We start from the raw sequence: 72,089 nt of genomic DNA, 5'->3' as shown, positions 1-72,089 counted from the left end.
TGTAATCACAATGCTCCATGCTCCTTTTCATCAGAATGCTCCATGAGACTTCTCATCAGAAATCTCCATGGTCTTCTCATCACAATGCCCCAGGACCTTGTCATCACCATGCTCCATTCCGTTGTCATCACAATGCTCCATGACACATGTCATCAAAATGCTCCATGCCCTTGTCATCAAAAAGCTCCATGACACATGTCATCAGAATGCTTCATGGCCTTCTCATCACAATGCTCCATGCTCTTGTCATCAAAATGCTCCAAGACCCCTGTAATCACAATGCTCCATGCCCCTTTTCATCAGAATGCTCCATGAGATTTATCATCACAAGTCTCCATGGTCTTCTCATCACAATGCTCTAGGACCTTGTCATCACCATGCCCCATTCCCTTGTCATCACAATGCTCCATGACCCCTGTCTTCACAATAATCCATGAACACTTTCAGCCCAATGCTCCACGACCTACTCATCACTATGCTCCATGGCCAATACCATCACAATGCTCCATGACCACTGTCATCACAACACTCCCTGACACCTGACAACACAATGATCCGGGACTCTAGTCATCACAATGTTCCATTCCCTAGTCATCAAAATGCTCCATGACCCCTGACATCACAACACTCCATGAACATTTTCAGCCCAGTGCTCCATGACCATTGTCATCACAATTAACTATGCCCTTCTCTTGCCAATGCTCCATGACCCCTGTATTCACAATGCACCGTGACGCTTGTCATCACAGTGCTCCATGACACATGTCATCACAATGTTCCATGCCGTTGTCAGCAAAATGCTACATGACCTTGTCATCACAATGCTCTATGCTCTTGTCATCACAATACTCCATTTCCATTGTCATCACAATCCTCCATGAAACTCAGGATCACATTGCTTCATGGCCTTGTCATCACAATGCTCCATGCTCCTTGAAATAAAAATGATCCATGACCTCTGTCATCACAATGCTCCAAATCCTTGTGATCACAGTGTTCCACAGCACTTTTCATCACAACGCTCCATGATGCTTTTCATCACAATAATCCATGCCCTTTTCATCACAATGCTCCATGACCTTTGTCATCACAATTCTCAATACATTGTCATCACAGTGCTCCCTGACATTTGTCATCAGAATTCTCATTGAACCCTGTCACGAAAAGTCTCCATGCCTTTTACATCACAAAGCCCCATGCGGTTTTCATCACAATGCTCCATCCCATTGTCATCAAAATACTCCACAAGCTTGTCACCAGAATGCTCCATGACCCTTGTCATCACAATTCTCCATGCACATGTCAGCACAATGCCCCCTGACCCTTGTCATCACAATGCTCCAAGCCATTGTCATCACAATGCTCCATTACCTTTATCTTCAGAATCCTCCATGACACTTGGCATCACAATGCTCCATGCCATTGTCATCACAATGGGCCATTACATATGTCATCACAATGCTCCCTGACACCTGTCTACACAATACAGCATAACCTGGTCATCACAATGCTCCATGTCATTGTCATCACAATGCTCCATGCCCTTGTTATCACAATGCTTAATGACCCCTGTCATCACAATGCTCCGTGACTCCAGTCATCACAATGCTTCATGACCTTTGTCATCACAGTGGTCCATGCCCTCATCATCAACAGTCTCTGTGACCTTTTTAACCACAATGCTCCATGAACTTTTCTTCACAATGCTCTTTATCCCCTATCATCACAATGCTCTATGCATTTCTCAGCACAATGCTGCATGAGGTATGTCATTAGAATGCTCCATGGCCTTCTCCTCACAATGCTCCATGCCCTTGTCATCACAATGCTCCAAGACCCCTGTAATCACTATGCTCCATGCCCCTTTTCATCAGAATGCTCCATGAGACTTGTCATCACAAGTCTCCATGGTCATCTCATCACAATGCTCCAGGACCTTGTCATCACAATGCTCCATGACACCTGTCATCACAGTGCTCTTTGACACCAGGCATCACAATGCTTCATAATATTTGTCATCACAGTGGTCCATGTGCGCGTCATCACAAGGCTCTCTTACCTTTGTATCCACAATGCTCCATGAACATTTCATCACAATGCTCCGTGACCCTTGTCATCACAATGCTCCATGCCTTTTTCAGTAAAATGCTCCATGACCATTGTCATCACAATGTGCCACGCGCTTTTCATCCCAACGGTCCAAAAATTTGTCATCACAATGCTCCATAAAAATTGTAATCACAATGCTGCATGTCCTTCTCATCACAATGCTCCATTACCCATGTCATAACAATGCTCCGTGACCCCTGCCATCACAATGTTCCACGGCCTTGTCATCACAAGGCTCCATGACACTTGTCATCACAATGCTCCAAGACACCTTTAATCACAACGCTCCATGCCGTTGTCATCACCAAGCTCCATGACACATGTCATCAGATTCTTACTTGGCCTTCTCATCAAAATGCTCCATGCCTCTGTCATCACAATGCTCCAAAACCCCTGTAAACACACTGCTCCATGCCCCTTTTCATCTCAATGCTCATTGAACCCTGTCATCACAATGCATCATGCTGATCATCATAATGATTCAGGCTATTGTCATCACAATGAAATAAAAATTATCCATGACTTCTGTCATCACAATTCTCCATGACCCCTGTCATCACAACACTCCATGAACATTTTCAGCCCAATGCTCCATGACACTTGTCATCACAATGATCCATGCACTTGTCATCCCAATGCTTCATGACCCCTGTATTCACAATGCTCCGTGACACTTGTCATCACAGTTCTCCATGACACCTGTCATCACAATGCTCCATGCCTTTGTCAGGAAAATTCTACATGAACTTGTCATTACAATGCTCTATGCGCTTGTCATCACAATGCTCCAAGACCCCTGTAATCACAGTGCTCCATGCCCCTTTTCATCTCAATGCTCCATGAACTCTGTCATCACAATGCACCATGCCCATCATCATAATGCTTCAGGCTATTGTCATCACAATGAAATCAAAATTATCCATGACCTCTGTCATCATAATGCTCCAAAACCTTGTGATCACAATGTTCCATAACACTTATAATCACAACACCCCATGACGATCATCATCACTATTATCCATGGTCTTCTCATCACCATGCTCCATGACATTTGTCATCACAATTCTCAATACACTTGTCATCACAATGCTCCCTGACACTTGTCGTCAGAATGCTCCTTGAACCCTGCCACAAAAAGGCTCCATGCCTTTTACATCACATTGCCCCATGCTGTTTTCATCACAATGCTCCTTGCCTTTGTCATCAAAATACTCCACAAGCTTGTCACCAGAATGCTCCATGACCCTTGTCATCACAATTCTCCATGCACTTGTCAGCACAATGCTCCCTGACCCTTGTCATCACAATGCTCCAAGCCATTGTCATCACAATGCTCCATTACCTTTGTCATCAGAATCTTCCATGACACTTGGCATCACAATGCTCCATGCCATTTTCATCACAATGGGCCATTACATATGTCATCACAATGCTCCCTGACACTTCTCTTCACAATAATGCATGACCTGGTCATCACAATGCTCCATGCCCTTGTCATCACAATGTGCCATACCAAATGTCATCGCAATAATCCATGAAACATATTAGACCAATTCTCCATGCCCTTGTCATCACAATGCTCCATGCCCTTGTTATCACAATGCCCCATGACCCCTGTCATCACCATGCTCCGTGACTCCACTCATCACAATGATTCATGACCTTTGTCATCACAATGGTCCATTCCCTCATCATCAACAGTCTCTGTGACCTTTTTAACCACAATGCTCCATGAACTTTTCATCACAATGCTCTTTGACCCTTGACATCACAGTGATCTACGCATTTCTCAGCACAATGCTCAATGCCCTTGTCATCACAATGCTCCATGACCCTGTCATCACAATGCTCCTTGACTCCAGTCATCACAATGCTTCATAACATTTGTCATAACACTGGTCCATTCCCGCGTCATCACAAGGCTTTGTGACCTTTTTAACCACAATGATTCATGAAGTTTTCATCACAATGCTCTGTGACACTTGTCATCACAGTGCTCCATGCCTTTGTCAGAAAAATGCTCCATGACCCTTGTCATCACAATGTGTCACGCGATTTTTATCCCAAAGGTCAACAAATTTGTCATCGCAATGCTCCATAAAACTTGTAATCACAATGCTCCATGCCCTTCTCATCACAGTGCTCCATTACAACTGTCATAACAATGCTCCTTGACCCATGCCATCACAATGTTCCACGGCCTTGTCATCACAAGGCTCATTGACACTTGTCATCACAATGCTCCAAGACACCTGTAATCACAAAGCTCCATGACCTTGTCATCACAAAGCTACATGACACATGTCATCAGAATGTTCCATGGACTTCTCATCAAACTGCTCCATGCCCTTGTCATCACAATGCTCCAAGACCCCTGTAATCACAATGCTCCATGCCCCTTTTCATCTCAATGCTCCATGAACCCTGTCATCACAATGCATCACGCCCACCATAATAATGCTTCCAGCTATTGTCAGCACAATGAAATCATAATTCTCCATGACCTCTGTCATCACAATGCTCCATGACCCCTGTCATCACAATACTCCATGAACATTTTCCGCCCAATGCTCCATGACCCTTGTCATCACAATGATCCATGACCACTGTATTCACAATGCTCCGTGACAAATGTCATCACAGTGCTCCATGACACCTGTCATCAAAGTGCTCCATGCATTTGTCTGCAAAATTCTACATGATCTTGTCATTACAATGTTCTATGCGCTTGTCATTACAATGCTACAAGACCACTGTAATCACAAAGCTCCATGCCCCTTTTCATCTCAATGCTCCATGAACCCTGTCATCACAGTGCACCACGCCCATCATCATAATGCTTCAGGCTATTGTCATTACAATGAAATCAAAAGTCTCCATGACCTCTGTCATCATAATGCTCCAAACCCTTGTCATCACAATGTTCCATAACATTTATGATCACCACACCCCATGACGATCATCATCACAATTATCCTTGGTCTTCTGATCCCAATGCTCCCTGATCTTTTTCATCACAATGCTCAATACACTTGTCTTCACAATGCTCCCTGACACTTGTCGTCAGTCTGCTCCTTGAACACTGTCATGACAAGGCTCCATGCCTTTTTCATCACAATGAACCTTGCCCTTTTCATCACAATGCTCCAAGACACCTGTAATCACAATGCTCCATGCACTTGTCATCAAAAGCTCCATGACACATGTCATCAGAATGCTCCATGGCCTTTTCCTCACTATGTTCCATTGCATTGTCATCACAATGCTCCATGTACCCTCTCATCGCATTGCTCCATGAACTTGTCATTACAATCCCCCATGACCCATGTATCACAGTGTTCCGGGCCCTTGTCATCACAATGCTCCAGTCCACTCTCATCACAATAAAATATGAAATATTTCAAACCAATGCTCAATGCCCTTCTCATCACAATGCTCCATTAACTCTGTCATAACAATGCACCAGGACCACTGCCATCACAATGTCCCACGGCCTTGTCATCACAAGGCTCCATGACCCTTGTCATCACAATGCTCCAAGAAACATGTAATCAAAATTCTCCATGCCCTTGTCATAACAAAGCTCCATGACACATGTCATCAGAAGGTTCCATGGCCTTCTCATCACAATGCTCCATGCCCTTGTCATCACAATGATCCAAGACCCCTGTAATCACAATGCTCCATGCCCCTTTTCATCTCAATGCTCCAAGAACCCTGTCATCACAATGCACCATGCCCATCTTCATAATGCTTCAGGCTATTGTCACTACAATGAAATCAAAATTCTCCATGACTCCTGTCATCATAATGCTCCAAACCCTTGTGACCACAATGTTCCATAACACTTATCATCACAACACCCCATGACGATCATCATCACAGTTGGCCATGGTATTCTCATCACAATGCTCCATGATCATTGTCATCACAATGCTCAATACACTTGTCATTACAATACTCCCTGACACCTGTCGTCAGTATGCACCTTGATCCCTGTGATGACAAGGCTCCATGCCTTTTACATCACAATGATCCATGCCTTTTCATCACAATGCTCCAAGACCCCTGTTATCACAATGCTCCACGGCCTTGTCAGCACAAATCTCCATGACGCATGTCATCAGAATTCTCCATGGCCTTCTCGTCACAATGCTACATGCCCTTGTCAAAACAATGCTCCAAGACCCCTGGAATCACAATGCTCCATGCCCTTTTTCATCAGAATGCTCCATGAGACTTGTCATCACAAGTCTCCATGGTCATCTCATCACAATGCTCCAGGACCTTGTCATCACCATGCTCTATTCCCTTGTCATCACAATGCTCCATGACCCCTGTCATTACAATAATCCATTAACATTTCCAGCCGAATGCTACATGACATTCTCATCACAATGCTCCATGACAAATATCATCACAATGCTCCATGACCACTGTCATCACAACCATCCATAACACCTGACAACACAATGATCCGGGACTCTTGTCATCACAATGCTCCATTCCCTAGTCATCACGATGCTCCATGACCCCTGTCATCACAATAGTCCATGAACATTTTCAGCCCAATGCTCCATGAACCTTGTCATCACAATGATCCATGCCCTTGTCATCCCAATGCTCCATGACCCCTGTATTCACAATGTTCCTTGACGCTTGTCATCACAGTTCTCCATGACACCTGTCATCACAATGCTCCATGCCTTTGTCAGCAGAATGCTACATGACCTTGTCATTACAATGCTCTATGTGCTTGTCATCACAATACTCCATTACCATTGTCATCACAATCCTCCTTGATCCTGGGGATCACATTGCTTCATGCCCTTGTCATCACAGTGCTCCATGTGCCTTGAAATCAAAATGATCCATGACCTCTCTCATCACAATGCTCCAAACCCTTGTGATCACAATATTCCATAACACTTGTCATCACAATGCTCCATGATGCCTGTCATCACAATACTCCATGCACTTTTCATCACAATGCTCCATGAAATTTTTATCACCATGCTCCATGACCCCTGTCATCACAATGCTCCGTGACTCCAGTCATCACAGTGTTTCATTACCTTTGTCATCACAATGGTCCATGCCCTCGTCATCAACAGTCTCTGTGACATTTTTAACCACAATGCTCCATGAAGTTTTCATCACAATGCTCTTTGACCCTTGTCATCACAATGCTCTATGCCCTTCTCAGCACAATGCTCCATGACCCTGGTCATCACAATGCTCCATGCGCTTGTCAGTACAATGTTCCATGACACATGTCATCACAATGCACCATGCGTTTATCATCACAGTGCTCCACAATCTTGTCATCACAATGCTCCATAAAATTTGTCATCACAATGCTCCATGCACTTCTCATCAAAATGCTCTCTCAACACTGATATCACAATGCTACATCACTATTTGTCACAATACTCCCTCACCCCTGTCATCACAATGTTCCATGACTCCTGTCATCACAATGCTACATGCACTTATCATCACAATGTTCGATGACCCATGACATCACAATGTTCTATAACCCATGTCATCAAAATGTTCCATGACACTTTTCATCAAATTGCTCCATGACCCTGTCATCACAATGCTCCCTGCACTCCTCATCACAATGCACAACGACCTTGCCATTAAAATGCTCCATGACCATTGTCATCACAATGATCCATGACCCTTGGCATCACAATGTCCCATGTCATTGTCATCACAATGCTCCATGAACGCTCTCATCACATTGCTCCATGCCCTTGGCTTCACATAGCTCCATGACACATGTCATCAGAATGCTCCATGACCTTCTCATCACAATGCTCCATGCCCTTGCCATCACAATGCTCCATTATCCCTGTCATAACAATTCTCCATGACACCTGCCATCACGATGTTCCATGGCCTATTCATCACAGGGCTCCATGACCCTTCTCATCACAATGCTCCAAGAACACTGTAATCACAATGCTCTATGCCCCTTTTCATCTCAATGATCCATGAAACCTGTCATCACAATGCACCATGCCCATCGTCATAATGCTTCATGCTATTGCCATAACAATGAAATCAAAATGCTCCATGACCTCTGTCATAACAATGCTCCAAACCCTTGTGATCACAATATTCCATAACACTTGTCATCACGGTGCCCCATGACGCTCGTCATCACAATTATCCATGGTCTTCTCATCACAATGCTCCATGACCTTCGTCATCACAATGCTCAATACACTTGTCATCAAACTGCTCCCTGACACTTGTTGTCTGTATGCTCCTTTTACCGTGTCATGACAAGGCTCCATGCCTTTTTAATCACAATGATCCATGCCCTTTTCATCACAATGCTCCAAGACCCATGTAATCACGATGCTCCATGCCCTTGTCAACACAAAGCTCAATGATGCATGCCATCAGAATGTTCCTTGAACTTCTCCTCACAATGCTCCATGCCCTTGTCATCACAAAGTTCCAAGACCCCTGTAATCACAATGCTGCATGCCCTTTTTCATCAGTATGCTCCATGAGACTTGTCATCACATGGCTCCATGGTTTTGTCATCATAATGCTCCAAGCCCTAGTCATCACAATGCTCCATTATATTTGTCATCACAATCCTCCATTGCATTTGGCATCACAATGCTCCCTGCCATTGTCATCTCAATGGACCATGCCATATGTCATCCCAGTGCTCCATGACCCCTGTATTCACAATGCTCCGTGATGCTTGTCATCACAGTGCTCCATGACACCTGTCATTACAATGATCCATGCCCTTGTCATTCCAATGCTCCATGACCACTGTATTCACAATGCTCCGTGATGCTTTTCATCACAGGGCTCCATGACACCAGTCATCACAATCCTCTATGCCTTTTTCAGCAAAATGCTACATGACCTTGTCATTACAATGCTCTATGCGCTTGTCATCACAATACTCCATTACCATTGTCATCACTATCCTCCATGAACCTTGGGATCACATTGCTTCATGCCCTTGTCATCACAATGCTCCATGCTCCTTGAAATCAAAATGATCCATGACCTCTGTCATCGCAATGCTCCAAACCCTTGTGATAACAATGTTCCATATCACTTGGCATCACAATGCTCCATGAAGTCTATCATCACAATACTCGATGGTCTTTTCATCACAATGCTCCATGACCTTTGTCATCACAATTCTCAATACACTTGTCATCACAATGTTCCCTGACACTTGTCGTCAGAATGCTCCTTGAACCCTGTCACGAAAAGGCTCCATGCCTTTTTCATCACAAAGCCCCATGCCGTTTTCATCACAATGCTCCATGCCATTGTCATCAAAATACTCCACAAGCTAGTCATCAGAATGCTCCATGACCCTTGTCATCACATTTCTCCATGAACTTGTCAGCACAATGCTCCCTGACCCTTGTCATCACTATGCTCCAAGCCATTGTCATCACAATGCTCCATTACCTTTGTCATCAGAATCCTCCATGACACTTGGCATCACAATGCTCCAGGCCATTGTCATCACAATGGGCCATTACATATGTCATCACAATGCTCCCTGACACCTCTTTTCACAATACTGCATGACCTGGTCATCACAATGCTCCTTGCCGTTATCATCACAATGATCCATTACCTCTGTCATAACAATGCTCCATGACCCCTGCCATCACAATGTTCCACGGGCTTGTCATGACAAGGCTCCATGACCCTTGTCATCACAATGGTCCAAGACCCCTGTAATCAGAATGCTCCATGCCCTTTTTCATCAGAATGCTCCTTGAGACTTGTCACCACAAGTCTCCATGGTCATCTCATCACAATGCTACAGGACCTTGTCATCACCATGCTTCATTCCCTTGTCATCACAATGCTCCATGACCAATGTCATCACAATACTCCGTGAACATTTTCAGCCCAATGCTCCATGACCTTCTCATCACAATGCTCCATGACCAATATCATCACAGTGCTCCATGACCACTGTCATCACAACACTCCATGACACCTGACAACACAATGATCCGGGACTCTTGTCATCACAATGCACCATGACCCCTGTCATCACAATACTCCATGAAAATTTTCAGCCCAATGCTCCATGACTCTTGTCATCACAATGATCCATGCCCTTGTCATCCCAATGCTCCATGACCCCTGTATTCACAATGCTCCGTGATGCTTCTCATCACACTGCTCCATGACACCTGTCATCACAATGCTCCATGCTTTGTCAGCAAAATAATACAAGACCTTTTCATTACAATGCTCTATGCGCTTGTCCTCACAATACTCCATTACCATTTTCATCAAAATCCTCCATGAAACTTGGGATCACATTGTTTCATGCCCTTGTCATCACAATGCACCATGCTCCTTGAAATCAAAATGATCCATGACGTCTGTCATTGCAATGCTCCAAACACTTGTGATCCCAGTGTTCCATAACACTTGTCATCACAACGCTCCATGATGCCTGTCATCACAATACTCCATGCTCTTTTCATCACAATGCTCCATGACATTTGTCATCACAATTCTCAATACACTTGTCATCACAATGCCCCCTGACACTTGTCATCAGAATGCTCCTTGAACACTGTAACAAAAGGCTCCATGCTTTTTTCATCACAAAGCCCAATGCCATTTTCATCACAATGCACCATGCCATTGTCATCAAAATACTCCACAAGCCTTTTATCAGAATTTTCCATGACACTTGTCATCACAATTCTCCATGCACTTGTCAGCACAATGCTCCCTGACCCTTGTCATCACAATGCTCCAAGCCATTGTCATCACAATGCTCCATTACCTTTGTTATCAGAATCCTCCATGACACTTGGCATCAGAATGCTCCATGCCATTGTCATCACAATGGGCCATTACATATGTCATCACAATGCTCCCTGACACCTCTATTTACAATACTGCATGACCTGTTCATCACAATGCTCCATGCCCTTGTCATCAAAATGCGCCATTCCAACTGTCATCACAATAATCCATGAAACTTATTAGACCAATGCTCCATGCCATTGTCATCACAATGGACCATTACATATGTCATCAAAATGCTCCCTGACACGTCTTCACAATACTCCATGCCCTTGTCATCACAATGCTCCATGTCCTTGTCATCACAATGCTACATGCCCACTGTCATCACAGTAATCTATGAAACTTGTCAGACCAATACTCCATGCCCCTTTCATCACAATGCTCCATGCCCTTTTCATCACAATGCTCCATGACCCCTGTCATCACAATGCTCCGTGACTCCAGTCTTCACAGTGCTTCATAACGTTTGTCATCACAGCGGTCTATGCCCGCATCATCACAAGGCTCTGTGACCTTTGTAACCACAATGTTCCATGAACTTTTCATCACAATGCTCCGTGACACTTGTCATCACAATGCTCCATGCCTTTGTCAGAACAATGCTCCATGACCCTTGTCATCACATTGTGCCATGCACATTTCATCACAAAGATACACAACCTTGTCATTGCTATGCTCCATAAACCTTGTAACCACAATTCTCCATGCTCTTCTCATCCAAATGCTCTCTCACATGGGATATCACAATGTTCCATCACTAGTCATCACAATCCTCCCTTTACCCTGTTATCACAATGTTCCATGACACCTGTCATCACAATGCTACATCCCTTTATCAGCACAATGCTCCATGACCCCTGTCATCAAAATACTCCATGAACATTTTCAGCCAAATCCTCCATGACCCTTGTCATCACAATCATCCATGCCCTTGTCATCCCAATGCTCCATGAACCCTGTATTCATAATGTTCCGTGAGGCTTGTCATCACAATGCTCCATTACCTCTGTCATAACAATGCTCCATGACCACTGCCATCACAGTGTTCCACGGCCTTGTCATCACAAGGCTCCATGACCCCTGTCATCACAATACTTCATGCCCTTTTCATCACAAAGCTCCATGACTCATTTAATCACAATACTCCATGCCCCTTTTCATCAGAATGCTCCATGAGACTTGTCATCACAAGTCTCCATGGTCTTATCATTACAATGCTCTATGCCCTTGTCATCACAATGCTCCAAGACCCATGTAATCACAATGCTCCATGCCCCTTTTCATCAGAATGCTCCATGAGACTTGTCATCACAATGCTCCATGACCCCTGTCATCACAGTACTCCATGAACATTTTCAGCCCAATGCTCCATGAAATTCTCATCAAAATGCTCCATGACAAATATCATCAAAATGCTCCATGACCACTGTCATCACAACACTCCATCACACCTGACAACACAATGATCCGGGACGCTTGTCATCACAATGCTCCATTCCCTACTCATCGCAATGCTCCATGACCCCAGTCATCACAATACTCCATGAACTTTTTCAGCCCAATGCTCCATGACTCTTGTCATCACAATGATCCATGCCATTGTCATCCCAAGGCTCCATGACCCCTGTATTCACAGTGCTCCATGACACCTGTCATCACAATGCTCCATGCCTTTGTCAGCAAAATGCTACATGACCTTGTCATTACAATGCTCTATGCGCTTGTCATCACAATACTCCATTACCATTGTCATCACATTCCTCCATGAACCTTGGGATCCCATTGCTTCATGCCCTTGGCATCACAATGCTCCATGCACCTTGAAATAAAATGATCCATGACCTCTGTCATCACAATGCTCCAAACCCTTGTGATCACAATGTTCCATAACACTTGTCATCACAACGCTCCATGATGCCTGCCATGACAATAATCCATGCACTTTTCATCACAATGCTCCATGACCTTTGTCATCACAATTCTCAATACACTTGTCATCACAATACTCCCTGACACTTGTCATCAGAATGCTCCTTGAACCCTGTTATGAAAAGGCTCCATGCATTTTTCATCACAAAGTCCCATGCCATTTTCATCACAATGCTCCATGCCATTGTCACCAAAATACTCCACAAGCTTGTCATCAGAATGCTGCATGACCCTTGTCATCACAATTCTCCATGCACTTGTCAGCACAATGCACCATGACCTTTGTCATCACAATGCTCCATGCCCTTGTCATCACAATGCTCCATTACTTTTGTCATCAGAATCCTCCATGACACTTGGCATCACAATGCTCCATGCTATTGTCATCTCAGTGGGCCATTACATATGTCATCACAATGCTCCCTGACAGCTCTCTTCACAATACTGCATGACCTTGTCATCACAATGCTCCATGCCCTAGTTATCACAGTGTTCCAAAATCCCTGTAATCAAAATGCTCCATGCCCCTTTTCATCAGTATGCTCCATGAGATTTGTCATCACAAGTCTCCATGGTTTTCTCATCACAATGCTCCAGGACCTAGTCATCACAATGCTTCACGACATTTTCGTGAAAATCCTCAATGGCCCTTGTCATCATAATGCTCCAAGCCATAGTCATCACAATGCTCCATTATATTTGCCATCACAATCCTCCATTACATTTGGCATCACAATGCTCCATGCCATTGTCATCGCAATGGACCATGACATATGTCATCACAATGCTCCCTGACACCAGTCTTCACAATATTCCATGCCCTTGTCATCACAATTCTCAATGCCCTTGTAATCAAAATGCACCATGTCCAATGTCATCACAATAGTCTAGGAAACTTGTCAGACCAATGCTCCATGCCCCTGTCATCACAATGCTCCATGCCCTTGTCATCACAATGCTCCATGACCCCTGTCATAACAAAGCTCCATGACCCCTGCCATCACAATGTTCCACGGCCTTGTCATCACAAGGCTCCATGACGCTTGTCATCACAATGCTCCAAGACCACTGTAATCAAAATGCTCCATGCCCTTGTCATCACAAAGCTCCATGACACATGTCATCAGAATGTTCCATGGCCTTCAAATCAAAAGGCTCCATGCCCTTGTCATCACAATGCACCATGTCCAATGTCATCACAATAATCTATGAAACTTGTCAGACCGATGGTCCATGCACCTGTCATCACAATGCTCCATGCCCTTGTCATCAAAATGCTGCATGACCCTTGTCATCACAATGCTCCGTGACTCCAGTCATCACAATGCTTCATAACGTTTGTCATCACAATGGTCCATGCCCGCGTCATGACAAGGCTCTGTGACATTTGTAACCACAATGCTCGATGAACTTTTCATCACAATGCTGCGTGACCATTGTCATTACAGTGTTCCATGCCTTTGTCAGAAAAATGCTCCATGACATTTGTCATCACAGTGTGCCATGCGCTTTTCATCACAATGATCCACAACTTTGTCATCGTTATGCTCCATAAACCTTGTAAGCACAATGCTCCATGCACTTCTCATCCAAATGCTCTCTCACATGAGATATCACAATGTTCCATCACTAGTCATCACAATCTTCCCTCACCCCTGTTATCACAATGTTCCATGAACCCTGGCATCACAATGCTACATCCTCTTATCAGCACAATGTTCTATGGCCCCTGACATCACAATGTTCCATAACCACTGTCATCAAAATGCTCCATGCCCTTGTCATCACAAAGCTCCATGACACATGTCATCAGAATATTCCATGGCCTTCTCATCAAAATGCTCCATGCCTTTGTCATCACAATGCACCATGTCCAGTGTCACCACAATAATCTATGAAACTTGTCAGACCAATGCTCCATGCCCCTGTCATCACAATGCTCCATACCCTTGTTATCACAATGCTCCATGACCCCTGTCATCACAATTCTCCGTGACTCCAGTCATCACAATGTTTCATAACGTTTGTCATCACAACGGTCCATGCGTGCGTCATCACAAGTCTCTGTGACCTTTGTAAACACAATGCTCCATGAATATTTCATCACAAGGCTCCGTGACCTTTGTCATCACAATGCTCCATGCCTTTGTCAGGACAATGCTCTATGACCGTTGTCATCAAAAAGTGCCATGCGCTTTTCATCACAATGATCCACAACCTTGTCATCGCTATGCTCCATAAACCTTGTAATCACAATGCTCCATGAACTTCTTATCCAAATGCTCTCTCACATGAGATATCACAATGTTCCATCACTAGTCATCACAATCCTCACTCAACCCTGTTATCACAATGTTCCATGACGCCTGCCATCACAATGCTATATCCACTTATCATCACAATGTTCCATGACCCATGACATCAAAATGTTCCATAACCACTGTCATCAAAATGCTCCATGACCCTTTTCATCCCAAAGCTCCATGACACCTGGCATCACAATGTTCTCTAACCCCAGTCATCAAAATGTTCCATTACAATTTTCATCAAATTGCTGCATGACCCTGTCATCAAAATGCTCCCTGCCTTTCTCATCACAATGCACCACACCCTTGTCATCAAAATGCTCAATGATTTTGTCATCACAAAGCTCCATGACCCTTGGCATTACAATGCTACATGTCATTGTCATCACAATGCTCCATGAACCCTCTCATCACATTGCTCCATGCCCTTGTCATCACAAAGCTCCATGACACTTCTCATCACAATGCTCGATGCCCTTCGCATCACAATGCTCCATGCCCTTGTCATTACAATCCTCCATGACCCATGTATCACAGTGTTCCTTGCCCTTGTCATCACAGTGCTATATGCCCAATCTCATCACAAAAATCCATAAAACCTTTCAGACCAATGCTCAATTCCCTTCTCATCACAATGCTCCATTACCTCTGTCATAACAATGCTCCATGACACCTGCCCACACAATGTTCCACGGCCTTGTCATCACAAGGCTCCATGACCCTTGTCATCACAATGCTCCAAGACCCCTGTAATCACAATGCTCCATGCCCTTGTCATCACAAAGCCCCATGACACATGCCATCAGAATTTTCCATGGCCTTCTCATCACAATCCTCCATGCCCTTGTCATGACAATGCTCCAAGACCCCTGTATTCACAATGCTCCATACTAATTTTCATCTCAATGCTCCATGAAGCCTCTTATAAGAATGCTCCATGCACATCATCAAAATGATACAGGCTATTGTCATCACAATGAAATCAAAATTATCCATGACCACTGTCATCATAATGCTCCTAACCCTTGTGATCACAATGTTCCATAACACTTAACATCACAACACCCTATGACGCTGATCATCACAATTATCCATGGTCTTCTCATCACAATGATCCATGACCTTTGTCATCACAATTCTCAATACACTTGTCATCACAATGCTCCCTGACAGTTGTCGTCAGTATGCTCCTTGAACCCTGTCATGACAAGGCTCCATGACTTTTCATCACAATGATCCATGCCTTTTCATCACAATGTTCCAAGACACCTGTAATCACAGTGCTCCATGCCCTTGTCATCTCAAAGCTCAATGACACATGTCATCAGAATGCTTCATGGCCTTCTCCTCACAATGTTCCAGGCCCTTGTCATCACAATGCTAGAAGACCCTTGTAATCACAATGCTCCATGCCCCTTTTCATCAGAATGCTCCATGAGACTTGTCATCACAAGTCTCCATGCTTTTATCATCACAATGCTCCAGGACCTTGTCATCACCATGCTGCATTCCCTTGTCATCACAATGCTCCATGACCCCTGTCATCACAATACTCCATGAATATTTTCAGCCCAATGCTCCATGAAATTCTCATCACAATGCTCCATGAAAAATATCATAAAAATGTTCCATGACCAGTGTCATCACAACACTCCATGACACCGGACAACACAATGATCCGGGACACTAGTCATCACAATGCTCCATTCCCTACTCATCACAATGCTCCATGAACCCTGTCATCACAATACTCCATGAACATTTTCAGCCCAATGCTCCATGACACTTGGCATCACAATGCTCCATGCCATTGTCATCAAAATACTCTACAAGCTTTTCATCAGAACGCTCCATGACCGTTGTCATCACAATTCTCCATGCACTTGTCAGCACAATTCTCCCTGACACTTGTCATCACAATGCTCCAAGCCATTGTCATCACAATGCTCCATTACATTTGTCATCAGAATCCTCCATGACACTTGGCATCACAATGCTCCATGCCCTAGTCATCACAATGCTCCATGACCCCTGTCATCACAATGCTCCGTGACTCCAGTCATCACAATTCTTCATAACATTTGTCATCACAATTGTCGATGCCCGCGTCATCACAGGGCTCTGTTACATTTGTAACCACAATGCTCCATGAAATTTTCATCACAATGCTCCGTGACCCTTGTCATCTCAATCCTCCATGCATTTGTCCGAAAAATACTCCATGTCCCTTATCATCACAACGTGCCACGCGCTTTTCACCCCAACGGTCCACAACTTTGTCATGGCTATGCTTCATAAACTTTGTAATCACAAAGTTCCATGCCCTTCTCATCAAAATGCTCCATTACCCCTGTCATAGCAATGTTCCATGACCCCTGCCATCAAAATGTTCCATGGCCTTGCCATCACAAGGCACCATGACCCTTGTCATCACAATGCTCCAAAACACCTGTAATCACAATGTTCCATGCCCTTGTCATCACAAAGCTCCATGACACATGTCATCAGAATGTTCCATGGCCTTCTCATCAAAATGTTCCATTCCCTTGTCATCACAATGCTCCCAGACGCCTGTAATCACAATGCTCCATGCCACTTTTCATCTCAATGCTCCATGAACACTGTCATCACAATACACCATGCCCATCATCATAATGCTTCCGGCTATTGTCAGCACAGTGAAATCAAAATTCTCCATGACCTCTGTCATCACAATGCTCCATGATCCCTGTCATCACAATGATCCATGCTCTTGTCATCCCAATGCTCCATGACCCCTGTATTCACAATGCTCCGTGACGCTTGTCATCACAGTGCTCCATGACACCTGTCATGACGATGCTCCATGCTTTGTCAGCAAAATGCTACATGACCTTTTCATTACAATGCTCTATGCGCTTGTCAACACAATACTCCATTACCATTGTCATCAAAATCCTCCATGAACCTTGGAATCACATTGCTTCATGACCTTGTCATCACAATGCTCCCTGCTCCTTGAAATCAAAATGATCCAAGACCTCTGTCATCGCAATGATCCAAACCCTTGTGATCACAATGTTCCATAACACTTGTCATCACAACGCTCCATGATGCCTGTCATCACAATACTGCATGCCCTTTTCATCACAATGCTCCATGACCTTTGTCATCACAATTCTCAATACACTTGTCATCACAGTGCTCCCTGACACTTGTCATCAGAATGGTCCTTGAACCCTGTCACGAAAGGCTCCATGACTTTTTCATCACAATGCCCCATGCCGTTTTCATCACAATGCTCATGCCATTGTCATCAAAATACTCCACAAGCTTGTCATCAGAATGCTCCATGACACTTGTCATCATAATTCTCCATGCAATTCTCAGCACAAAGCTACCTGACCCTTGTCATCACAATGCTCCAAGCCATTGTCATCACAATGCTCCATTACCTTTGTCATCAGAATCCTCCATGACACTTGGCATCACAATGTTTCATGCCATTGTCATCACAGTGTGCCACTACATATGTCATCACAATGCTCCCTGACAACTGTCTTCACAATACTGCATGACCTGGTCATCACAATGCTCCATGCCCTTGGCATCACAATGCGCCATTCCAACTCTCATCGCAATAATCCATGAAACTTATTAGACTAATGCTCCATGTCCTTGTCATCACAATGCTCCATTCCCTTGTTATTACAATGCTCCATGACCCCTGTCATCACAATGATCTGTGACTCCATTCATCACAATGCTTCTTGACCTTTGTCATTACAATGGTCCATGCCCTCATCATCAACAGTCTCTGTGACGTTTTTAACCACAATGCTCCATGAACTTCTCATCACAATTCTCTTTGACCCTTGTCATCACCATGCTCTATGCCTTTCTCAGCACAATTCTCCATGATCCTTGTCATCACAATGCTCCATGCGCTTGTCAGCACGATGCTCCACGACACATGTCATCACAATGCACCATGCGCTTGTCATCACAGTGCTCCACAATCTTGTCATCACAATGCTACATAAACCTTGTCATCACAATGCTCCATGCACTTCTCATCAAAATCCTCTCTCACCACTGATATCACAATGTTACCATCACTATTCGTCACAATACTCCCTCACCCCTGTCATCACAATGTTCCATTAATCCTGTCATCACAATGCTACATGCATTATCATCACAATGTTTGATGACCACTGACATCACAATGTTACATAACCCCTGTCATCAAAATGCTCCAAGACCCTTTTCATCAAAATGCTCCATGACCCCTGACATCACAATGTTCCATAACCCCTGTCATCAAAATATTCCATGAACTTTTTCATCAAATTGCTCCATGACACTTTCATCAAAATGCTCCTGCCCTTCTCATCATAATGCACAACGCACTTGTCATCAAAATGCTCCATGACATTTGTCATCACAAAGATCCATGACGCTTGGCATCACAACGCTCCATGTCTTTGTCATCACAATGCTCCATGAATGCTCTCATCACATTGCTCCATGCCCTTTTCATCACAAAGCTCCATGACACATGTCATCAGAATGTTCCATGGCCTTCTCATCGCAATGCTCCATGCCCTTGCCATCACAATGCTCCATTACCCCTGTCATAACAATGCTCTATGTCCCAAGCCAACACGATGATCCATGGCCTTTTCATCACAAGGCTCCATGACCTTTCTCATCACTATGCCCCAAGAACACTGTAATCACAATGCTCTATGAATTTGTCATGACAAAGCTCAATGACACATGTCATCAGAATGTTCCATGTCCTTCTCATCAAAATGTTCCATGCCCTTTTCATCACAATGCTCCCAGACACCTGTAATCACAGTGCTCCATGCCCCTTTTCATATCAATGGTCCATGAACCCTGTCATCACAGTGCACCATGCCCATCATCATAATGCTTCTGGCTATTGTCAGCACAATGAAATCAAAATTCTCTATGACCTCTGTCATCACAATGCTCCATGACCCCTGTCATCAAAATACTCCATGAACATTTTCAGCCCAATGCTCCATGACACTTGTCATCACAATGATCCATGCCCTTGTCATCCCAATGCTCCATGACCCCTGTATTCACAATGCTCCGTGACGGTTGTCATCACAGTGCTCCATGACACCTGTCATCACAATGCTCCCTGCCTTTGTCAGCAAAATGCTACATGACCTTGTCATTACAATGCTCTATGCGCTTGTCATCACAATACTCCATTACCATTGTCATCACAATCCTCCATGAACCTTGGGATCACATTGCTTCATGCGCTTGTCATCACAATGCTCCATGCTCCTTGAAATCAAAATGATCCATGACCTCTGTCATCACAATGCTCCAAACCCTTGTGATCACAATGTTCCATAACACTTGTCATCACAACGCTCCATGATGACTGTCATCACAATACTCCATGGACTTTTCCTCACAATGCTCCATGACCTTTGTCATCACAATTCTAAATACACTTGTCATTACAATGCTTCCTGAAACTTGTCGTCAGAATGCTCCTTGAAACCTGTCACCAAAAGGCTCCATGCCATTTTCATCACAATGCCCAATGCTGTTTTCATCACAATGCTCCATGCCATTGTCATCAAAATAATCCCCAAGCTTGTCATCAGAATGCTCCATGACCCATGTTATCACATTTCTCCATGCACTTGTCAGCACAATGCTCCCTGACCCTTGTCATCACAATGCTCCAAGCCATTGTCATCACAACGCTCCATTACCTTTGTCATCAGAATCCTCCATGACACTTGGCATTACAATGCTCCATGCCATTGTCATCACAATGGGCCATTACATATCTCATCACAATGCTCCCTGACACCTGTCTTCACAATACTGCATGACCTTTTCATCACAATGCTCCATGCCCTTCTCATCGCAATGCGCCATTCCAACTGTCATCGCAATAATCCATGAAACTTATTAGACCAATGCTCCATGCCCTTGTCATCACAATTCTCCATGCCCTTTTATCACAATGCTCCATGACTCCAGTCATCACAATGCTTCAGGAACTTTGTCATCACAATGGTCCATGCCCTCATCATCAACACTCTCTGTGACCTTTTTAACCACAATGTTCCATTAACTTTTTATCACAATGCTCTTTGACCCTAGTCATCACAATGCTGTATGCCTTTCTAAGCACAATGCTCCTTGCCCTTGTCATCACAGAGCTTCATGACCCCTGTCATCACAAAGCTCTGTGACTCCCGTCATCACAATGCTTCATAACATTTGTCATCACAATGGTCCATGCCCGCATCATCACAAGGCTCTGTTACATTTTTTACCACAATGCTCCATGAACTTTTCATCACAATGCTCCGTGACACTTGTCATCACAATGTTCAATGCCTTTGTCAGAAAAATACTCCATGACCCTTGTCATCAAAATGTGCCACGCGCTTTTCATCACAAAGGTTCACAAATTTGTCATCACAATGCTCCATAAACATTGTAATCTCAATGCTCCATGCCCTTCTCATCACAGTGCTCCATTACCCCGGTCATAACAATGATCCATGAACCCTTCCATCACAATGTTCTAAGGCCTTGTCATCACAAGGCTCCATGACAATTGTCATCACAATGCTCCAAGACCAATGTAATCACAATTCTCCATGCCCTTGTCATCACAAAGCTACATGACACATGTCATCAGAATGTTCCATGGACCGCTCATAAAAATGAGGCATGCCCATGTCATCACAGTGCTCCAAGACCCCTGTAATCACAATGCTCCATGCCCCTTTTCATCTCAATGCTCCATGAACCCTGTCATCACAATGCATCATGCCCATCACCATAATGCTTCCGGCTATTGTCAGTGCAATTAAATCAAAACTCTCCATGACATCTGTCATCACAATGCTCCATGACTCCTCTCATCACAATACTCCATGAACATTTTCAGGGCAGTTCTCCATGACCCTTTTCATCACAATTATCCATGCCCTTGTCATCCCAATGCTCCATGACCACTGTATTCACAATGATCCGTGACACATGTCATCACAGTGCTCCATGACACCTGTCATCACAATGCTCCATGCCTTCGTCAGCAAAATTCTACATGACCTTGTCATTACAATGCTCTATGCGCTTGTCATCACAATGCTCCAAGACCCCTTAAATCACAATGCTCCATGCCCTTTTTCATCTCAATTTTCCATGAACCCTGTCATCACAATGCACCATGCCCATCATCATAATGCTTCAGGCTATTATCATTACAATGAAATCAAAATTCTCCATGACCTCTCTCATCAAAATGCTCCCAACCATTGTGATCATAATGTTCGATAACACTTATCATCACAACACCCCATGACGATCATCATCACAATTATCCATGGTCTTGTCATCACAATGCTCCATGATCTTTGTCATCACAATACTCAATACACTTGTCATCACAATGCTCCCTGACACTTGTCAGTATGCTCCTTCAACCCTGTCATGACAAGGCTCCATGCCTTTTTCATCACAATGATCCATGCCCTTTTCATCACAATGTTCCAAGACCCCTGTAATCACAATGCTCCTAGCCCTTGTCATCACAAATCTACCTGATGCATGTAATCGGAATGCTCCATGGCCTTCTCCTCACAATGCTCCATGTCATTGTCATCACAGTGCTCCTTGAACTCTCTCATCACATTGCTCCATGCCTTTGTCCTTACAAGCCTCCATGACCCATGTATCACAGTGTTCCGTGCCCTTGTCATCACAATGCCTCATGCCCACTCTCATCACAATAATCCATGAAATATTTCAGACCAATGCTCAATGCCCTTCTCATCACAATGCTCCATTAACTCTGTCATAACAATGCTCCATGACCCCTGCCATCACATTTTTCCACGGCCTTGTCATCACAAGGCTCCATGACCCTTGTCATCACAATGCTCCAAGACACCTGCAATCAAAATGCTCCATGCCATTGTCATCACAAAGCTCCATGACGCATATCATCAGAAGGTTCCATGGCCTTCTCCTCACAATGCTCCATGCCCTTGTCATCACAATGCTCCAAGACCCCTGTAATCACAATGCTCCATGCCCTTTTTCATCTCCATGCTCCATTAACACTGCCATCACAATGCACCATGCCCATCATCATAATTCTTCAGGCTATTGGCATTACAATGAAATCAAAATTCTCCATGACCTCTGTCATGATAATGCTCCAAACCCTTGTGATCACAATGTTCCATAACACTTATAATCACAACACTCCATGACGCTCATCATCTCAATTATCCATGGTCTTGTCATAACAATGCTCCATGATCTTTGTCATCACAATGCTCAATACACTTGTCATCACAATGCTCCTTGACACTTGTCGTCAGTATGCTCCTTGATCCCTGTCATGACAAGGATCCATGCCTTTTTCATCACAATGATCCATGCCCTTTTCATCACAATGCTCCATGACCACTTTCATCACAATACTCCATGAACATTTTCAGCCCAATGCTCCATGACATTCTCATCACAATGCTCACTGACCAATATCATCACGATGCTCCATGACCACTGTCATCACAACACTCCATGACACCTGACAACACAATGATCCGGGACTATTGTCATATCAGTGCTCCATGTCCTTGTCATCACAATGCTTCATTCCACATGTCATCGAAATAATCCATGAATTTTATTAGACAAATGTTCCATGCCCTTGTCATCACAATGCTACATGCCCTTGTTATCCCAATGCTCCATGACTCCTGTCATCAAAATACTCCATGAACTTTTTCAGCCCAATGCTCCATGACCCTTGTTATCACAATGATCTATGCCCTTGTCATCCCAATGCTCCATGACACCTGTCACCACAATGCTCCATGCCTTTGTCAGCAAATGCTACATGACCTTGTCATTACAATGCTCTACGCGCTTGTCATCACAGTACTCCATTACCATTGTCATCACAATCCTCCATGAACCTTGGGATCACATTGCTTCATGCCCTTTTCATCACAATGCTCCATGCTCCTTGAAATCAAAATGATCCATGAGCTCTGTTATCACAATGCTCCAAACCCTTGTGATAACAATGTTCCATAACACTTGTCATCACAACGCTCCATGATGCCTTTCATCACAATACTCCATGCCCTTTTCATCCCAATGATCCATGACCTTTGTCATCACAATTCTCAATACACTTGTCATCACAATGCTCCCTGACACTTGTCATCAGAATGCTCCTGGAACCCTGTCACTAAAAGGTTCCATGCGATTTTCATCACAATACCCTAAGCCATTTTCATCACAATGCTCCATGCCATTGTCATCAAAACACTCCACAAGCTTGTCATCATAATGCTCCATTACCATTGTCATCACAGTTCTCCATGCACTTGTCAGCACAATGCTCCCTGACCGTTTTCATCACAATGCACCAAGCCATTGTCATCACAATGCTCCATTATCTTTGTCATCAGAATCCTCCATGACATTTGTCATCACAATGCTCCATGCCATTGTCATCACACTGGGCCATTACATATATCATCACAGTGCTCCCTGACACCAGTCTTCACAATACTGCATGAACTGGTCATCACAATGCTCCATGACATTGTCATCACAATGTGCCATTCCAACTGTCATCGCAATAATCAATGAAACTTATTAGACCAATGTTCCATGCCCTTGTCATCACAATGCTCCATGCCCTTGTTATCACAATGCTCCATGACCCCTGTCATCACAATGCTCCGTGACTCCAGTCATCACAATGCTTCATGACCTTTGTCATCACAATTGTCCATGCCCTCGTCATCAACAGTCTCTGTGACCTTTTTAACCACAATGCTCCATGAACTTTTCCTCACAATGCTATTTGACCCGTCATCACAATGCTCCATGTGCTTGTCAGCACAATGCTCCATGACACATGTCATCACAATGCACCATACGCTTGTCATCACAGTGCTCTACAATCTTGTCATCAGACTGCTCCATAAAACTTGTCATCACAATGCTCCATGCACTTCTCATCAAAATGCTCTCTCACCACTGATATCACAATGCTACATCACTATTTGTCACAATACTCCCTCACCCCAGTCATCACAATATTCCATGACTCTTGTCATCAAAATGCTACATGCACTTATCATCACAATGTTCGATGACCCCTGACATCACAATGTTCCATAACACCTGTCATCAAAATGTTCCATGACACTTTTCATCAAATTGATCCATGACCCTGTCATCACAATGCTCCCTGCCCTTCTCATCACAATGCACTACGCCCTTGCTATCAAAATTCTCCATGAGTTTTTTCATCACAAAGATCCATGACCTTTGGCCTCACAATGCTCCATGTCATTGTCATCACAATGCTCCCTGAACGCTCTCATCACATTGTTCCATTCCCTTGTCTTCAAAAAGCTCCATGACACATGTCATCAGAATGCTCCATGGCCTTCTCATCACAATGCCCAACGCCCCTGCCATCAGAATTCTCCATTACACCTGACATAACAATGCTCCATGACCCCTGCCATCACGGTGTTCCATATCCTTGTCATCACAAAGCTCCATGACCCTTCTCATCACAATGCTCCAAGAACCCTGTAATCACAATGCTCTATGCCGCTTTTCATCTCAATGATCCATGAACCCTGTCATCACAATGCACCATGCCCATCATCATAATGCTTCATGCTATTGTCATCACAATGAAATCAAAATGCTCCATGACCTCTGTCATAACAATGCTCCAAACCCTTGTGATCACAATATTCAATATCACTTGTCATCATAATGCACCATGATGCTCGTCATCACATTTATCAATGGTATTCTCATCTCAATGCTCCACGACCTTTGTCCTCACAGTGCTCAATACACTTGTCATCAAAATGCTCCCTGACACTTGTTGTCTGTATGCTGCTTGAATCCTGTCATGACAAGGCTCCATGCCTTTTTCATCACAATGATCCATGTCCTTTTCATCACAATGCTCCAAGACACATATAATCTCAATGCTCCATGCTCTTGTCATCACAAAGCTCAATGACTCAGGCCATCAGAATGCTCATTGGTCTTCTCTTCACAATGCTCCATGCCCTTGTCATCACAATGTTCCAAAACCCCTGTAATCACAAGGCTCCATGCCCTTGTCATCAAAAAACTCCATGATGCATGTCATCAGAATGCTTCATGGACTTCTCATCACAATGCTCCATGCCCTAGTCATCACAATGCTCCAAGACCCCTGTAATCACAATGCTCCATGCCCCTTTTCATCAGAATGCTCCATGAGACTTGTCATTACAAGTCTCCATGGTCTTCTCATCACAATGCTCCAGGACCTTGTCATCACGATGCTCCATTCCTTTGTCATCACAATGCACCATGACCCCTGTCATCACAATAATCCATGAACATTTTCAGCCCAATGCTCCACGACCTACTCATCACAATGCTCCATGGCCAATATCATCACAATGCTCCATGACCACTGTCATCACAACACTCCATGACACCTGACAACACAATGATCCGGGACTATTGTCATCACAATGCTCCATTCCCTAGTCATCACAGTGCTCCATGACCCCGGTCATCCCAACACTCCATGAACATTTTCAGCCAAGTGCTCCATGACCCTTGTCATCACAATGATCCATGCCCTTGTCATCCCAATGCTCCATGACCCCTGTATTCACAATGCTCCTTGACGCTTGTCATCACAGTGTTCCATGACACCTGTCATCACAATGCTCCATGCCTTTGTCAGCAAAATGCTACATGACCTTATTATTACAATGCTCTATGCGCTTGTCATCACAATACACCATTTCCATTTTCATCACAATCCTCCATGAACTTTGGGATCACATTGCTTCATGCCCTTGTCATCACAATGCGCCATTCCAACTGTCATCACAATAATCTATGAAACTTATTAGAACAATGTTCCACGACCTTGTCATCACAATGCTCCATGCCCTTGTTATCACAATGCTCCATGACCCCTGTCATCACAATGTGCCGTGACTCCCGTCATCACAATGCTTCATGACCTTTGTCATCACAATGGTCAATGCCCTCGTCATGAACAGTCTCTGTGACCATTTTAACCAAAATGCTCCATGAACATTTCATCACAATGCTCTTTGACCCTTGTCATCACAATGCTCCATGCGCTTGTCAACACAATGCTCCATTACACATGTCATCACAATGCACCTTGCGCTTGTCATCACAGTGCTCCACAATCTTATCATCACAATGCTCAATAATATTTGTCATCAAAATGATCCATGCACTTCTCATCCAAATGCTCTCTCAGCACTGATATCACAATGCTACATCACTATTTGTCACAATACACCCTCACCCCTGTCATCACATTGTTCCATGACTCCTGTCATCACAATGCTACATGCACTTATCATCACAATGTTCAATGACCCATGACATCACAATATTCCATAACACCTGTCATCAAAATGTTCCATGACACTTTTCATCAAATTGCTCCAGGACCTTGACATCAGAATGCTCCCTGCCCTTCTCATCACATTGCACAACACACTTGCCATCAAAATGCTCCATGACCTTTGTCATCACAAAGATCCATGACCCTTGGCATCACAATGCTCCATGTCATTGTCATCACAATGCTCCATGAACGCTCTCATCACATTGCTCCATGCCCTTGTCTTCACAAAGCTCCATGCCACATGTCCTCAGAATGCTCCATGGCCTTCTCATCACAATGATCCATGCCCTTGCCATCACAATTCTCCATTTCCCCTGTCATAACAATGCTCCATGACCCCTGCCATCACGATGTTCCATGGCCTTGTCATCACAAGGCTCCATGACCCTTCTCATCACATTGCTCCAAGAACACTGTAATCACAGTGCTCTATGCCACTTTTCATCTCAATGATCCATGAACCCTGTCATCACAGTGCACCATGCCAATCATCATAATGCTTCATGCGATTGTCATAACAAAGAAATCAAAATGTTCCATCACCTCTGTCATAACAATGCTCCAAACCCTTGTGATCACAATATTCCATAACACTTGTCATCACAATGCCCCATGACGCTCGTCATCAAAATTATCCATGGTCTTCTCATCACAATGCTCCATGACCTTCGTCATCACAATGCTCAATACCCTTTCATCAAAATGCTCCCTGACACTTGTTGTCTGTATCCTCCTTGAACCCTGTCATGACAAGTCTCCATGATTTTTTCATCACAATGATCCACTCTATTTTCATCACAATGCTCCAAGACCCATGTAATCACAAGGCTCCATGCCCTTGTCATCACAAAGCTCAATGACGCATGCCATCAGAATGCTCCTTGGTCTTCTCCTCACAATGCTCCATGCCCTTGTCATCACAATGTTCCAAGACCCTGTAATCACAATGCTCCATGCCCGTTTTCATCAGTATGCTCCATGAGATTGGTCATTACAAGGCTCCATGGTTTTGTCATCACAATGCTCTAGGGCATTGTCATCAAAATGCTTCACGACCTTGTGATGAAAATTTTCCGTGGCCCTTGTCATCATAATGCTCCAAGACCTAATCATCACAATGCTCCATTATATTTGTCATCACAATCCTCCATTCCATTTGGCATCACAATGCTCCATGCCATTGTCATTGCAATGGACCATGACATATGTCATCACAATGTTCCCGGACACCAGTCTTCACAGTACTCCATGACCTTCTCATCACAATGCTCCATGCACTTGTTATCACAATGCACCATGCCCACTGTCATCACAACAATCTATGAAATTTCTGAGAACAATGCTCCATGCCCCTGTCATCACAATGCTCCATGCCCTTGTCATCACACTGCTCCATGACCCCTGTCATCACAATGCTCCGTGACTTCAGTCATCACAATGCTTCATAAAGTTTGTCATCACAATGGTCCATGCCCGCGTCATCACAAGGCTCTGTGACCTTTGTAAGCTCAGTGCTCCATGAACATTTCATCACAGTTCTCCGTGACCCTTGTCATCACAATGCTCCATGTCTTTGTCAGAACAGTGCTCCATGACCATTGTCATCACAATGTGCCATGTGCATTTCCTCACAACGGTTCACAAATTTGTCATTGCAATGCTCCATAAACCTTGTAATCACAGTGGTCCATGCACTTCTCATCAAAATGCTGTGTCACCAGGGACATCAAAATGTTCCATCACTAGTCATCACAATACTCCCTCACCCCTGTAATCACAATGTTCCATGACACAGTCATCACAATGCTACATCCCCTTATCATCACAATGTTCCATGACCACTGCCATCACAATGTTCCATAACCCCTGTCATCAAAATTCTCCATGACCCATTTAATCCCATAGCTCCAAGACCCCTGACATCACAATGTTCTATAACCCCTGCCCTCAAAATGTTCCATTAAACTTTTTATCAAATTGCTGCATGACCCGGTCATCAAAATGCTCCCTGCCCTTCTCGTAACAATGCACCATGACTCTTGGCATCACAATGTTCCATGTCATTGTCATCACAATGTTCCTTGAAACCTCTCATCACACTGCTCCATGCCCTTGTCATCACAAAGCTCCATGACATTTGTCATCACAATGCTCGATGCCCTTCTCATCACAATTCTCCATGCCCTTGTAAATACAATCCTGCATGACACATGTATCACAGTGTTCCGTGCCCTTGTCATCACAATGCTCCATGCCCTCTCATCACAATAATCCATGAAACATTTCAGACCAATGTTCCATATCTTTCTCATCACAATGCTCCATTACCCCTGTCATAACAATGCACCATGACCCCTGCCATCACAATGTTCCAAGGCCTTGTTATCACAAGGTGCCACGACACTTCTCATCACAATGCTGAAGACCCCTCAAATCATAATGCTCCATGCCCTTGTCATCACAAAGCTCCATGACGCATGTCATCAGAATGTTCTATGGCCTTCTCATCACAATGCTCCATGCCCTTGTCATCACAATGCTCCAAGACCCTTGTAATCACAATGATCCATGCCTCTTTTCATCTCAAAGCTCCATGAACCCTGTCATCACAATGCACCATGCCCATCATCATAATGCTTCAAGCTATTGTCATCACAGTGAAATCAGTATTCAGCATGACCCATGTCATCATAATGCTCCAAACACTTGTGATCACAATGTTCCATAACACTTATCATCACAACACCCCATGACGCTCATCATCACAATTATCCATGGTCTTCTTATGACAATTCTCCATGATCTTTGTCATCACACTGCTCAATACACTTGTCATCACAATGCTCCCTGACACTTGTCATCAGTATGCTCCTGGAACACTGTCATGACAAGGCTCCATGCCCTTGTCATCACAATGCCCCATGCCGTTTTCATCACAATGCTTCTTGACCTTTGTCATCACAATGGTCCATGCCCTCACCATCAACAGTCTCTGTGACATTTTAACCACAGTTCTCAATGAACTTTTCATCACAATGCTCTTTGACCCTTGTCATCACAATGCTCTATGACTTTCTCAGCACAATGCTCCATGCCCTCGTCATCACAATGATCCATGACCCCTGTCATCACAATGCTCCGTGACTCCAGTCTTCACAATGCTTCATAACATTTGTCATCACAATGGTCCATGCCCGCGTCATCACAAGGCTCTGTTACATTTGGAACCACATTGATTCAAGCACTTTTCATCACAATGCTCCGTGACCCTTGTCATCACAATGCTCCATGCCTTTGTCAGAAAAATGCTCAATGACCCTTGTCTTCACACTGTGCCACGCACATTTTATCAGAAAGGTCTGCAAATTTGTCATTGCAATGCTCCATAAATATTGTAATCACAAAATTCCATGCCCTTCTCATCACAATGCTCCATTACACCTGTCATAACAATGCTCCATAACCCCGTCATCACAATGTTCCAAGGCCTTTTCATCACAAGGCTCCATGACACTTGTCATCACAATGCTCCAAGACCACTTTAATCAGAATGCTCCATGCCCTTGACATCACAAAGCTCCATGACACATGTCATCAGAATGTTCCATGGACTTCTCATCAAAATGCTCCATGCCCGTTTCATCACTGTGCTCCAAGACCCATGTAATCACAATGCTCCATGCCCATTTTCATCTCAATGCTCCTTGAAACCTGTCATCAAAATGCATCATGACCATCATCATAGAGCTTCCGGCTATTGTCAGCACAATGAAATCAAAATTCTCCATGACCTCTGTAATCACAGTGCCTCATGACCCCTGTCATCATAATACTCCATGAACCTTTTCAGCCCAATTCTCCATGACATTTGTCATCACAATGATCCATGCCCTTGTCATCCCAATGCTCCATGACCCCTGTATTCACAAGGCTCCGTGACGCTTGTCATCACAGTGCTCCATGACACTTGTCATCACAATGCTCCATGCCTTTGTCAGCAAAATGCTACATGACCCTGTCATTACAATGCTCTATGCGCTTGTCATCACAATACTCCATTACCATTTTCATCACAATCCTCCATGAACCTTGGGATCACGTTGCTTCATGCCCTTGTCATCACAATGCTCCATGCTCCTTGAAATCAAAATGATCCATGACCTTTGTCATCACAATGCTTCAAACCCTTGTGATCACAATGTTCCATAACACTTGTCATCACAACGCTCCATGATGCCTGTCATCACAATACTCCATGCCCTTTTCATCACAATGCTCCATGACCTTTGTCATCACAATTCTCAATACACTTGTCATCACAATGCTCCCTGACACTTGTCATCAGAATGCTCCTGGAACCCTGTCACGAAAAGGCTCCATGTATTTTTCATCACAAAGCCCCATGCAATTTTCATCACAATGCTCCATGCCATTTTCATCAAAATACTCCACAAGCTTGTCATCAGAATGCTCCATGACCCTTGTCATCACAATTCTCCATGCATTTGTCAGCACAATGCTCCCTGACTCTTGTCATCACAATGCTCCAAGCCATTGTCATCACAATGCTCCATTACCTTTGTCATCAGAATCCTCCATGACAATTGGCATCACAATGCTCCATGCCATTGTCATCACAATGGGCCATTACATATGTCATCACAATGCTCCCTGACACTTGTCTTCACAAAACTGCAACACCTGGTCATCACAATGCTCCATGCACTTATTATCACAATGTTCCATGACCCCTATCATCACAATGCACCGTGACTCCAGTCATCACAATGCTTCATGACCTTTTTCATCACAATGGTCCATGCGCTCATCATCAACAGTCTCTGTGACTTTTTAACCACAATGCTCCATTAACTTTTCATCACAATGCTCTTGGACCCTTGTCATCACAATGCTCTATGCCTTTCTCAGCACAATGCACCTTGACGCATGTCATCACAATGCTCCATGTCATTCTCCTCACAACGCTCTTTGCCCTTGTCATCACAGTGCTCCATTACCCCTGTCATAACAATGCTCCATGACCCCTGCCATCACGATGTTCCATGGCCTTTTCATCACAAAGCTCCATGACCCATCTCATCACAATGCTCCAAGAACCCTGTAATCACAATGCTCTATGCCCCTTTTCATCTCAATGATCCATGAAACCTGTCTTCACAATGCACCATGCCCATCATCATAATGCTTCATGCTATTGTCATCACAATGAAATCAAAATGCTCCATGACCTCTGTCATAACAATCCTCCAGACCCTTGTGATCACAATATTACATATCACTTGTCATCACAATGCCCCATGATGCTCGTCATCACAATTATCAATGGTCTTCTCATCACAATGCTCCATGACTTTTGTCCTCACAATGCTCAATACACTTGTCATCAACATGCTCCCTGACACTTGTTGTCTGTATGCTCCGTGAATCCTGTCATGACAAGGCTCCATGCCTTTTTCATCACAATAATCCATGTCCTTTTCCTCACAATGCTCCAAGACACATGTAATCTCGATGCTCCATGCCCTTGTCATCACAAAGCTCAATGACGCAGGCCATCAGAATGCTCCTTGTTCTTCTCCTCACAATGCTTCATGCCCTTGTCATCACAATATTCCTAGACCCCTGTAATCACAATGCTCCATGCCCTTGTCATCAAAAAACTCCATGACGCATGTCTTCAGAATGCTCTATGGCCTTCTCATCACAATGCTCCATGCCCTAGTCATCACAATGCTCCAAGAACCCTGTAATCACAATGCTCCATGCCCCTTTTCATCAGAATGCTCCATGAGACTTGTCATCACAAGTCTCCATGGTCTTCTCATCACAATGCTCCAGGACCTTGTCAGCACCATGCTCCATTCCCTTGTCATCACAATGCTCCATGTCCCCTGTCATCACAATAATCCATGAACATTTTCAGCCCAATGCTCCACGACATACTCATCACAATGCTCCATGGCCAATATCATCACAATGTTCCATGAACACTGTCATCACATCACTCCATGGCACCTGACAACACAATGATCCGGGACTGTTGTCATCACAATGCTCCATTCCCTAGTCATCACAATGCTCCATGACGCCTGTCATCACAACACTCCATGAACATTTTCAGCCCAGTGCTCCATGACACTTGTCATCACAATAATCCATGCCCTTGTCATCCCAATGCTCCATGACCTCTGTATTCACAATGCTCCGTGACGCTTGTCATCACAGTGCTCCATGACACATTTCATCACAATGATCAATGACTTTGTCAGCAAAATGCTACTTGACCTTGTCATTACAATGCTCTATGCGCTTTTCATCACAATACTCCATTTCCATTGTCATCACAATCCTCCATGAAACTTGGGATCCCATTGTTTCATGCCCTTGTCATCACAATGCTCCATGCTCCTTGAAATCAAAATGATCCATGACATCTCTCATCACAATGCTCCAAACACTTGTGATCACAGAGTTCCATAACACTTGTCATCACAACGCTACATGATGCCTGTCATCACAATAGTCCATGCCCTTATCATCACAATGCTACATGAACTTTGTCATCACAATTCTCAATACACTTGTCCTCACAATGCTCCCTGACACTTTTCTTCAGAATGCTCCTTGCACCCTGTCACGAAAAAGCTCCCTGCCTTTTTAAGCACAATGCCCCATGCCGTTTTCATCAAAATTCTCAATGCCATTTTCATCAAAATACACCACAAGCTTGTCAACAGAGTGCTCCATGACCCTTGTCATCACAATTCTCCATGCACTTGTCAGCACAATGCTCCCTGGCCCTTGTCATCACAATGCTCCAAGCCATTGTCATCACAGTGCACAATTACCTTTGTCTTCAGAATCCTCCATGACACTTGGCATCACAATGCTCCATGCCATTGTCATCCAAATGGGCGATTACATATGTCATCACAATGCTCCCTGACACCTGTCTTCACAATACTGCATGACCTGGTCATCACAATGCTCCATGCCCTTGTCATCACAATGCGCCATTCCAACTGTCATCGCAATAATCCATGAAACTTATTAGACCAATGTTCCATGCCCTTGTCATCACAATGCTCCATGCCCTTGTTATCACAATGCTCCATGACCCCGGTCATCACCATGCTCCATGACTCCAGTCATCACAATGATTCATGACCTTTGTCATCACAATGGTCCATGCCCTCATCATCAACAGTCTCTGTGACATTTTAAACATAAAGCTCCATGAACTTTTCATCAAAATGCTCTTTGACCCTTGCCACCACAGTGCTCCATGTGCTTGTCAGCACAATGCTCCATGACACATGTCATCACAATGCACCATGCGCTTGTCATCACAGTGCTCCACAATCTTGTCATCACATTCTCCTTAAAATTTGTCATCACAATGCTCCATGCACTTCTCATCAAAATGCTCTCTCACCACTGATATCACAATGCTACATCACTATTTGTCACAATACTCCCTCACCCCTGTCATCACAATGTTCCATGACTCCAGTCATCACAATGCTACATGCACTTATCATCACAATGTTCAATGACCCCTGACATCACAATGTTCCATAACACCTGTCATCAAAATGTTCCATGACACTTTTCATCAAATTGCTCCATGACCCTGTCATCACAATGCTCCCTGCCCTTCTCATCACAATGAACAACGCCCTTGCTATCAAAATGCTCCATGACTTTTTTCATCACAAAGATCCATGAATTTTGGCATCACAATGCTCCATGTCATTGTCATCACAATGCTCCATGAACGCTCTCATCACGTTGCTCCAGGCCCTTGTCTTCACAAAGCTCCATGACACATGTCATCAGAATGCTCCATGGCCTTCTCATCACAATGCTCCACGCCCTTGCCGTCAGAATGCTCCATTACGCCTAACATAACAATGCTCCATGACCCCTGCCATCACGATGTTCCATGGCCTTGTCATCACAAAGCTCCATGACCCTTCTCATCACAGTGGTCCAAGAACCCTGTAATCACAATGCTCTATGCCCCTTTTCATCTCAATGATCCATGAACCCTGTCATCACAATGCACCATGCCCATCATCATAATGCTTCATGCTATTGTCATCACAATGAAATCAAAATGCTCCATGACCTCTGTCATAACAATGCTACAAACCCTTTTGATCACAATACTCCATATCACTTGTTATCACAATGCCCCATGACGCTCGTCATCACAATTATCAATGGTCTTCTCATCACAATGCTCCAGGAACTTGTCATCACCATGCTCCATACCCTTGTCATCACAATGCTCCATGACCCCTCTCATCACAATAATCCATGAACATTTTCAGCCCAATGCTTCACGACCTACTCATCACAATGCTCCATGGCCAATATCACAAATCTCCATGACCACTGTCATCACAACACTCCATGACTCCTGACAACACAATGATACGGGACTCTTGTCATCACAATGCTCCATTCCCTAGTTATCACAATTCTCCATGACGCCTGTCATCACAACACTCCATGAACATTTTCAGCCCAGTGCTCCATGACCCTTGTCATCACAATGATCCATGCCTTTGTCATCCCAATGCTCCATGACCCCTATATTCACAATGATCCATGACGCTTTCATCACTGTGCTCCATGACACCTGTCATCAAAATGCTCCATGCCTTTGTCAGCAAAATGCTACATGACCTTGTCATTACAATGCTCTATGCGTTTGTCATCGCAATACTCCATATCCATTGTCATCACAATCCTCCATGAACTTTGGGATCACATTGCTTCATGCCCTTGTCATCACAATGCTCCATGCTCCTTGAAATCAAAATGATCCATGACCTTTGTCATAACAATGATCCAAACCCTTGTGATCACAATGTTCCATAACACTTGTCATCAAAACGCTCCATGATGCCTGTCATCACAATACTCCATGCCCTTTTCATCACAATGCTCCATGACATTTGTCATCACAATTCTCAATACACTTGTCATCACAATGCTCCCTGACACTTGTCATCAGAATGCTCCTTGAACCCTGTCACGAAAAGGCTCCATGCGTTTTTCATCACAATGTCCCATGCCGTTTTCATCACAATGCTCCATGCCATTGTCAACAAAATACTCCACAAGGTTGTCATCAGAATGCTCCATGACCCTTGTCATCACAATTCTCCATGCACTTGTCAGCACAATGCTCCCTGACACTTGTCATAACAATGTTGCAAGCCATTGTCATCACAATGATCCATGACATTTGGCATCACAATGCTCCATGCCATTGTCATCGCAATGGGCCATTACATATGTCCTCCCAATGCTCCCGGACACCTGTCTTCACAATACTGCATGACCTGGTCATCACAATGCTCCATGCGCTTGTCAGCACAGTGTTCCATGACCCATGTCATCACAATGCACCCTGCACTTTTCATCACTGTGCTCCACAATCTTGTCACCACAATGCTCCATAAAACTTGTCATCACAATGCTCCATGCACTTCTCATCAAAATGCTCTCTCAACACTGATATCACAATGTTACATCACTATTCATCACAATACTCCCTCACCCCTGTCATCAAAATGTTCCATTACTTCTGTCTTTGCAATGCTACATGCACTTATCATCACAAAGTTCGATGATCCCTGACATCACAATGTTCCATAACCCCTGTCATCAAAATGCTCCATAACACTTTTCCTCAAAATGCTCAATGACCCCTGACATCACAATGTACCATAACACCTGTCATCAAAATATTCCATGACCCTTTTCATCAAATTGCTCTATAACCCTGTCATCACAATGCTCCCTGCCCTTCTCATCACAATGTACCACGCCCTTGTCATCAAAATGCTCCATGACCTTTGTCATCACAAGGCTCCATGACCCTTGGCATCTCAATGCTCAATGCCATTGTCATCACAATGGTCCATGAACCCTCTAATCACAATGATCCATGCCCCTTTGCATCTCAATGCTCCATGAACCCTGTCATCAAAATGCACCATGACCATCATCATAATGCTTCAGGCTATTGTCATCACAATGAAATCAAAATATTCGATGATCTATCTCATCACAATGCTCCAAATCCTTGTGATCACAATGTTCCATAACACTAATCATCACAACGTCCCTTGACGCTCATCATCACAATTATCCATGGACTTCTCATCACAGTGCTCCATGACCTTTGTCATCACAGTGCTCTATACACTTGTCATCACAATGCTCCCTGACACTTGTCATCAGTATGCTCCTGGAACACTGTCATGACAAGGCTCCATACCATTTTCATAACAATGATCCATGCCAATTTCATCACAATGCTCCAAGTCACCTGTAATCACAATGCTCCATGCCCTTGTCATCACAATGCCCCAAGACCCCTGTAATCACAATACTCCATGCCCCTTTTCATCAGAATGCTCCATGAGACTTGTTATTACAAGGCTCCATGGTCTTCTCATCACAATTCTCCAGGAACTTTTCATCACAGTGCTCCATTCCCTTGTCATCACTATGCTCCATGACCCCTGTCCTCACAATACTTCCAGATCATTTTCAGTCCAATTCTCCAGGAACTTCTCATCACAATGCTTCATGATCCCTATCATCACAATGCTCCATGACCACTGTCATCACAACGCTCCATGACCCCTGACAACACAGTGATCTGGGACTCTTGTCATCACAGTGCTCCATTCCCTAGTCAGCACAATGCTCCATGAACATTTTCAGCCCAATTCTCCATGACACTTGTCATCACAATGATCCATGCCCTTGTCATCCCAATGCTCCATGACCCCTATAATCACAATGATCCGTGATGCTTCTCATCACAGTGCTCTATGACCCTTATCATCACAATGCTCCATGCCTGTGTCAGCAAAATGCTACATGACCTTGTCATCAAAATGCTCCATTTGCTTGTCATCACAATCCTCCCTTACCATTGTCATCAAAATCCTCCATGAACTTTGGGATCACATTGATTCATGCCCTTGTCATCCCAATGCTCCATGCTCCTTGAAAACAAAATGATCCATGACTTCTATCATCACAATGCTCCAAACCCTTGTGATCCCAATGTTCCATAACACTTGTCATCACAATGCTCTGACCAGTAGTCTGTGCTTTCTTTAATTAGGTCCCTGAATTAATGTACAAACAGCACCATGTGTCAGAACCGTGCCCGTGCAACTCCCAGACAGTCCAGGGTCAGTGGTGATACAGGACCATGACGTCCACTGAGTCAACGGCCTTTAGAAGTAGCCAGCAGTCCAGCCGGTCATATTGGCCACCATCACCGTGGTGTCTGTAGGGTTTTCTATGGTGAAAGCGTGATATACGTTTCCCACGCCAAGCTTATTAGCTCCCCTCTTTGTGAAGTAAGTCCTGCAAGCAGTAGTCTGCTCTTTCGGGGCACAGTCTTCTTGTTTTCTGAGAGAAACTCCAGGTCAAGTGATGGTCACACGAGTCATCTTGGGGACACGTTGCCCCCATTTGTCTCTCTGGAGGTAGGAGTTGGAGGGCCTCCTCACTCGAGGTCAGTGTGTCCACAGAGCGACCCCTGCATCTTCAGGATATGATGGGTGGTTAGGATCACCACGTGGGGTCCTATTCCCTTAGGAAGGAGCTGGCCTTGTGGGCTGCTGATTTCCAGCTTTTTAGATACCCCAGTATCCTGGCCTGATGAGTTGGTGGGCAAAGCCCTTGGTGACCATAGTTTATCATACCTGAAGGGCATTCTTGTGTTGCTCCATTTTAAGTGGTCCCAGTTTTTGCACTAAGGCTCCAAGGGCGATTAACCTTTGACTGCGTATGTAAAGGTCAAAGGGTTTAGCTAAATTAGCGAGTTCCTGGGCAAGGATCTGAATTGACTGCTCTTTCCATTCTTGAAAGGCTGCTTCTGGATTCTATTCAAAAAGATCATCATCTTTTCGTGTCAGTGTTTCATGTAGAGGCCCAGCTATTAGACTGTAGTTAGGGATCCAGATGCAGAAAACCTTGGCCTCCCCAGGAACCCCTAAGCTGTCTTCTAGTTTTAGAAGAGGTAAGGCTGCAAATGGCTTCTTCCCTATCCTGGGATGCGTTTCTCCAAATATCTGTGAGGATGAAGCCCAGGCATGTCACCTGAGCCTGGGATATTTGAGCCTTTTTCTTGGACACCTTCTATCCTTTCTTGGCTAGGTAGTTCCGAGGCGTCTTTAGTAGGCCTGGCGATCAGAATGTCATCTGCACATTGAAGGAGGGTTCCCTTTTACAGAGGTAGAACGTTTAGGTGTTTAGAGGTCATTTCCCCAATGATGGTGTGGGGATTTTTGAACCATTGGGGCAGGACGGCCCAGCATTATTGGTTTTGTTGCATGTTGTGTCCTGCCACTCACAAGCCAAAAATTCTTGTGACTCTGAGATGAATGGAATACAGAAGAAGGCATCATTGAAGTCTAATACAGAATGCCATGGCATGGTGGATGGTAGAATTTCCAGCAGGGTGTAGGAAATAGGAGCTACTGGATGTAGATCCTCGGTGGTTTCACTGACTGTCCTGATATCCTTTACCACGTCTCCAGCAGCCCATGGGGCTCTCGTGGTCAGGCCAATCCCAGGATATGGAGCTCACCTGGGCTGCATCCCGCACCCCACAGCCCACGGGGCTCTTGTGTTCAAGTCCCTCCCAGGGTATGGAGCTCACCTCTGCAGCTACCCAGCAGCCCATGGGGCTCTCATAGTCTGGCCCTTCCCAGGATATTGAACTACCCTGGGCAGGTACCCCAGCAGGGCTGGACACACAGGAACTGTGCACATAGCCCACCTTGCAGAGAATCCCCAGCTCACCTGTCGCTCACAGCTGACACAGAACACCTCCGAGCAGGACTTGAACTAACAAACAGCAGCTCTGACAGTTCTGTGACCCTGGCTATCACTCCGTGCAGCCTCTCTCTGCCTGGTCTTCCAGACACTTCCACTGCAGCCAGGGCACCAGGCCTCTGTCTCCACCCACCATCACTCCTCTCCCTGACACCTGTGTTCCTCTCATTAGGATAGGGTCTTCTTGAAGTTGTTTTCCACTCATGGACCAGATAAAATGATAAGAAAACAAGCCGCAGCTGCAGCCCCTTGTCTAGCCTGACTCTCAAGAGACCACACCTTTTCCTTGGGATTGACCCGTTTAGCAAGGTTCATTTTCTGCAACTGTGAGCCCCTGAGGGGTAAGGATTGGTTGATTTGGGCAGCCTGACTCTGCCTGCCAGCCCCCCCCACAGGTGTGCCTGGGTTAAGGTCAATATAAACACCTCTCCAGTCAGCAAGAGCCCCTGTAGCTGTGCCTGACGCCATATTCTCTGCCCCGTCAGCAGTGTCGGGGCTGGGGTGGTGGTAGGGAGTGAGGGGCCGTGGCTTTGTGGGTGGACCAGTGTAAGTGGGGCTCTGCTGGACTCTCTGCAGGAGTTGCCAGGCTGCCACCTGCTAAAGAAGAGGATGTGTCACCTATACCTGCCACTGTAATTTCTCCCCAGGCAGAGGTGAGGAAGTAAAAAAGCAGTGGGGGCTGTGGCAGGAGGGGTATCTCAGGCAGGGAAATGGAAAGCTTCCAGAAGAGCATCTGGGGCCAGGACCGTCCTGGCTGGCCTGCAGGCACCAAGTCGGCCTGCGTGCTCTCGCTAGTGTGGCTCCACAGCCCTTCCTCTAGGCTTGCAAGTGCTTGTACATATTCAGGTGTTTTACCTTGAAAGGGTGGGAAGAGTTCAGCTGCAGCAGGACTGGGGCTCAGCTCACATTTACTCACAGACGCCTCGACACAGTCCCTCAGCTTTGCAATGAGGATGCTCCTTGTGGGGGTGAGCGCTGCTGAGTGCATGGGAGACGATTTCCCACCTCTGACCAACTTAAGAATTTTTTACCACTGGATCAAGTGCCCTGATACGATTTTCCTCTGTATAACTGGTGAGTTCTGTTTTTTTTTTTTCTTTTTTTCTTTTTGGTTCAAGTTAGATTTTATTTATTCATCTTTTTTTATTTGGAGATATAAACATGGAAATAATGCATTAATATAAAGACGTCTATGAGAAGGGAAAATTATTTTTCTGTTTTATTTTATTAAATGTTATTTATTTATTTTTAATTTTTTTTAATTTATTTCTTTTATACAGCAGGTTCTTATTGGATATGTATTTTATACATATAAGTGTGCACATGTGAATCCCAGTCTCCCAATTCATCCCACCACCACCCTCACATGGCGTTCCCTCCTTGGTGTCCATATGTTTGTTCTCTACATCTGTCTCTATCTCTGCCCTGCAAACTGGTTCATCTGTACCATTTTTCTAGATTCCACATATATGCATTAATATACAATATTTGCTTTTCTCTTTCTGACTTACTTCACTCTGTATGACAGTCTCTAGATCCATCAAGGTCTCTACAAATGACCCAATTTCATTCCTATGTATGGCTGAGTAATATTCCGTTGTATATATGTACCACGTCTTTATCCATTCGTCTGTCTGTGGGCACTTAGGTTGCTTTCATTACCTGTCTATTGTAAATAGTGCTGCAGTGAACATTGTGGTGAATGTGTCTTTTTGATTTATGGTTTTCTCTGGGTATATGCCCAGTAGTGGGATTGCTGGATTATATGGTAATTCTATTTTTAGTTGTTTAAGGAACCTCCATACTGTTCTCCATAGAGACTGTATCGATTTACATTCCCAACAATAGTGGAAGAAGGTTCCTTTGCTCCACACCCTCTCCAGCATTTGTTGTTTGTAGATTTTCTGATGATGCCCATTCTAACAGGTATGACGTGATACCTCATTGAAGTTTCGATTTCCATTTCTCTAATAATTAGTGATGTTGAGCATATTTTCATGTGCGTACTGGCCATCTCTATGTCTTCTTGGAACAAATGTCTATTTAGATCTTCCATTTTTGTATTGGGTTGTTTGTTTTATTAATATTGAGCTGCATGAGCTGTTTATATATATTGGAGATTAATCATTTGTCCATTGATTCGTTTGCAAATATTTTCTGCCATTCTGAGGGTTGTCTTTTCGTCTTGTTTGTAGTTTCCCTTGCTTTGCAAAAGCTTTTACGTTTCATTAGTCCCATCTGTTTAGTTTTCTTTTTTATTTCATTACTATAGGAGGTGGATCAAAAAAGATCTTGCTGTGATTTACGTCAGAGTATCCTTCGTAAATTTTCCTCTCAGAGTTTTATACTGTCTGGTCTTACATTAATGTCTCTAATCCATTTTGAATATATTTTTATGTATGATGTTGGGGAGTGTTCTAATTTCATTCTTTTACATGTAGCTGTCCATATTTCCCAGCACCAATGATTGAAGAGACTGTCTTATCTCCATTGTATAGTCTTGCCTCCTTTCTCATAGATTAGTTGACCATAGGTGTGTAGGTTTATCCTTGGGCTTTCTTTTTTTTTTTTTTTGCACGTTTATTGGAGTATAATTTCTTTACAATGGAGTGTTCGTTTCTGCTGTATAACAAAGTGAATCAGCTATACATATACAAATATCACCAGATCCCCTCCCTCATGCATCTCCCTCCCGAACTCCATAACCCACCCCTTTGTGTGGTCACAAAGCACCGAGCTGATCTCCCTCTTCTATGTGGCTGATTCTCAGTAGCTATCAGTGTTACATTTGGTAATGTATTTATGTCCATGCCACTCTCTCACATCGTCCCAGCTTACCCATCCCCTTTCCGGTGTCCTCAAGTCCTTTCTCTATGTCTGTGTCCTTAATCCTGTCCTGCCACTAGGTTCTTCAAAATCTTTTTTTTTCTTCATTAGATTCCAAATATCTCTGTTAACATACAGTATTTGTTTTTCCCTTTCTGAGTTACTTCACTGTGTAGGACAGATTCTAAGTCCATCCACCTCAGTACAAATAACTCAGTTTTGCTTCTTTTTATGTTTGAGTAATATTTGATTGTATATATGTGCCAGATCTTCTTTATCCATTCATCTGTCGATGGACACTTAGGTTGCTTCCATGTCCTGTCTAATGCAAATAGAGCTGCAATGAACATTTTTGTACATAACTCTTTTTGAATTATGGTTTTCGCAAGGCAAATGCCCAGTAGTTGGATTGTTGTGTCCTATGTTACTTCTATTGTTATTTATTTAAAGGAACCTCCATACTGTTCTCCCTAGTGCTCATATCAATTTACTTTCCCACCCACAGTGCAAATGTGTTCCCTTTTCTCCAATAAAGGCCTCTCCAGCATTTATTGTTTTGTAGATTTTTTTCATGATTGCCACTCTGATTGCTGTGAGGTGATACCTCACGGTAGTTTTGATTTGCATTACTCTAATGATTAGTGATGTTCAGCATCCTTTCATGTGTTTCTTGGTAATCTGTATATCTTCTTTGGAGAAATGTCTATTAGGTCTTCTGCCCGTTTTTGGATTGGATTGTTTGTTTTTGTGATATTGAGCTTCATGCGGTGCTTGTAAAGTTTGGAGATTAATCCTTTGTCAATTGCTTCATTTGAAAATATTTTCTCCCATTCTGAGGGTTGTTTTTGCATCTTGTTTATGTTTTCCTGTACTGTGTAAAAGCTTTTAAGTTTCATTAGGTCCCATTTGTTGATTTCTGTTTTTATTTCCATTTCTCTAGGAGGTGGGTCCAAAAGGATCTTGCTGTGATTTATGTCATAGAGTGTTCTGCCTATGGTTTCCTCTAAGTGTTTTATAGTGTCTGGTCTTATATTTAGATCTCTAATCAATTTAGAGTCTATTTTTGTGTATGGTGTTATGGAGTGTTCTAATTTCATTCTTTTATGTGTAGGGGTCCAGTTTTTCCAGCACCAATTACTGAAGAGACTGTCTTTTCTCCATTGTATATCCTTAGCTCCTTTGTCATAGATGAGATAGCCATAGGTATGTAGGTTTATCTCTGGGCTTTCTGTCCTGTTCCATTGATCTGTGTTTATGCCAATCTACATACACTTGATTCCATTATGGAGACATATAAATACATAGGTTTCAAGGTTATTACCAGTCAGATATATTCCTCTTCAGTGAATAGGGTGTTTTGTGTCCAGTTCATTGAGAAAGGAGTAGGTCTTGTCTATTACATATTTGGTATATGGAATGGGTTCTGTGCTAATTTCAAACTCTGCTTTTACACATCACCCCACGTCACCTTTCCCCTTAAGGAGGCATAAGTGTGTTTTCTAAATGTGTAACTCTGTTGTCTTTTGAAATTCAGTTCATGTGTAGCCATGTTTACATTTACTCTATAAGTGATATATTACAATAAGTTTCTTTTTCTTTGTGGCTCATTTCACTTAGCATCATCATACCTAAAGCCACTCATTATGCTGCTATTGGCCTTATGACATTGATTTTATGTCTGAGTGACATTCCATTGTATATAAGTACCACGACATCTATATCCATTTTTTTTCCTTTCCTGGGATATATAAAGTGTACCGAAGTTGAGGTTCTTGTAAACAGAGCAGCCCTAAAGTTTGGGCTGGCTGTGTGTTGTGGATTTTTAGTTTTCCCAAAATACACGCCCATGAATGGAAGTGTGCTATGCTCTGTAGCTCTGTTTTAGAAAACAACATACAGTTCTCCAGAGAGGCTGTTGGCAATTTACATCATGTCCATCGTCGTAACCAGGCTCCCTTTTCTCCATGGCCTGTCCTGCATTTGTGGTTTTTACACTATTTGTGGATGGCCCTTTTGACTGGAGGTAAGGGACACTTCTCTGTAGTGTGGATTTGCAATGCCTGATGGCTTGCTTGGCCAAAAAGGGCATATGCATATTTTCCCGAATATATTCAAGAAAATACACATAATCCCTTTTCAGCCAACGGCAACATTGTCGAAATTCTGTCGCTTTTCATGTGCTTTAAAGACGACTCCAATCTACCTCTTGAAATCTGTTTCCTTCAATTCTGCCTTGCATTCAAATCCTCTTCACTGCCTTTCCTCAATATATTTCTGGATGATAGTTGTCCTTTATAACTCTGCAAGTTTGTGAATTGCTGTGCCCCTGATTTCCATTTTTCAACTCGCCTCTTTGTGAGCTGGTTGCAATACCGCAGGATGGCTTTATGCCCTAGTCTGGTTCCGGAGCTTCAGGCTGAGCCTTTGGTTAATTCTTCTTCCTGATAGGAAACTAGAGTGACATGTGCCCATCCAAACACCTACAGCTAATCTCTCATTTATTTCCCCTCTTCCTGTTCATCCTCTGCACAGTTTGCAAACTGTGCATAACGGGAGGGTAAAGGCGCTGACACTCCAAGTGGGGAGATTTTGAGTAATGCAGATGGAATGGCGAATCCGAGCACGACAAAAGGAAAAATGAGGTACCTTTTAGAAAACTTTCCCAATTACACAGTGTACCATCCACTGGGTTTCCCATGCATGTTTTAACTATAGAAAGATTCCCTTAAACTTGGAGAGTTGGGACCACTAGAATGGGTAGCACACAGTATTGCTCTAAGTGGTGTTCTTTTGTTCACACAACTTCAGCAATCTTGTCAGCCCCAAGTGTCCAGTCATATGTCTCATTCAGCTGTGGGTGTAAAGGTGGTCAATCTAGCTTGCATCACAGGCCCTGAACGTAATTTTTAAGACTTTCTCTCTCTTTTGGCATTTTGCTTTGGAAATTTATTTTTATAAGTGGGTTTAACTGAATTTCAGTGCTGTGTTCATGCCGTTATACACACACATGATTCCATTATGGAGACATGAGAATACATATGTTTTAAAATACTTAGAGTCAGACATATTCCTCTGCAATGAATAGGGGGTGTTGAGTCCAGTTCATTGTGCCGGGAGTAGGTGTTGTCTATTACATACATGGTTTATATAACGGTATCTGTGCTAATTTAAAATTGTGGTTTTATGCATCACCCCACTTCGGCTTTCCCATTAAGCAGGCAGAAGATGTTTTCTAAATGTGTGACTCTGTTGTGTTTGTAATTCAGTTCATGTGTAGTCATGTGTACATTCCCGCTATGAGTGATAATTTATGATAAGATTAGTTACTCTGTAATCTTTCCTAACTCAGTTCATGTGTAGCCATGTTTACAGGAACTTCATAAGTTATATCTTATGATAAGTTTATTTTTCTGTGTGACTTATTTCACTTAGAATCATCATACCTGAATCCACTCTTTTTGCTGCTACTGGCCTTATGACATTGATTTCATGGCTGAGCGATATTCCATCGTACGTAAGTACCACAATATCTTGAACCATTTTTGTCTTTCCTGGGATACTTAAGGTGTACCCAAGTTGAGATTCTTGTAAGCAGTGCAGCGCTAAATTTTAGGGTGGCTCTCTCTTATTGATTTTCAGTTTTCCAAAGGTATATTCCCTAGAATGCAAGTGCCCTTGGCTGTGTAGCTCTGTTGTTTACTTGTTTTAGGGAACACAATGCACTCCTCCAGAGAGGCAGTAGGCAACTTACATCCCGCCCATCAGCATAACAAGGCTGCCTGATCTCCAGGGCCTGTCTTGCCTTTCTGGTTTTTACACATTTTGCGGATGTCCCTTTTGACCGGTGGGAAGGGATACTTCTTTGTAGTGCAGATTTGCATTGATGCTTGATTGCTTGGCCAAAATGGGCGTATGCATTTTCTCCTGAATATATTCAGGAGAAAAAGCATACGCCCTTTATGGCCAAGTGCATCATTGTCGAAGTTCTGCCCCTCGTCTAGTGCTTGAAATGTGATTCCAACGTACCTCTTGAAATCTGTTTCCTGCTATTCTGCCTCGTTTTAAAGTCCGCCTCTCTGCCTCCCCTCAAAAGATTTTTGGAAGATAGTTGTCCTCTATTACTCTGCCAGTTTGGAAATTGCTGTGCCCCTGAGCTCCATTTTTCAACTCGTTTTTGTGAGCTGACCACAAATCCAAAATTATGGTTCAAAACCTATACTGGTTCCCGGCGGGTGGCTGAGACATTGGTTAATTCTACTTCCTGCCGGGCAACTAAAGTGACATGTACCTGTCCAAATGCCTAACATCTACTCTCTCATTGGTTCTCCCTCTTCCCTTTCATCCTTTGCCAAATTGGCAACCTGTGCGAACTAGGAGGTTAAAGGAGCTGCTCTCCAAGTTGGGAGATTGATAGTAAAGCAGTTGAAAAGTCAAACTGGAGCACAAGGAGAGACACTATCCGTTGAGTTTTAGAAACTTTTCCTATTCACTGTATGTCCATTCTCTACGTTTCCCATACATGTTATAGCTGTAGTAATATTCCCTACAACCTGGAGAGTTGCGATCCATGGAATGGGTGCCATGCATTATTGCTTTAAAGGGTTTGCATTTGCTCACCCAATCTCACCAACCCTCTCAGTCCCATGTGTCCAGCCTTATGCCACATCCAGCTTCCGTTGTAGATAGGGTCATTCCAGGTTTCATCAGAGAATCTGAAGGAATTGTAAAGAATTTGCCTGTTTTTTTGTTTTGTTTTTGAAATTCATTTTTATAGTTGGTTTGAGCTGATTCTCGCTGCCATGTTTATGCCAGTCTAGACACACTTGATTCCCTTATGGAGACATATCAATACATAGGTTTTAAGATCCTTACTAGTCAGATATATTCCTCTGCGGGAAATATGGGGTTTTGAGTCCCTTTCACTGAGGAAGGTGTAGGTGTTGTTTAATCCATAGTTGGTTTTTGGAAGGGTACCTGTGCTTATATCAAACTCTGGTTTTGTGCATCACCCCACCGCTCCTTCCCCCTTAAGCAGGCATAAGAGTGTTTTCTAAATGTGAGACTCTGTTCTCTTTCCTAACTCAGTTCATGTGTAGCCATGTTTACAGGATCTTCATAAGTGATATCTTATGATAGGTTTTTTTTTTTCTGTGTGACTTAATTCAATTAGAATCATCGTACCTGAATCCAATCATTTTGCTGCTACTGGTCTTATGACATTGATTTCATGGCTGAGGGATATTCCATCATACGTATGTACCACAATTTCTTGAACCATTTTTACGTTTCCAGGGATACTTAAGGTGTATCCAAGTTGAGGTTCTTGTAAGCAGTGCAGCCCTAAATTTTGGGGTGGCTCTGTCTTATTCATTTTCAGTTTTCCCATGGTATATTCCCTAGACTGGGAGTGTACTTGGCTCTGTAGCTCTGTTGTTTACTTGTTTTAGGGAACACAGTGCACTCCTCCATAGAGGCAGTTGGCAATTTACATCCCGGCCATCAGCATAACAAGGCTCCCTGTTCTCCAGGGCCTGTCGTGCCTTTCTGGTTTTTACCCATTTTGTGGATGTCCCTTTTGACCGGTGGGAAGTGATACTTCTTTGTAGTGCAGACTTGCATTGCCCACTTGCTTGCTTGGCCAAAAGTGCGTATGCGTTTTCCCCTGAATATAATCAGGGGAAAACACATACGGCCTTTTTGGCCATGTGCATCATTGTCGAAGTTGTGCTCCTCTTCCTGTGCTTTAAAGGCGATTCCAACGTACCGCTTCAAATCTGTTTCTTGCTGTTCTGCCTCGCTTTCAAGTCTGCCTAGTTGCCTTCCCTCAACAGATTGTTGGAAGATAGTTGCCATTTATTACTCTGCCAGTTTGTGAATTGCTTTTCCACTGAGCTCCATTTTTTAACTCGTTTTTTGTGAGCTGAACGCAAGTCCAATATTTTGGTTCAGGACCTATACTGGTTTTCGGTGGGTGGCTGCGACTTCGGTTAATTCTTCTTCCTCCCGGGAAATAAGAGTGATATGTGCCCGTCCAAATGCCTAACAGCTACTCTCTCATTGGTTCTCCCTATTCCCTTTCATCCTTTGCCAAATTGGCAACCTGTGCGAACCAGGAGGTTAAAGGTGCTGTCTCTCCAAGTTGGGAGATGGACAGTAAAACAGTTGGAAGGTCAAACTGGAGCACAAAGAGAGGGACGATTCGTTGAGTTTTAGAGACCTTTCGTATTCACAATGTGTCCATTCACTAGGTTTCCCGTACATGTTATAGCTGTAGTAATATTCCCTTCAACCTGGAGACATCGGACCCATGGAATGGGTGCCATGCATTATTGCTTTAAAGGGTCTGCATTTGCTCACCCAATCTCACCAATCCTCTCAGTCCCAGGTATCCAGCCTTATGCCATATCCAGCTGTCATTTTAGATAGGGTCATTCCAGGTTTGATCAGAGACCCTGAAGGAATTGTAAAGAATTTTCCTTTTTTTTTTTTGTTTTTGAAATTCCTTTTTATAGTGGGTTTGATCTGATTCTCGCTGCCATATTTATGCCAGTCTAGACACACTTGATTCCGTTACGGAGACTTATCAATTCATAGGTTTTAAGATGCTTACTTCTCAGATATATTCCTCTGTGGGAAATATGGCGTTTTGAGTCCCTTTCACTGAGGAAGGTGTAGGTCTTGTCTATTCCATAGTTGGTTTTTGGAAAGGTACCTGTGCTTATATCAAACTCTGGTTTTATGCATCACCCCACCTCTCCTTCCCCCTTAAGCAGGCATAAGAGTGTTTTCTAAATGTGAGACTATGTTCTATTTCCTAACTTAGTTCATGTGTAGCCATGTTTACAGGATCTTCATAAGTGATATCTTATGATACGTTTCTTTTTCTGTGTGACTTATTTCACTTAGAATCATCGTACCTGAATCCACCCATTTGGCTGCTACTGGTCTTATGACATTGATTTCATGGCTGAGGGATATTCTATCGTACGTATGTACCACAATTTTTTGACCCATTTTTATATTTCCTGGGATATTTAAGTTGTACCCAAGTTGAGGTTATTGTAAGCAGTGCAGCCCTAAATTTTGGGGTGCCTCTCACTTATTGATTTTCAGTTTTCCCAAGGTATATTCCCTAGACTGGAAGTGTCCTTGGCTCTGTAGCTCTGTTGTTTACTTGTTTTAGGGAACACAATGCACTCCTCCAGAGAGGCAGTTGGCAATTTACATCCCGCCCATCAGCATAACAAGGCTCCCTGTTCTCCAGGGCCTGTCTTGCCTTTCTGGTTTTTACCCATTTTGTGGATGACCCTTGTGACCGGTGGGAAGTGATACTTCTTTGTAGTGCAGACTTGCATTGCCCACTTGCTTACTTGGCCAAAAGTGTGTATGCGTTTTCCCCTAAATATATTCAGGAGAAAACGCATACGGCCTTTTTGGCCATGTGCATCATTGTCGAAGTTGTGTTCCTCTTCCTGTGCTTTAAAGGCGATTCCAACGTACCTCTTGAAATCTGTTTCCTGCTATTCTGCCTCGCTTTCAAGTCCGCCTAGTTGCCTTCCCTCAACAGATTGTTGGAAGATAGTTGCCCTTTATTACTCTGCCAGTTTGTGAATTGCTTTGCCCCTGAGCTCCATTTTTTAACTCGTTTTTTGTGAGCTGAACGCAAGTCCAGTATTTTGGTTCAGGACCTATACTGGTTTTCGGTGGGTGGCTGAGACTTTTGTTAATTCTTCTTCTGGCCGGAAAATTAGAGTGACATTTGGCGGTCCAAATGCTTAACAGCTACTCTCTCATTGGTTCTCCCTCTTCCCTTTCATCCTCTGCCAAATTGGCAACCTGTGAGAACCAGGAGGTTAAAGGGGCTGCCTCTCTAAGTTGGGAGATTGATAGTAAAGCAGTTGGAAAGTCAAACCGTAGCACCAGGAGAGGGACTATTAGTTTAGTTTTAGAAACCTTTCGTATTCACAGTGTGTCCATTCTCTAGGTTTCCCGAACATGTTATAGATGTTGTAATATTCCCTTCAACCTGGAGAGTTCGGACCCATGGAATGGGTGCCGCTCATTATTGCTTTAAAGGGTCTGCATTTGCTCACCCAATCTCAACATTCCTCTCAGTCCAAAGTGTCCAGCCTTATGCCACTTCCAGCTGTCATTGTAGATAGGGTCATTCCAGGTTTCATCAGAGACCCTGAAGAAATTGTAAGGAATTTCCCTGTTTTTTTGTATTGTTTTTGAAATTCCTTTTTAGAGTGGGTTGAGCTGATTCTCACTGCCATGTTTATGCCAGTCTAGACACACTTGATTCCCTTATGGAGACATATCAATACATAGGTTTTAAGATTCTTACTAGTAAGATATATTACTCTGCATTGAATATGGGGTGTTGAGTCCCTTTCACTGAGGAACGTGTAGGTCTTTTCTATTCTGTATTTGATTTTTGGAACTGTAGCTGTACTAATATCAAACTCTGGTTTTATGCATCACCCCACCTCTCCTTCCCCCTTAAGAAGGCATAAGGTTGTTTTCTAAATGTGAGACTCCCTTCTCTTTCCTGTCTCAGTTCATATGTAGCCATGTTTACAGGATCTTCATAATTGATATCTTATGATAATTTTCTTTTTCTGTTTGACTTATTTCACTTAGAATTATCGTACCTGAATCCATTCATTTTGCTGCTACTGGTCTTATGACATTGATTTCATGGCTGAGGGATAATCCGTCATACGTAAGTACCACAATTTCTTGAACCATTTTTGTCTTTCCTGGGATATTTAAGGTGTACCCAAGTTGAGGTTTTTGTAAGCAGTGCAGCCCTGAATTTTGGTGTGGATCTGTCTTACTAATTTTCAGTTCTCCCAAGCTATATTACCTAGACTGGATGTGCCATTGGCTCTGTAGCTCTGTTGTTTACTTGTTTTAGGGAACACAGTGCACTCCTCCAGAGAGGCAGTTGGCAATTTACATCCCGCCCATCAGCATAACAAGGCTCCCTCTTCCCCAGGGCCTGTCTTGCCTGTCTGTTTTTTACACATTTTGCGGATGTCCCTTTTGGCTGGTGGGAAGTGACACTTCTTTTTAGTGCAGATTTGCATTGCCCGCTTGCTTGCTTTGCAGAAAAGGGCATATGCGTTTTCTCCTGAATATATTCACGTGAAAACCCATATGCCCTTTATGGCCATTTCCATTATTTTCGAAGTTGTGATGCTTTTCCTGTGTTTAAAGGCGATTCCAATGTACCTCTTAAAATCTGTTTCATGACATTCTGCCTCATTTTCACTTCCACCTCGTGGCTTTCCCTTAACAGATTTTTGGAAGACAGTAGTCCTTTATAACTCTGCAGGTTAGTGAATTGCTGTGGCCCTGAGCTCCATTTTATAACTCGTGTTTTTGTGAGCTGACCGCAAATCCACAGTTTTGCTTCTGGACTTATACTGGTTCTGGGGGGGGCAGGCTGAGTCTTTGGTTAATTCCTCTTCATGACGGGTAATTAGAGTGAAATGTGGCCGTCCAAATGCCTACAGCTACTCTCTCATTGGTTCTCTCTCTTCCCTTATATCCTCTGCACAATTTTCCAACTGTGTGAACCAGGAGGTTATAGGGGCTGACTCTCCAAGTTGGGAGATTGATAGTAAAGCAGTTGGAATGTCAAACTGGAGCACAAGGAGAGAAGAAAAAAGTAGTAGAGTTTTAGAAACCTTTCACCATCAGATGGTTTCCATTCTCTAGGTTCCCATACATGTTATAACTGTAGTGATATTCCCTTCTACTTGGAGAGTTGGGAACCATGGAAAGCGTGGCAGGCATAATTGCTTTAAAGGGTCTGCATTTTTTCACCCAATCTCACCAATCCTCTCAGTCCCAAGTGACCAGCGTTATGCCACATCCAGCTGTCATTGTAGATAGGGTCATTCCAGGTTTCATCAGAACCCCTGAAGGTATTGTGTAAGAATTTTACTATTTTTATGTTTTGTTTTGAAATTCATTTTTACAGTGGGTTTGAGCTGATTCTCACTGCCATGTTTATGTCGTTCTAGACACACTTGGTTCCCTTACGGAGACATATCAATACATAGGTTTTAAAATTCTTACTAGTCAGATATATTTCTCTGTGGGGAATAAGGATGTTGAGTTCCGTTTACTGAGGAAGGAGTAGGGTTTGTCTCTTCTCTTTTTGGATTATGGAACGGTACCTGTGCTAATATCAAACTTTTGTTTTGTGCATCTCCCCACCTGTCTTTCCCTTTAAGCAAGCATTAGAGTGTTTTCTCAATCTGAGACTGTTCTCTTCCGTAATTCAGTTCATATGTAGCCATGTTTACATTCCCTTCATAAGTGATATCTTATGTCAGAATGCACCATGGCCTTGTCATAATAATGCTCCATGACCCCTGTCATCACAACGCTCCATGCCCTGGTTATCACAAAGCTCCATGTCCCTTGTCATCACAATTCTCCACGTCCTTGTCATCACAATGCTACATGACACTTCTCATCAAAATATTACATGCTCTTGTCATCACAATTCTCCATGCATTTGAAATTGCAATGCTCCATGCACTTGTCATCACAATGCTCCATGCACTTGTCATCACAATGCTCCATGCCCTTGTCATCTCATTGCTTCATGACACCTGTCATCACAATGCTCCCTGACACCTGTCATCACAATGCTTCATGCCCCTTTTCATTATAGTGCTCCATGATGCTCGACACCACAATTACCCAAGGTCTTCTCATCACAATGCTCCACGGTTTTGCCATCACCATGCTCCATGCCTAGTCATCACAAAGCTAAATGTCCCTTGTCCTCACAATTCTCCACGTCCTTGTCATTACAGTGCTCCTGGCACTTCACATCAAAATGTTATATGCTCTTGTCATCACAATACTCCATGCAGTTGTCATCACAATTCTCCATGACCCCTGTTATAGGAAGCTCCATGCACTGTTCATCACAATGTTTCACGACCTGGACATTAAAATTATCAATGGCCCTTGATATCACAATGCTCCATGCCCTTGACATCACAATGCTCCTTTACTTTGTCACAGCAAACCTCCATGACACTTGGCATCACAGTGCTCCATGATATTGTCATCAAACTGGAACATGACATATTTCATCACAATGCTCTCTGACACCTTTTTTCACAATAATCCATGACCTTGTCCTCACAGTGCTCCATGCCCATGTCATTACAATGTGCCATGCCCAAACTTATCACAATAATCCATGAAACTTGTCAGACCAATGCTCCATGCCACTTTTCATCACAATGCTCCATGAACGCTGTCATCACAATGCACCATGCCCATCATCATAATGCTTCATGCTATTGTCATCACAATGAAATCAAAATGCTCCATGACCTCTGTCCTCACAATGCTGCAAACCCTTGTGATCACAATGTTACATAACACTTGTTATCACAATGCCCCATGACGCTGGTCAGCAAAATTATCCATGGTCTTCTCATCACAATGCACCATGACTTTTGTCATCACAATGCTCAATACACTTGTCATCACAATGCTCTCTGACTATTGCCCTCAGTATGCACCTTGAACTCTTTCATGACAAGGCTCCATGCCTATTTCATCACAATGATCCATGTCCTTTTCATCACAATGCAACAAGACCCCTGTAATCACAATGTTCCATGCCCTTGTCATCACAAAGCTCCATGACACGTCAACAGCATGTTCCATGGACTTCTCATCAAAATGCTCCATGCCCTTGTCATCACAATGCTCCCAGATCCCTGTAATCACAATGCTCCATGCCCCTTTTCAAATCAATGCTCCATGAACCCTGTCATCACAATGCATCATGCCCATCATCATAATGCTTCCGGCTATGGTCAGCACAATGAAATCAAAATTCTCCATGACCTCTGTCATCACAATGCTCCATGACCCCTGTCATCACAATACTCCATGAATATTTTCAGCCCAATGCTCCATGACCCTTGTCATCACAATGATCCATGCCGTTGTCATCCCAATGCTCCATGACCCCTGTATTCACAATGCTCCGTGACGCTTGTCACCACAGTGCTCCATGACACCTGTCATCACAATGCTGCATGACTTTGTCAGCAAAATGTTACATGGCCTTGTCATTACAATGCTCTATGCGCTTGTCATCACAATACTCCATTACCATTGTCATCACAATCCTCCATGAACCTTTGGATCACATTGCTTTATGCCCTTGTCATCACAATGCTCCCTGCTCCTTGAAATCAAAATGATCCATGAACTCTCTCATCGCAATGCTCCAAAAACTTGTGATCACAATGTTCCATAACACTTGTCATCACAACGCTCCATGATGCCTGTCTTCACAATACTCCATGCCCTTTTCATCACAATGCTCCATGACCTTTGTCATCACAATTCTCAATACACTTGTCATCACAATGCTCCCTGACACTTGTCTTCAGAATGCTCCTTGAACCCTCTCACGAAAAGGCTCCATGACGTTTTTACCACAATGCCCCATGCACTTTTCATCACAATGCTCCATGCCATTGTCATCACAATGGGCCATTACATATGTCATCACAAAGTTCTCTGACACATATATTCACAATAATGCATGACCTGGTCATCACAATGTTCCATGCCCTTGTCATCACAATGCGACATTCCAACAGTCATCACAATACTCCATGAAACATATTAGACCAATGATCCATGCCCTTTTCATCACAATGCTCCATGCCCTTTTTATCACAATGCTCCATGACCCCTGTCATCTCAATGCTCCGTGACTCCAGTCATCACAATGCTCCATGACCTTTGTTATCACAGTGGTCCATGCCCTCATCATCAACAGTCTCTGTGAACATTTTAACCACAAAGCTCCATGAACATTTCATCACAATGCTATTTGACCCATGTCATCACAATTCTCTATGTCTTTCTCAGCAAAAATCTCCATGTCCTTCTCATCACAAGGCTCCATGACCCCTGTCATCACAATGCTCCGTGACTCCAGTCATCACAATTCTTCATAACATTTGTCATCACAATGGTCGATGCCCACGTCATCGCAAGGCTCTGTTACCTTTGTAACCACAATGCTCCATGTACTTTTCATCAAAATGCTCCGTGACACTTGTCATCACAATGCTCCATGCCTTTGTCAGAAAAATGCTCCATGACCCTTGTCATCACAATGTGCCAAGCGCTTCTCATCCCAACGGTCCAAAAATTGGTCATGACAATGCTCCTTAAAACTTGTAATCACAATGCTCCATGCCCTTCTCATCACAATGCTCCATGCCCTTGCCATCACAATGCACCATGTGCACTGTCATCACAATAGTCTATGAAACATGTCAGACAAATGCTCCATACCCCTTTCATCACAATACTCCATGCCCTTGTCATCACAATGCTCCATGACACATGTCATCACAATGCTCCTTGACTCCAGTCATCACAATGCTTCATAACGTTTGTCATCACAATGGTCCATGCCCGCGTCATCACAAGGCTCTGTGACATTTGTAACCACAGTGCTCCTTGAACATTTCATCACAATGCTCCGTGACCCTTGTCATCACAATGCTCCATGCCATTGTCAGAACAATGCTCAATGAAACTTGTCATCACACTGTGTCACGCGCTTTTCATTACAACGGTCCACAAATTTGTCATCGCTATGCTCCATAAATCTTGTAATCACAATGCTCCATGCAGTTCTCATCAAAATGCTCTCTCACCAGAGATATCTCACTGTTCTATCACTAGTCATCACAATACTCCCTCACCCCTGTAATCACAATGTTCCATGACACCTGATATCACAATGTTCTATAACCCCTGTCATCAAAATGCTCCATGACCCTTTTCATCCCAAAGCTCCATGACCCCTGGCATCAAAATGTTCTATGGCCACTGCCATCAAAATGTTCCATGACACTTTTCATCAAATTGCTGCATGACCCTGTCATCAAAATGCTCCCTGCCCTTCTCATCACAATACACCACATCCTTCTCATCAAAATGCTCCATGACCTTTGTCATCACAAAGCTCAATGACCCTTGGCATCACAATGCTCCATGTCATTGTCATCACAATGCTCCATGAACCCTCTCATCACATTGCTCCATGCCCTTGTCATCACAAAGCTCCATGACACTTTTTTTCACAATGCTCGATGCCCTTCTCATCACAATGATCCATGCCCTTGTCATTACAATCCTCCATGACCCATGTATCACAGTGTTCCATGCCATTGTCATCACAATGCTCCATGCCCTCTCTCATCACAATGCTCCATTACCTCTTTCATAACAATGCTCCATGAACCCTGCCATAACAATGATCCACGGCCTTGTCATCACAAAGCTCCATGACGCATGTCATCAGAATGTTCCATGGCATTCTCATCACAATGCTCCATGCCCTTGTCATCACAATGCTCCAAAACCACTGTAATCACAGTGCTCCATGACACTTTTCATCTCAATGCTCCATGAAACCTGTAATCACAATGCACCATGCCCATCATCATAATGCTTCAGGCTATTGTCATCACAATGAAATCAGTAATCTCCATGACCTCTGTCATCATAATGCTCCAAAACCTTTTGATCACAATGTTCCATAACACTTATCATCACAACACACCATGACACTCATCATCACAATTATCCATGGTCTTCTCATCACAATGCTCCATGACATTTGTCATCACAATGCTCAATACACTTGTCATCACAATGCTCCCTGACACTTGCCGTCAGTATGCTCCTTGAACCCTGTCATGACAAGGCTCCATGCCTTTTTCATCACAATGATCCATGCCCTTTTCATAACAATGCTCCAAGACCCCTGTAATCACAATGCTCCATGCCCTTGTCATCACAAAGCTCCATGACCCATGTCATCAGAATGCTGCATGGCCGTCTCATGACAATGCTCCATGCCCTTGTCATCACAATGCTCCAAGACCACTGTAATCACAATGATCCATGCCCCTTTTCATTAGAATGCTCCATGAAACTTGTCATCACAAGCCTCCATGGTCTTCTCATCACAATGCTACAGGACATTGTCATCACCAAGCTCCATGACACTTGTCATCACAATACTCAATGAATATTATCAGCACAATGCTCCATGACATTCTCATCACAATGCTCCATGACCAATATCATCACAAGGCACCATGACAACTGTCATCACAATACTCCATGAATATTATCAGCAAAATGCTCCATGACCTTCTCATCACAATGCTCCATGTCCAATATCCTCACAATGCACCATGACAATTGTCATCACAACACTCCAAGACACCTGACAACACAATGATCCGGGACTCTTGTCATCACTATGCTCCATTCCCTAGTCATCAAAATTATCGATGACCCCTGTCATCACAATGTTCCGTGACACCTGTCATCACAATGCTTCATAACGTTTGTCATCACAATGGTCCATGCCCGCGTTATCCCAAGTCTCTGTGACCTTTATAACCACAATTCTCAATGAACATTTCATCACAATGCTCCGTGACCCTTGTCATCACAATGCTCCATGACACATGTCATCAGAAAGCTCCATGGCTTTCTCATCACAATGCTCCTTGCCCTTGCCATCACAATGCTACATTACTCCTGTCATAACAATGCTCCATGATCCCTGCCATCACGATGTTCCATGGCAATGTCATCACAAGGCTCCATGACCCTTCTCATCACAATGCTCCAAGAACACTGTAATCACAATGTTCCATGCCCCTTTTCATCTCAATGATCCATGAACCCTGTCATCACAGTGCACCATGCCCATCATCCTAAAGCTTCATGCTATTGTCATCACAATGAAATAAAAATTCTCCATGACCTCTGTCATAACAATGCTCCAAACCCTTGTGATCACAATATTCCATAACATTTTCATCACAATGCCCCATGATTCTCGTCATCACAGTTATCTATGGTCTTTTCATCACAAAGCTCCATGACCTTTGTCATCACAATGCTCAGTACTCTTATCATCAAAATGCTCCCTGACACTTCTTGTCTGTACTCTCCTTGAACCCTGTCATAACAAGGTCCCATGACCTTTTCATCACAATATTCCAAAACCCCTGTAATCACAATGGTCCATGAACCTTTTCATCAGTATGCTCCATTAGATTTGTCATCACAAGGCTCCATGGATTTCTCATTACAATGCTCCAGGACCTTGTCATGAAAATGCTTCACGACCTTGTCATGAAAATTATCAATGGCCCTTGTCATCATAATGCTCCAAGCCCTAGTCATCACAATGTTCCATTATATTTGTCATAACAATCCTCCATTACATTTGGCATCACAATGCTCCATGCCATTGTCATCGCAATGGACCATGACATAGGTCATCACAATGCTCCCGGAAACCTGTGTTCACAATAATCCATCACCTTCTCATCACAATGCTCCATGCCCTTTTCATCACAATGCTCCGTGACTCCAGTCATCACAATGCTTCATGACCTTTGTCATCCCAATGCTCCATGCCCTTGTCATTACAATCCTGCATGACTCATGCATCATAGTGTTCCGTACCCTTGTCATCACAATGCTATATGCCCACTCTCATCACAATAACCCATGAAACATTTTAGACCAATGTTGCATGCCATTCTCATCACAATGCTCCATTACCTCTGTCATAACAATACACCATGACCCCTGCCATCACAATGTTCCACGGCATAGTCATCACAAGGTTCCATGAGACTTGTTATCAAAATGCTGAAGACCCTTGTAATCACAATGCTCGATGCCCTTGTCATCACAAAGCTCCATGACGCATGTCATCAGAATGTTCCATGGCCTTCTCATCACAATGCTCCATGCCCTTGTCATCAGAATGCTCCAAGACCACTGTAATCACACTGTTCCATGACCCTTTTCATCTCAATGCTCCATGAACTCTGTCATCACAATGCACCATGCCCATCATCATAATGCTTCAGGCTATTGTCATCACAATGAAATCAGTAATCTCCATGACCTCTGTAATCATAATGCTCCAAACCCTTGTGATCACAATGTTCCATAACACTTATCATAACAACACCCCATGACGCTCATCATAACAATTAACCATGGTCTTCTTACCAAAATGCTCCATGATCTTTGTCATCACAATGCTCAATACACTTGTCATCACAATGCTCCCTGACACTAGTCGTCAGTATGCTCTTTGAAGCCTGTCATGACAAGGCTCCATACATTTTTCATAACAATGATCCGTGCCGTTTTCATAACAATGCTCCAAGATCCCTGTAATCACAATGCTCCATGCCCTTGTCATCACAAAACTCCATGACACATGTCATCAGAATGCTCCATGGCCTTCTCATCACAATGCTCCAGGCCCTAGTCATCACAGTGCTCCAAGACCCCTGTAATCACAATGCTCCATGCCCCTTTTCATCAGAATGCTCCATGAGACTTGTCATCACAAGTCTCCATGGTCTTCTCATCACAATGCTCCAGGACCTTGTCATCACCAGGCTCCATTCCCTTGTCATCACAATGCTCCATGACCCGTATCATCACAATAATCCATGAACATATTCAGACCAATGCTCCACGACCTACACATCACAGTGCTCCATGGCCAATATCATCAAAATGCTCCATGACTACTGTCATCACAACACTCCATTACTCCTGACAACACAATGATCCTGGACTCTTGTCATCACAATGCTCCATGACCCCTGTCATCACAACACTCCATGAACATTTCAGCCCAGTGCTCCATGACACTTGTCATCACAATGATCCATGCCCTTTTCATCCCAATGCTCCATGACCCCTGTATTCACAATGCTCCGTGACGCCTGTTATCAAAGTGCTCCATGACACTTGTCATCACAATGCTCCATGCATTTGTCAGCAAAATGCTACATGACCTTGTCATTACAATGCTCTATGCATTTGTCATCACAATACTCCATTTCCATTGTCATCACCATCCTCCATGAAACTTGGGATCACATTGCCTCATGCCCTTGTCATCACAATGCTCCATGCTCCTTGAAATCAAATGATCCATGACCTCTGTCATCACAATGCTCCAAACCCTTGTGATCACAATGTTCCATAACACTTGTCATCACAACGCTCCATGATGCCAGTCATCACAATATTCCATGCCTTTTTCATCACAATGCTCCATGACCTTTGTCATCAAAATGCTCAATACACTTGTCATCACAGTGCTCCCTGACATTTGTCATCAGAATGCTCCTTGAACCCTGTCACAAAAAGGCTCAATGCCTTTTTCATCACAATACCCAATGCCGTTTTCATCACAATGCTCCATGCCATTGTCATCAAAATACTCCAGAAGCTTGTCATCAGAATTCTCCATGACCCTTGTCATCACAATTCTCCATGCACTTGTCAGCACAATGCTCCCTGACACTTGTCATCACAATGCTCCAAGCCATTGTCATCACAACTCTCCATTACCTTTGTCATCAGAATTCTCCATGACACTTGGCATCACAATGCTCCATGCCATTGTCATCACAATGTGCCCCACGCATTTCATCACAAAGGTCCACAAACTTATCATTGCAATGCTCCATAAGCTTTGTAATCACAATTGTCCATGCACTTCTCATCAAAATGCTCTCTCACCAGAGATATCACAGTGTTCCATCACTAGTCATCACAATAATCCCTCACCCCTGTAATCATAATGTTCCATGACCCTGTCATCACAATGCTACCTCCCCTTATCATCACAATGTTCCATGACCCCTGACATAACAATGTTCCATAACCCCTGTCATCAAAATGCTCCATGACCCTTTTCATCCCAAAGCTCCAAGAACCCTGACATCACAATGTTCTATAACCCCTGCCATCAAAATGTCCCATTACACTTTTTATCAAATTGCTGCATGACCCGGTCATCAAAATGCTCCCTGCACTTCTCATCACAATGCACCATGCCCTTGTCATCAAAATGCTCCATGACTTTTCATCACAAAGCTCCATGACACTTGGCATCACAATGCTCCATGTCATTGTCATCACAATGCTCCATCAACACTCTCATCACATTGCTCCATGCCCTTGTCATCACAAAGCTCCATAACACTTGTCATCTCAATGATCGATGCCCTTCTCATCACAATGCTCCATGCCCTAGTCATTAAAATCCTGCATAACTCATGTATCAAAGTGTTCCGTGCCCTTGTCATCACAATGCTCCATGCCCACTCTCATCACAATAATACATGAAACATTTCAGACCAATATTCCATGTCCTTCTCATCACAATGCTCCATTACACCTGTCATAACAATGCTCCATGACCCCTGCCATCACAGTGTTCCACGGCCTTGTCATCACAAGGCTCCATGTCCCCTGTCATCACAATACTCCATGAATATTTTCAGACCAGTGCTCCATGACACTTGTCATCACAAAGATCCATGCCCTTGTCATCACAGTACTCCATGACACCTTTCATCACAATGCTCCGTGACTCCAGTCATCACAATGCTTCATAACATTTGTCATCACAGTTGTCCCTGCCCGCCTCATCACAAGGCTCTGTGACGTTTGTAACCACAATGCTCCATAACCTTTACATCACAATTATCCGTGATCCTTGTCATCACAGTTCTCCATGCCTTTGTAAGAAAAATGATCCATGACCCCTGTCATCACAATGTGCCACGTGCTTTTCATCACATCGGTCCACAAATTTGTAATCGCTATGCTCCATAAACCTTATAATCACAATGGTCCATGCACTTCTCATCACAATGCTCCATGACTTGTCATCACAATGCTCCATGACTTGTCATCACAATCCTCCATGACCCATGACACATGTATCACAGTGTTCCATGCCCTAGTCATCACAATGCTCCAAGACCCCTGTAATCACAATGCTCCATGCCCCTTTTCATCAGAATGCTCCATGAGACTTGTCATGACAAGTCTCCATGGTCTTCTCTTCACAATCCTCCTGGATCTTGTCATCACCATGCTCCATTCCCTTCTCATCACAATGCTCCATGACCCCTGTCATCACAATAATCCATGAATATTTTCAGCCAAATACTCCAAGACCTATTCATCACAATGCTCCATGGCCAATATCATCACAAAGCTCCATGACCACTGTCATCACAACACTCCATGACACCCGACAACACAATGATCCGTGACTCTTGTCATCACAATGCTCCATTCCATATTCATCACAATGCTCCATGACACCTGTCATCACAACACTCCATGAACATTATCAGCCCAGTGCTCCATGACACTTGTCATCACAATGATCCATGCCCTTGTCATCCCAATGCTCCATGACCCCTATATTCACAATGCTCCGTGACGCTTGTCATGACAGTGCTCCATGACACATGTCATCACAATGCTCCATGCTTTGGCAGCAAAACGCTACATGACCTTGTCATTACAATGCTATATGCGCTTCTCATCACAATACTCCATTTCCATTGTCATCACAATCCTCCATGAAACTTGGGATCACATTGCTTCATGCCCTTGTCCTCACAATGCTCCATGCTGCTTAAAATCAAAATGATCCATGACCTCTGTCATCACAATGCTCCAAACCCTAGTGATCACAATGTTCCATAACACTTGTCATCACAACGCTCCATGATGCCTGTCATCACAATACTCCATGCTCTTTTCATCACAATGCTCCATGAACTTTGTCATCACAATTCTCAATACACTTGTCATCACAAGGCTCCCTGACACTTGTCATCAGTATGCTCCTTGAACCCTGTCAGGAAAAGTCTCCATGCCTTTTTCATCACAATGCCCCATGCCGTTTTCATCACAATGCTCCATGCCATTGTCATCAAAATACTCCACAAGCTAGTCATCAGAATGCTCCATGACCCTTGTCATCACATTTCTCCATGCACTTGTCAGCACAATGCTCCCTGACCCTTGTCATCACAGTGCTGCAAGCCATTGTCATCACAATGCTCCATTACCTTTGCCATCAGAATCCTCCATGACACTTGGCATCCCAATGCTCCATGCCATTGTCATCACAATGGGCCATTACATATGTCATCACAAAACTCCCTGACACCTGTCTTCACAATACTGCATGACCTGGCCATCACAATGCTCCATGCCCTTGTCATCACAATGCGCCATTCCAACTGTCATCGCAATAATCCATGAAACTTATTAGACCACTGCTCCTTGCCCTGGTCATCACAATGCTCCATGCCCTTGTTATCACAATGCTCCATGAACCCTGCCATCACAATGCTCTGTGACTCCAGTCATCACAATGCTTCATGACCTTTGTCACCACAATGGTCCATGCCCTCGTCATCATCACTCTCTGTGAGCATTTTAACCAAAATGATCCATGAACTTTTCATCACAATGCTCTTTGACCCTTGTCATCACAATGCTCTATGCCTTTCTCAGCAAAATGCTCCATGAACCTTGTCATCACAATGCTCCATGCGCTTGTCAGCACAATGCTCCATGACACATGTCATCACAATGCTCCATGACCCTTGTTATCACAATGCTCCGTGACTCCAGTCATCACAATGCTTCATAACGTTTGTCATCACAATGATCCATGCCCGTGTCATCACAAGGTTCTGCGACCTTTGTAACCACAATGCTCCATGAAATTTTCATCGCAATTTACAGTGACCCTTGTCATCACAATGCTCCATGTCTTTGTCAGAACAATGCTCCATGACCATTGTCTTCACAATGTGCCACGCGCATTTCATCACAACGGTCCACAATCTTGTCATTGCAATGCTCCATAAAGCTTGTAATCAAAATGGTCCATGCACTTCTCACCAAAATGCTCTCTAACCAGAGATATCACAGTGTTCCATGACTAGTCATCACAATACACCCTCACCCCTGTAATCACAATGTTCCATTACCCTGACATCACACTGCTACATCCGCTTATCATCACAATGATCCATGACCCTGACATCACAATGTTCCATAACCCCTGTCCTCAAAATGCTCCATGATCCTTTTCATCCCAAAGCTCCAATACCCCTGACATCACAATGTTCTATAACACCTGCCATCAAAATATTCCATTACACTTTTCATCAAATTGCTGCATGGCCCGGTCATCAAAATGCTCCCTGCACTTCTCATCACAATGCACCATGCCCTTGTCATCAAAATGCTCCATGACTTGTCATCACAAAGCTCCATGACCCTTGGCATCACAATGCTCCATGTCATTGTCATCACAATGCTCCATGAACACTCTCATAACATTGCTCAATGCCCTTGTCATCACAAAGCTCCATGACACTTGTCATCACAAAGCTCGATGCCCTTCTCATCGCAATGCTCCATGCCCTTGTCATTACAATCCTGCATGACCCATGTATCATAGTGTTCCGTACCCTTGTCATCACAATGCTCCATGCCCACTCTCATCACAATAATCCATGAAATATTTCAGACCAATGTCCCATGCCCTTCTCATCACAATGCTCCATTACCTCTGTCATAACAATGCACCATGACCACTGCCATCACAATGTTCCACGGCCTAGTCATCACAAGGTTCCATGACACTTGTCCTCAAAAGGTTCCATGACACTTGTCATCACAATGCTGAAAACCCTTGTAATCACAATGCTCCTTGCCCTTGTCATCACAAAGCTCCATGACACATGTCATCAGAAAGTTCCATGGCCTTCTCATCACAATGCTCCATGCCCTTGTCAGCACAATGCTCCAAGACCTTTGTAAACACAATGCTCTAAGCCCCTTTTCATCTCAATGCTCCATGAACCCTGCCATCACAATGCACCATGCACATCATCATCATGCTTCAGGCTATTGTCATCACAATGAAATCAATATTCTCCATGACCTCTGTCATCATAATGCTCCAAACACTTGTGATCACAATGTTCCAAAACACTTATCATTACAACACCCCATGACGCTCATCATCACAATTATCCATGGTCTTCTCTTCACAATGCTCCATGATTTTTGTCATCACAATGCTGTTTACACTTGTCATCACAATGCTTCCTGACACTTGTCGTCAGTATGCTCCTTGAACCCTGTCATGACAAGGCTCCATGGCTTTGTCATCACAATAATCCATGCCCTTTTCATCACAATGCTCCAAGATCCCTGTAATCACAATGATCCATGCCCTTGTCATCAAAAAGCTCCAGGACGCATGTCATCAGAATGCTTCATGGCCTTCTCACCATAATGCTCCATGCCCTTGTCATCACAATGCTCCAAGACACCTGTAATCACAATGCTCAATCCCCCTTTTCATCAGAATGCTCCATGAGACTTGTCATCACAAGTCTCCATGGTCTTCTCCTCACAATGCTCCAGGCCATTGTCATCACCATGCTCCATTCCCTTGTCATCACAATGCTCCATGACCCCTGTCATCACAGTAGTCCATGAACATTTTCAGCCCAATGCTCCACGACCTACTCATCACAATGCTCCATGGCCAATATCTTCACAATGCTCCATGACCACTGTGATCACAACACTCCATGACAACTGACAACAAAATGATCTGGGATTCTTGTCATCACAATGCTCCATTCCCTAGTCCTCACAATGCTCCATGACCCCTGTCATCACAACACTCCATGAACATTTTCAGCCCAGTGCTCCATGACCCTTGTCATCACAATGATCCATGCCCTTGTCATCCCAATGCTCCATGACCCCTGTATACACAATGCTCCGTGACGATTGGCATCACAGTGCTCAATGACACATGTCATCACAATGCTCCATGCCTTTGTCAGCAAAATACTACATGACCTTTCCATTACAATGCTCTATGCGCTTGTCATCAAAATACTCCATTTCCATTGTCATCAAAATCCTCCATGAAACTTGGGATCACATTGCTTCATGCCCTTGTCATCACAATGCTCCCTGCTCCTTGAAATCAAAATGATCCATGACCTCTGTCATCACAATACTCCAAATCCTTGTGATCACAAAGTTCCATAACACTTGTCATCACAACGCTCCATGATGCCTGTCATCACTATACTCCATGCTCTTTTCATCACCATGCTCCATGACCTTTGTCATCACAATTCTCAATACACTTGTCATCACAATGCTCCCTGACACATGTCATCAGAATGCTCCTTGAACACTGTCACGAAAAGGCTCCATGCATTTTTCATCACAATGCCCCATGCCGTTTTCATCAAAATGATCCATGCCATTGTCATCAAAATACTCCACAAGCTTGTCATCAGAATGCTCCATGACACTTGTCACTACAATTCTCCACGCACTTGTCAGCACAATGCTCCCTGACCCTTGACATCACAATGCCTCAAGCCATTGTCATCACAATGCTCCATTACTTTTGTCATCAGAATCCTCCATGACAATTGGCATCACAATGCTCCATGCCATTGTCATCAGAATGGGCCATTACATATGTCATCACAATGCTCCCTGACATCTGTCTTCACCATATTCCATGACCTTTTCATCACAATGCTACATGCCCTTGTCATCACAATGTTCCTAGACCCATGTAATCACTATGGTCCATGCCCCTTTTCATCAGTATGCTCCGTGAGATTTGTCATCACAAGGCTCCATGGTTTTCTCATCAAAATGCTCCAGGAACTTTTTTTTTTTTTTTTGTATTATGTGGGCTTCTCACTGCTGTGGCCTCTCCCGTTGCGGAGCACAGGCCCCGGACGCACAGGCCCAGCAGCCAGGGCTCACGCACCCAGCTGCTCCGCGGCATGAGGGATCTTCCCGGACCAGGGCACGAACCCGGGTCCCCTGCATCGGCAGGCAGACTCTCAACCACTGCGCCACCAGGGAAGCCCTCCAGGAACTTTTTATCACAATGCTTCATGACCTTGTTATGAAAATTCTCAATGGCCCTTGTCATCATAATGCTCCAAGCCCTAGTCATCACAATGCTCCATTATATTTTCCATCACAATCCTCCATTACATTTCGCATCACAATGCTCCATTACACTGTCATCGCAATGGACCATGACATATGTCATCACAATGCTCCCTAACATCTGTCTTCACCATATTCCATGACATTCTCATCACAATGCTCCATGCCCTTGTCATCACAATGAACCATGTCCACAGTCATCACAATAATCTAAGCAACATGTCAGACCAATGTTTCATGCCCGTGTCATCACAATGCTCCATGCCCTTGTTATCACAATGCTCCATGACCCCTCTATTCACAATGCTCCGTGACGCTTGTCATCCCAGTGCTCCATCACACCGGTCATCACAATGCTCCATGCCTTTGTCAGCAAAATGCTACGTGACTTTTTCATTACAATGCTCTATGTGCTTGTCATCACAGTACTCCATTAATATTTTCATCACAATCCTCCATGAACCTTGGAATCACATTGCTTCATGCCCTTGTCATCACAATGCTCCATGATCCTTGAAATCAAAATGATCCATGACCTCTGGCATCACAATTCTTCAAACCCTTGTGATCACAATGTTCCATAACACTTGCCATCACAACGCTCCATGATGCCTGTCATCAAAATATTCCGTGCCCTTTTCATAACAATGCTCCGTGACCCTTGTCATCACAATGCTCCATGCCTTTGTCAGAACAATTCTCCATGACCCTTGTCATCACAGTGTGCCCTGCGCTTTTCATCAAAATGATCCACAACCTTGTCATCGCTATGCTCCATAAACCTTGTAATCAGAATGCTCCATGCACTTCTCATCCAAATGCTCTCTCACATGGGATATCACAATGTTCCATCACTAGTCATCACAATCCTCCCTCACCCCTGTTATCACAATGTTCCATGACCCCTGTCATCACAATGCTACATCCCCTTATCAGCACAATGTTCCTTGACCCCTGACATCACAATGTTCCATAACCCCTGTCATCAAAATGCTCCATGACCCTTTTCATCCCAAAGCTCCATGATCCCTGGCATCACAATGTTCTATAACCCTGTCATCAAAATATTCCATTACACTTTTCATCAAATTGCTGCATGACCCTGTCATCAAAATGCTCTCTGCCCTTCTCATCACAATGCACCACACACTTGTCATCAAAATGCTCCATGACCTTTGTCATCAGAAAGCTCCATGACCCTTGGCATCACAATGCTCCATGTCATTGTCATCACAATGCTCCATGAACCCTCTCATCACATTTCTCCATGTCTTTGTCATCACATAGCTCCATGACACTTGTCATCACAATGCTCGATGCCATTCTCATCACAATGCTCCATGCCCTTGTCATTACAATCCTCCATGACCCATGTATCACAGTGTACTGTGCACTTCTCATCACAATGCTCCATGCCCACTCTCATCACAATAATCCATGAAACATTTCAGACCAATGCTCAATGCCCTTCTCATCACAATGCTCCATTACCACTGTCATAACAATGCTCTATGACCACTGCCATCACAATGTTCCACGGCCTTGCCATCACAAAGCTCCATGACCCTTGTCATCTCAATGCTCCAAGACCCCTGTAATCACAATGCTCCATGCCCTTGTCATCAAAAATCTCCATGATGCATGCCATCAGAAATTTCCATGGACTTCTACTCACAATGCTCCATGCCCTTGTCATCACAATGCTCCAAGACCCATGTAATCACAATGCTCCATGCCCCTTTTCATCAGAATGCTCCATGAGACTTGTCATCACAAGTCTCCATCGTCATCTCATCACAATACTCCAGGACCTTGTCATCACCATGCTCCATTCCCTTGTCATCACAATGCTCCATGACACCTGTCATCACAATACTCCATGAACATTTTCAAACCAGTGCTCCATTACCTTCTCATCACAATGCTCCATGACCAGTATCATCACAATGCTCCATGACCACTGTCATCACAATGCGCCATTCCAACTGTCATCACAATAATCCATGAAACTTATTATACCAATGTTCCATGCCCTAGTCATCACAATGTTCCATGCCCTTGCTATCACATTGTTCCAAGACCCCTGTAATAAGTATGCTCCATGCCCCTTTTCATCAGTATGCTCCATGAGACCTGTCATCACAAGGCTCCCTGGTTTTCTCATCACAATGCTCAAGGACCATGTCATCACAATGCTTCACGACATTGTCATGAAAATTCACAATGGCCCTTGTCATCATAATGCTCCAAGCCCTAGTCATCAAAATGCTCCATCATATTTGTCATCACAATCCTCCATTACATTTGGCATCACAATGCACCATGCCATTGTCATCGAAATGGACCATGACATATGTCATCAAAATGCTCCCTGACACCTGTCTTCACAATACTCCATGACTTTGTCATCACAATGCTCCATGCCCTTGTCATCACAATGCTCCATGAACCCTGTCAACACAATGCTCCGTGATTCAAGTCATCACAATGCTTCATAACGTTTGTCATCACAACGGTCCATGCCCGCATCATCACAAGTCTCTCTGAACTTTGTAACCACAATGCTCCATGAACATTTCAACACAGTGCTCCGTGACACTTGTCATCACAATGCTCCATGCCTTTGTCAGAAAAATGCTCCATGACCCTTGTCATCAAAATGTGCCACGGGCTTTCCATCACAATGATACACAACCTTGTCATCGCTATGCTCCATAAATCTTGTAATCACAATTCTCCATGCTCTTCTCATCCAAATGCTCTCTCACCTGAGATATAACCATGTTCCCTCACTAGTCATCACAATCCTCCCTCTCCCCTGTAATCAAAATGTTCCATGACCCCTGTCATCACCATGTTCCATTCCCTTGTCATCACAATGTTCCATGACCACTGTCATCACAATACTCCATGAATATTTTCAGCCAAATACTCCATGATCTTCTCATCACAATGCTCCATGACAAATATCATCACAATGCCCCATGACCACTGTCATCACAACACTCCATGACACCCGACAACACAATGATCCGGGACTCTTGTCATTACAATGCTCCATTCCCTAGTCATCACAATGCTCCATGTCCCCTTTCATCACAATACTCCATGAACATTTTCAGCCCAATGCTCCATGACCCTTGTCATCACAATGATCCATGCCCTTGTCATCCCAATTCTCCATGACCCCTGTATTCACAATGCTCCGTGACGCTTGTCATCACAGTGCTCCATGACACCTGGCATCACAATGCTTCATGCCTTTGTCAGCAAAATGCTACATGACCTTGTCATTACAATGCTCTATGCACTTGTCATCAAAATACTCCATTACCATTATCATCACAATACTCCATAAACCTTGGGATCACATTGCTTCATGCCCTTGTCATCACAATGTCCCATGCTCCTTGAAATCAAAATGATCCATAACCTCTGTCATCACAATGCTCCAAACCCTTGTGATCACAATGTTCCATAGCACTTGTCATCACAACGCTCCATGATGCCTGTCATCACAATACTCCATGCCCTTTTCATCACAAAACTCCATGACCTTTGTCATCACAATTCTCAATATATTGTCTTCACAATGCTCCCTGACATTTGTCGTCAGAATGCTCCTTGAACCCTCTAATGAAAAGTCTCCATGCATTTTTCATCATAATGCTCCATGCGGT

This window comes from Mesoplodon mirus (genome assembly GCF_964341445.2).
Source record: "Mesoplodon mirus genome assembly, contig: HAP1_SCAFFOLD_196, whole genome shotgun sequence".
NCBI lineage: Eukaryota > Metazoa > Chordata > Mammalia > Artiodactyla > Ziphiidae > Mesoplodon > Mesoplodon mirus.
The sequence above is the reverse complement of the archived record's forward strand: the minus strand, read 5'-3'. Positions refer to the sequence as shown.